Source organism: Gorilla gorilla, chromosome 6 (genome assembly GCF_029281585.2).
Source record: "Gorilla gorilla gorilla isolate KB3781 chromosome 6, NHGRI_mGorGor1-v2.1_pri, whole genome shotgun sequence".
NCBI classification, from domain to species: Eukaryota; Metazoa; Chordata; class Mammalia; order Primates; family Hominidae; genus Gorilla; species Gorilla gorilla.
Window position 1 is genome coordinate 140,989,807 of NC_073230.2, and position 72,089 is coordinate 141,061,895.

Here is a 72,089-nt window from a genome sequence, read left to right on the forward strand (position 1 = left end):
ATGAGTGAACACTATATTCAAAGGAAGTAAGGGAACAATGGACTTGTGGTTCAGGATGGTGGCTGCCTTGGGTGGGGGAAACAGGAGGCTGGGCAGGAGAATGGCCGTGTAGCAAGATGAAAGTTTTTGCCAAGGTCCCAGTCTTCAGGTTGGATGGTAGATTCACAGGTGCTTATCAGATAGTGAAAAGTAGATACATACATAAGTGAATAAATGACCCATGAGAAGCCATGTTATGCATCAAGAATTCTGAATAACCTGATTCAGTGCCACTGAGGTCCACTGAGAAGAAAAATCTGACCCTGAAAGATTGAATGAGGACACTGCTGCCAACCCCCTTGTTGTGGGGCCCCCAGTTTCCCCTCATGACACCTCCTGGGCTGAACAGGGTTGCCAATGTCAAGATGCATATTACATATATTAATATTAGGAAAACTGAATTTCTTTTAGTTTTTAGAAAAATGAATGAAAATATATGTTGTCTTTTTTATCTCCTACACCCCAATGCATCTTGTGTATTCTTGAGTATATATGCATGCCAATTTGGAGACCTGTGCCCTAAGTGAAGGACATTTTAGGTGGACTTAGTTTTAGACAGATCACCCTGTTGGCATGTGAAAGATGAACTGGAAGGGGCAGTAGTCAAGACAGAAAGAGCCTTTAGGAGGCTGTTGATATACTCTTGCTGAGGTAGGAAGTGGGACTCAACTCTGGAAGCGGGGCTCAGACAGCAGACCAAACTGAGGATTAGCTAAAACAGGGCTGAGGCAAAAGCAGCTTTCCGTAAGACACACCCCCAGTGTGCTATGTAGGTTTACCATTGCCATGGCAACACCTGGAGTTATTGCCCCTTTCCGTGGCAACGACCCAATGACCCAAATGTTACTACCCGTTCCCTAGAAATTTCTGCATAAACTGCCCCTTAATCTACATGTAATTAAATAGGTATAAATATGACTGCAAAACTGCCCTGAGATGCTACTCTCTGCCTATGGGGTCACCCTGCTGTGCAGGAGCAGTCACGGAACTATAAAACCACCACAACTGTAACACTGCTTCAGTAAAGCTGTTTTCGTCTACTGCAGCTTGCCCTTTAATTCTTTCCTGGGCAAAACCAAGAACCCTCCCTGTCTAAGCCCCATTAGGGGCTCACCTGCTCTGCATTACCACCAGGGTAGACAAGAGCTAAGGGGTGGCCATAGGAAAGGGAAGGAAATAAGGAATTTGGGAGGTATTGAAGAGAAGGAATTTATAGGACTCAGTTTCCTTAATACTAGGACATCCAAGAGCTAAAATAATTATGTATTTACTCTTCTCAGCTTGCGACTGCCATTTCTCTTAGAGTCAGAATCTCTCTTTTCTCCAAACTCTTGGGTCTCTCACCCTCCTACAGAGTGTTGATACTTTCATATAGGTCCCAGGGCAATTACAACCTTACATCTGATCTCACTCACTGATGGACTAATTGGCAGTGCCCTCCCTGCTGACAGCCTTCGGATGTTGAAGGCAAATTAAGCAGCCCTTGATGGGTAGTAATGCTGCTGAAATCTGGAGGCTGGTGGCGTGGGGGTGGGGTTTGCATTTCAGGAAAGTGTGCTACAGCTGCCTCTCAGATCTTTGAGCTTGATCCATTCTGCTTTCTCTGACAGCAGCCCATCAATCACTCACCTTAGCTACTTCCACAGGCTGACATAATTGAAAGCTTCAGGTGGATTCTGTAGTGGGCTTGGAGGATCCATGGTCCTCGAGGGTAATTTGGCAACAGGCAAGCCCACAGTTCTTAGAATTTCAGGGATAAAGACCACATCTTAGGCCAGGAAGACCGAAGGCTCAAAGGTCCCATGCTCCATCAGGGAACTCAAAGGCTTGCTTTGTTGGGACACCAAGCCAATCATGGGCTGCCCCTCTTTGAGCCTTAATTTACTTATCTGTAACACACAGGTGCAGACTTGAAACAAGTCTTAAAATGTGGGCACAAATGCTATTGGCAGGAAAGCAAGTTATATTACTGCTGGGGCAACTTGTTACCACCACTTGGGAGTTATGTGACCCTGGGCGAGCTATGCACTGCTGGGAGCCCTGGCCTCAAAGAGAAGAGACTATGTAAACAAGTATGTGTGACAATGTCTGTCACACAGCACACCCTCTCAGAACATCAGTTTTCTTCTTCACTGTTTGGTTGCCAAATGGAAGAGAAGGGGGCCTGGACTGAATATGGGTGAGCTGCAGGATTACCACCCAAATGCTGGCTTCTGCATGCCTCTGTGGGCCTCTAGAGTGGTTTCTCTCTGGCTGGACCACTCTTCCCTGGCCTGGCCTGAAGTGGGGAAAGAGGTGGCTAAGAAGGAGACTGAAGGACGTAAAGAAAGGTCTATACCTCTGAAGGCAGAAACTGTGGGCAAGTCACTTACTTCTCAAGCTTTAGGTTTCCCACATATAAAGTGAATTGGTCCTAGCTCATGGGCTGGGTGTGGAGGATGAAATGAGATCGTGTCCATTAGACTCCTGGAGCAGAGTACGTGATTCCCAAATGTCAGGTGACCTCCCTATCTACCTCTCCAGCCTTCCGCTTGGAATAGACTGTTGGAACACCCTGAATTTTTTTTTTAAGCGGTGATTCTCTGAATGTGGCTCTGGGCACAGGGGCTCTGGGAAAATTCACCAAAACTCAATTCATAGAAAGTACATTCATCAATTTCATCTTGCCAAATGGTGATTTGGCTTCCAATCAATCAAACCTTGGCCAAGTTACTTTTGGCAAGTGAGCCTTCCTCCCAGAGGAATCCTCTAGGTGGACTGGGCTGATTGGAATGCAGGTTTAGTGAGATGCTCAGCTCAGGTGGCATGAAGGGCAGAAGTAGGGAGCAGCTTGCTTTCAGCATGATATTGCTGGACGCTGAGCCCTGCCGTTTGTGGCTGATGCCAGAGCTGTCTTGTCCTTTTCCTGCTTCTCTTTCTGCTGCATTTGTGGCCATTAACACAAAGGAGTTCTTCACTGAGAGGAGGGAGGCTGCTGAAGTGGAAATGGAGCCAGGGTGGGGTGGAGCCGGGTGGAGGGCTGGCACACCAAGCCCAAGGAAAGAATCACTGCTTGATATTCTTGATGTTCCTTCCTCTTTGCCCAGACTTCCTGGGACTCTCTCTCTTCTTCTCCTTTAGCTTCTGTTTCCCTTGCAGAACATAAGATAAGGGGTCAGAAAGCAGGTAGAGTGAGAGGGCAAAGGGAAGGAGGCAGGAGATGGTAGGATAGAAGCCCTGGTTCATGAAGACACATGAACCCTGAACTTCCATATGGATGAAGATTCTTTGATTGCAAACAAAGGAAACAAACTGGTTAATTCTCCTAAAGGAAGCTCCCAGTATGGAAGGGAGAAATGGGATGGGGGACAGGCAAGAACCAAGGCTGCATCCAGGGGCCCAGAAGCAGCTACCACATAGTGGTGGCCAATTAGGATGAGCCTGGTCAAGATGCAGCTGCAGCTGATTGTTTTCAGTCTCTGTGCCTATGCTGAAAATTCAAATTCCAGAAAGGGGCATCCTATGGCATCGCTTGCATTAGGCAACCTTTCATTGTCTGGAAAAGGGAGAGGTTCTAGCTACTTATCCCCCAGGCTGTACCCAATGGAGAAGACGTAGTTCCAATGGAGGAAACTGAATTGCTGAAGAGAAAATAGAGGGTAAGAAACCAGAAAATAATAAATCATGGCAAACAGGTATACAGTGTTGAGAATGTGCTAGTCTCTGAACTAAGAGCATTACATCTATTAACTCCTTTAATCAGCCTATGTAGGCAATGAGGATATTGTTACCCCATTAGACAGATAAGGAAACTGAGATCCAGAAAAGTTAAATAATTATCCTAGGTCATAGAGCTAGTAAGTGGCGGTGCTGGGTTTTGAGTCAAAGTCTCATTCCTAATGCCTGTGCAATACTGTCCACTTCACTACTGCCCACTTGAAAAGCAAGCTTGGGAAAATCAAGGACTTTAGTGGTCCTAAAGAAGGCTAGTTTGCTAAGGGTTTCCAATAATAGAAGAAAACTAGAGAAAGCTGGTGGTTCCATTTTTCAGGTCTCCCTATCTCCAAGGCCCCTCTACTGACTCCCATCTGAGTGAGGATGTCTGCGCCTGTGCTCAAGGGCAGGTGCCCCTGCTGAGGAGGCTGGGAGATGCTGGGGGAGGTAAACATGAGCTGCACTTAACAAGCAAAGGAAAGGAGAGGCGTTACACAGATTTAAGATTTAACAAAGGGAGAATTAAATTGACATTTTATTGACTTGCAGTGGGAGTTGTTAAAGACAGATTACTGCAGCAAGGGTTGAGTTTGATTGAAAGGACGGGAGAGAACTCAGCTTCCAAAAGCATCAAACTTGAAGGCCAGTAATACCCCAAGGGGCAAGGTGAGCACATAAATTTGAACTCATACAAGAATACTTTCCAGCATATGCACTCATACCACACATCACAAATAGCTCCCAGAAGCCAGGCCCAGAGACACCAGGTGAAATGAGGGGGTAAGAGCACAGTGTTCTAGATTTGACTCTTATCAACGTCCCGTCCCCACCCCAACCCGATGTCTGGCCCCACTGGGAGCTTCAGAGATGGAATTTCTCAGACTTTAATGGAGAAATAGGGTCTTGAGGAAACACCCTTTTGCTTCCAGGAAGAAAATGATCCCATTTCAAAGCTGTCTCTTCAGGGACTCCCTGCATGCTTAGTGGCTCGCAGAGATGCAGCACTTGCTGGGAGGCCAGCAGCAGTCTGCAAAGGCCTTCTCGGGAGAGCCTAGCCCCGTGCGATTTGTCTTGGTGCAGGCGTGGGTGTGGGCGACACCCAGGGAACCTGGGAAAGGAAGAACAGAGACATGTGGAGAGGGCAAAGGGCAGGGATGAGACCAGATTACAAGGAGCAGCCTGGCTTAGATTGTCCTTGGAGATAGCACCACTCTGGTCTCTTGTTTCACACAGGTGTTCAAATGAGGGTCTGGATTCTAGGGTGGCTGATGATGATTCTTGTCTCAGGAAGCTTTTCCTCTGTGGGGGTGAGAGGTGACAAGCGTGCTAGCAGCCCTCGCTCTCGGCGCCTCCTCGCCCTCGGCGTCCACTCTGGCGGCGCTTGAGGAGCCCTTCAGCCCACCACTGCACCGTGGAAGCCTCTCGCTGGGCTGGCCAAGGCCGGAGCCGGCTCCCTCTGCTTGCGGGGAGGTGTGGAGGGAGAGGCGCGGGCGGCAACCGGGGCTGCGCGCGGCGCTCGCGGGCCAGCGTGAGTTCCGGGTAGGTGCGGGCTCGGCGGGCCCCGCACTCGGAGGGGCAGGCCGGCGCTGCCGGCCCCGGGCAGTGAGGGACTTAGCACCCAGGCCAGCAGCTGCGGAGGGTGCGCCGGGTCCCCCAGCAGTGCCGGCCGGCCGGCGCCTCGCTCGAATTCTCGTCGGGCCTCAGCTGCCTCCCGCGGGGCAGGGCTCGGGATCTGCAGCCCGCCATGTCCGAGTCTTCCCCCGCGCCTTGGGCTCCTGCGCGGCCAGAGCCTTCCCGACGAGCGCTGCCCCGTGCTCCGCGGCGCCCGGTCCCATCGACCGCCCAAGGGCTGAGGAGTGCAGGTGCACAGCTCGGGACTGGCAGGCAGCTCCGCCCCGGCCCTGGTGCGGGATCCACCAGGCGAAGCCAGCTGGGCTCCTGAGTTGGGTGGGACTTGGAGAACTTTTATGTCTAGCTGGAGGATTGTATATGCACTAATCAGCACTGTGTATCTAGCTAATCTGGTGGGGACTTGGAGAACCTTTATGTCTAGCTAAAGGATTGTAAATACACCAATCAGCACTCTGTGTCTAGCTCAAGGTTTGTAAACACACCAATCAGTGCTGTGTCTAGTTAATCTAGTGGGGACTTGGAGAACTTTTACCTCTAGCTAGAGGGTTGTAAACGCACCAATCAGCACTCTGTGTCTAGCTCAGGGATTGTAAACGCACCAATCAGCATCCTGTCAAAACGGACCAATCAGCTCTCTGTAAAATGGACCAATCAGCTCTCTGTAAAATGGACCAATCAGCAGGATGTGGGTGGGGCCAGATAAGAGAATAAACGCACAATGGCAACCTGCTTGGGGCCTCTTGCACACGGTGGAAGATTTGCTTTTTCGCTCTTTGTAGTAAATCTTGCTGCTGCTCATTGTTTGGGTCCACAGTGTCTTTATGAGCTGTAACACTCACTGCGAAGGTCTGCAGCTTCACTCCTGAGGCCAGCAAGACCACGAACCCACCGGGAGGAATGAACAACTCCCCACACCTTAAAAGCTGTAACACTCACCGGGAAGATCTGCAGCTTCACTTTTGAAGCCAGTGAGACCACGAACCCACCAGAAGAAACTTCGAACACGTCCGAACGTCAGAAGGAACAAACTCCGGACACACCATCTTTAGGAACTGTAACACTCACGGTGAGGGTCCGCGGCTTCATTCTTGAAGTCAGTGAGACCAAGAACCCACCAATTCTGGACACGGGCATCTCTGTGTATCCCTTGTGTGATACACTCCCTGCCCCTCTTGCTACACCTACGAAGGGCTGAGTCAGTGTTTGAATACCCCCTTTGCTTCTACTCCTGCAGTGTTGAGAATGTGCTAGACTGTATGCTAAGTGAATTACATCTATTAACTCCTTTAATAGCTGTAGCTCCTGCCATTGGTGTCACATCTCTGAGAATCCTTCTGATGGCTCCCTTCCCCTCCTTAGCCCCGGCCCCCCAGGCAGCAGCTGCATCCTAATCACAGGCATCCATAGAAGAGCTATGACTCCAAATCTATAACCCTTCCCTCCCAGTTATCCTGTTGTCTTCCTGGGGGAGATCTGGTGCAGATAAGGGCATTAATTATGTCCTTATCTGCATTATTAAAAGTGACTTCTCAGATTCCTCCCAGACATCTATTATAGTGTACTGCTGGGAGTGGCGGGGAGTGGCATTAAACATCCCTCTTACCTGTTCCTTTTCCTCCCTCTTTCCTACCAAGAGAACTGAGTTCTTCTCTTAGCTCTCAGGGCTTCTGCTGCACAGTGCCCCTTCCACCCCCTCTTCACTCCACTGTCCCAGGTTTTGCATCAATTGAGCACAAGGGAAAAAGGAGCCTCTGGCTTAGCAAAAAAGATTTGAAGGTGACCTTCACTGAGCCCTGAAAGAGATAACAATCTCTCTGCAATCAACAAGGCTGACTTTTCTGGATACTAAAATAGCAACTGTGGAGTAAACCTTCCCCCCGTTTCCCTCTCTTTTTCTTCAGGACAACACAAAGAAATTCTAGGGGTGAACTGGGAAATCACAGTATCTTTTAACAGCCTGAAAGCCTGAAAAGAAAGTTTCTGTGTGTGCATTTGCGGCTCATCAGTACAGAAAAGCTAATTATCTCAGTACTGTTGCTGCCTCCTTGCATCCAGCAAACTCTGTCCTCACCATTATGATCTTATTGGTCATATCAGCAACGCTGAGTCATGGAGGGCCCAGCAATGGTGCACCCCATTTTAGATAGGAGAGAAACAAGGTCCACGGAAGGAAGGTTATCCAGGGGTAGAATGGTCAGAGTCAGAGATGAATGTCTGTATCCTAACAATTTCACCCTAAGTGAAATCCTAAGGGTTTTTTCGGTAAATTTCCACAGGGAATGGAATGAGTTCTCTGGGCTTGATTGCTGGACCACGGACACATTGATATAGGGATTGCTATTTTACAGCAATCTTATCAGCCCTTGTTGGACCCTACTCTGTTCCTCTTCTCCTGATGCCAGGCCCAGAGATGTTGTGCAGTGACTATCATAGCATCCAGCAGGTAGTTGTAAAGGTAGGAACAGATGGAGTGGGGAAGGAGTGATGCCTATTGCATTTGGGGAGGGGAGAGAAGACTGCAGTTGTCACGATTGGAGTTACCAGGGATTTGGAACATGCATTTATATATGATGGCAAATGGGAAAGAAGAATCTGGCACATGAGATGACACATATATGTCCTTTTGAAGAAATAAAGTAAGAGGTGAGCCCAGGAAGATAATGGCCCAGCATTGAGGTCATATGGGGGCCCCCTCAACCCAGAAGACCCTCTGCAGCAATAATGAGAACTGATGGGTGGCAGTGTTCAGGATCATGGAACAGAGAAGAATGTGTGCATAACTTACCTATGTGGAAAAGCTGATGGAAAGAGACCATGATCAGGTTCTAGGAGCATAAACTGTTAAAATTAGAAGGAGACTTCGAAGTCATCCAGATAAGAAAACTGAACTGAGTGACATGCCCAAAATGAACACTGCCACTAAGCAGCAGAATGGAACTAGAATTTAGTTCTAGTTTCCCCTCCCCAGATGCCACGGGCATCACTCCTTCCCCACTGCATCTGTTCCTACCTTGAAAACTAGGTTCCTTCCAATACAGGGCTCTGTTCGGCATCCCCACTGATTAGGCTCAGGTCATTTGGCCAAATAAACGTTTCTCTGTGATAAGAAATTAAGGCACCATTGTATTAAGAGCAGCTGAGTTTCCATTCTTCTGCTGCCTGGAGAGTGCATGCTTGAGGCTGGTAAAGCCCTAGCAGTATCCTGAAGACTGTATTTGTGCCAAACCCCTTCCAGTATATCTAAAATATGGCTGTTCAGAAGGGATAATAGTGAGGTTAAATGGGATAACAGGATAGATCAGTGTGGGAAATGTGGAAATCTATCCTTTAAAATTCCTTATAGATACTGACTTCCAGCAACAGCCACAATAGAGTAACTGGGATCGGATTTATGCTCTCACTTTAAACAACTAAACCATCAAAACAAAATGCATGAAACAATAGTTTACAGATGGCAGATAGCGCAGGAGTATGAGCTCTAAGAAAAAGAAAACAAAAGAGGCGAGTCCTAGGATTGTACCAGCTTAATCCTGGAGGCAGTTTCTAAGCCACAGTGTGAGGTGAGGGTGAGGGGAGAAAAATGTGGCTTGGTAATCTTGTTCACTTGAGAAGACAGTATCAGAACTTGGGGAGAACAAGGTAACTTGAATTTGCAGGGCAGAGTATGGACTTGCCCAGAGAGCGATCTCTAGCGATCTGTAGCAATGTCTTCTTGAAGCTTGGGCTGAGTACTGATAAGCACATACATAAAAGGAAACTCACCATGGCGGGTGAAAACCCAGTAGAAAGCAGTAGACTAAACAATTGCTAGAGCTCACAGAAGGGTGGGAATAATTTGTATTCGCACCAGCTAGAGTGGAAAGAGCTCCTGATAAATAAGGCATGGGGTGGAATCCTCAGAAGAGCATTCCTCAGTAGTAGAGCCAAAACAACCCTAGACTGATAGTTGTTCTGGACCTGCCCTAACAAAGTTTCAAAGCAAGCCTCAAAAATATTCAATGGACTTTGAGTAACTTAACTGTGTATGAGAGCACGTGCAACACATATATAACTATAAGGCATTGGAAGAAGCAAGAAAATAAGATGAACAACTGAGGGAAAAATCAATTTGTAGAAATAGACTCCGACATTACAAAGATAATGGAATTAGCAGACAAATATATCAAAAGAATTATAAAAATGATCTGTATATCCAAGAAAGAACATATGAATAGGAGAAGGAGAGATGTAGAAGATATAAAAAAAGGTCAAGTGAACCTTTTAGAGATGAAAAACACAACAACTGAAATGAAAAAATACATTGGGTGGAATTGACAGTGAATAAGATGCTACAGAAGTGAATATCAGTGAACTTAAAGTAATAGCATAGGCTGGGCACGGTGGCTCAGGCCTGTAATCCCAACACTTTGGGAGGCTGAGGTGGGCGGATCACCTGAGGTCAGGAGTTTAAGACCTGCCTGAGCAACATGGTGAAACCGTGTCTCTCCAAAAATACAAAAATTAGCCATGGTGGTGGCATGCGCCTGTAATCCCAGCTACCCAGGAGGGTGAAGCAGGAGAATCGCTGGAACCTGGGAAGCAGAGGTTGCAGTAAGCCGAGATCGTGCCACTGAACTCCAGCCTGGGCGACAGAGCAAGACTCCATCTCAAAAAAAAAAAAAAACAAACCAAACAAAAAAAAATAATTCAAAATTAGGCACAGGAGAAAAAGACTTAAAAAAAGAAACAGAATTGTGCGTGACTAGTGGTATAATAGTAAGTGGCCTATTGCATGTAATTGTAATTACAGAAGGAGAGGAGAAAAGGGTAGGACAGAAAAATATTTCCAGAAATAACTGCCAAAAATTTTCTAAATTTGATGAAAAATCTGAACCTATAGATCCAACAATATCAACAATACCAAAGTTGAAAAAGCATAAAGAAAATTACATCAAGGCACATTATAATCAAATTGTTTTTATTTTATTTTATTTTGTTTTATTGTTATTATACTTTAAGTTTTAGGGTACATGTGCACAATGTGCAGGTTAGTTACATATGTATACATGTGCCATGCTGGTGTGCTGCACCCATTAACTCGTCATTTTTAGCATTAGGTATATCTCCAAAAGCTCTCCCCTCCCCCCACCCCACAGCAGTCCCCAGAGTGTGATGTTCCCCTTCCTGTGTCCATGTGTTCTCGTTGTTCAGTTCCCACCTATGAGTGAGAATATGTGGTGTTTGGTTTTTTGTTCTTGCGATAGTTTACTGAGAATGATGATTTCCAATTTCATCCATGTTCCTACAAAGGACATGAACTCATCATTTTTTATGGCTGCATAGTATTCCATGGTGTATATGTGCCACATTTTCTTAATCCAGTCTATCATTGTTGGACATTTGGGTTGGTTCCAAGTCTTTGCTATTGTGAATAATGCCGCAATAAACATACGTGTGCATGTGTCTTTATAGCAGCATGATTTATAGTCCTTTGGGTATATACCCAGTAATGGGATGGCTGGGTCAAATGGTATTTCTAGTTCTAGATCCCTGAGGAATCGCCACACTGACTTCCACAATGGTTGAACTAGTTTACAGTGCCACCAACAGTGTAAAAGTGTTCCTATTTCTCCACATCCTCTCCAGCACCTGTTGTTTCCTGACTTTTTAATGATTGCCATTCTAACTGGCATGAGATGGTATCTCATTGTGGTTTTGATTTGCGTTTCTCTGATGGCCAGTGATGGTGAGCGTTTTTTCATGTGTTTTTTGGCTGCATAAATATCTTCTTCACAGAATTGGAAAAAACTACTTTAAAGTTCATATGGAACCAAAAAAGAGCCTGCATTGCCAAGTCAATCCTAAGCCAAAAGAACAAAGCTGGAGGCCTCACGCTACCTGACTTCAAACTATACTACAAGGCTACAGTAACCAAAACAGCATGGTACTGGTACCAAAACAGAGATATAGATCAATGGAACAGAACAGAGCCCTCAGAAATAATGCTGCATATCTGTAACTATCCGATCTTTGACAAACCTGACAAAAACAAGCAATGGGGAAAGGATTCCCTATTTAATAAATGGTGCTGGGAAAACTGGCTAGCGATATGCAGAAAGCTGAAACTGGATCCCTTCCTTACACCTTATATAAAAATTAATTCAAGATGGATTAAAGACTTAAACGTTAGACCTAAAACCATAAAAACCCTAGAAGAAAACCTAGGCATTATCATTTCAGGGCATAGGCATGGGCAAGGACTTCATGTCTAAAACACCAAAAGCAATGGCAACAAAAGCCAGAATTGACAAATGGGATCTAATTAAACTAAAGAGCTTCTGCACAGCAAAATAAACTACCATCAGGGTGAACAGGCAACCTACAAAATGGGAGAAAATTTTCACAACCTACTCATCTGACAAAGGGCTAATATCCAGAATCTACAATGAACTCAAACAAATTTACAAGAAAAAAACAAACAACCCCATCAAAAAGTGGGTGAAGGATATAATCAAATTGTTAAAAGCCAGAGATAATCAGGAAATTGTGAAAGTAGCCAAAAACATGCTCTGTACAAAGTGGCAAAGATAAAATTATAGCAGACTTCTTGTCATAAACTAAGCAAACCAGAAGATAACGGAGCAACATTTTAAGGTATGATAGAAAAAAAAAAAAAGCAATTCTCCATCTAGAATTCTATCCCTAGCAAAAATATATTTTATTTATTTATGTATTCGTTTTCCCCAGATACATCAGATAAGAGCAAAAGACTTCATATTGCTCATTAGTTCTTTTTTTTTTTGAAATAGAGTCTCATTCTCATTAGTGTTAGAAATATCTTTTAAAATGAAGATGAAATGAAAACTTTTTGAGACAAACAAAAGGTGAGTGAATATATCACAACAGACCAGAACTGGAAAAAAAAAGTAAGTTCTTTAGGTAGAAGAAATATGAGAACAGATGAAAGTTTAGATCTATGCAGAGGAATGAAGAGTTCTCCAAGTACTAAATATATGGATGGATATAAAACAAATTCGTTCTCATTTTTAAATGCATGACTTAATAATTAATTGTTTTACATAAAAATAATAGCAATGTAACTTACGGTTTATTGGGTGAAATAAATGTATGACAACAGCAAAAAAGATACTAGGAAGAAATAGAAATATACTACTGTAAGATTCTTACACTATATGTGAGAAGATATTATATTGTTGGAAGGCAGATTGGGATAACTTAACAGACCCCAAAGTAATCACTAAAAAAATGAAACAAAGAGAGTGTAGCTAATATTGGAGATAAAATGGTGTCCTAAAAATACAGTAAGAAAAAAATGGAAAAACAAGGAAAAAAGAACATATGAGATAAATAGAAAACAAATAAGGCTGGGTGCGGTGGCTCACGCCTGTAATCCCAGCACTTTGGGAGGCCAAGGTGGATGGATCACGAGGTCAGGAGGTCGAGACCATCCTGGCTAACACGGTGAAACCGTGTCTCTACTAAAAATACAAAAAATTAGCCAGGCATGGTGGCGGGAGCCTGTAGTCCCAGCTACTCGGGAGGCTGAGGCAGGAAAATGGCGTGAAACCGTGAGGCGGAGCTTGCAGTGAGCCGAGATCGCACCACTGCGCTCTAGCCTGGGCGACAGTGCGAGACGCCATCTCAAAAAAAAAAAAAGAAAAAGAAAGAAAGAAAACAAATAATAAGATGGTAGATTTAAATTTAATCATACAAATGATTATATTAAATGTAAATTGTCTAAACATTCAAAATAAAAGAATTGTCAGATTGGATATCAAAAGGCAAAACCCACTACATATTACCTGTAAGAAACCCACTTCAAATACAAAGACAAAGATAGGCTAAAAGTAAAAGTATGGAAAAAATATGCTATGCTAATGCTGAGACAAAGAAAGCTTATGTGGCTTTATTAATATGAGACAAATCAGACTTCAGGATAAGAAAAATTACCATATATAAAGAAGGGCATTATATAATGATAAAAGGGGTCAATTCACCAAGAGGACATAAAATTTCTTAATGCATATATACCTAAACATAAAGGTTCAGAATAAACAAAGCAAAACAGATAGAACTGAAAGAAGAAATAGAAAAACCCACAATTACAGTTGGAGACTTCAATAGTCCTCTCTCGAAAAATTTATAGAACAATTCTACAAAAAAAATCTGCAAGTATCTACAGGTCATAAGCACTATTAGCAAACTTGATCTCATTAATATTTATAAAACATTTTATCCAACAAGAGCAGACTGCATATTCTTTTCAAGTGCAAGAAATAATGTGCAAGGCCTTCACACTGGAAAATATAAAACATTGCTGAAAGAGACTACGAAAGACTTAAATAAATGGAGATATGTATTATGTTCATGGATCAGAATCCTTAAAACTGATTAATAAGACAAATACCATGATAAAAAATGGGCAAAGATTTAAACAGTCATGTCACCAAAGAAGACATATAAATAGCAAATGAGCACCTGAAAAGATGATCAACATTATTACTCATTGGGGAAATGCAAATTAATGCTGCAGTGAGCTACCACTATCACTAACATTTAAAGAACTGATGATTTTAAGTTTTGATGAAGATGTGCAGCAATGTGAACTGTCATACCTTGCTGCTGAGAATGCAGCAGCACTCAGCACAGTGCAGCAAAGCACTCAGCACAGCCACTTTGGGAAGCAGTTTGGCAGTCTCTTTCTTTCTTTTTATTTTTTGAGACGGAGTCTCACTCTGTCACCCAGGCTGGAGTGCAGTGGCACGAACTCGGCTCACTGCAACCTCCGCCTCCGGGTTCAAGCAATTCTTCTGCCTCAGCCTCCCGAGTAGCTGGGATTATGGGTACATGCCTGGCTAACTTTTTTTATTTTTAGTAGAGACGGGGTTTCGCCATGTTGGCCAGGCTGGTCTCAAACTCCTGACTTCAAGTGGTCTGTTCGCCTCAGCCTCCCAAAGTGCTGGGATAACAGGTGTGAGTCATCGAGCCCAGCGGCAGTTTTTAAAAAGTTAAATACAGTTTTGCTATTCCACCCAGAAATCCCACTCCTAGGTATTCACTTGAGAGGAATGAAAACCTTAGGTCAGCCCAAAGACATACTCAAATGCTCATAGCAATTGTATACTTATTGGACCCAAGTTGGAAATAACCCTCATGTCTAATGACAAATAAATGGATAAACAAACTGTGGCAAATGAACATAATGGAATACTATTCAGCAGTGAAAAGAAATGAGCTACTGGCATAAGCAACATGAAGAATCTCAAAAACATGGTGCTAAGTGAAGGAAGCCAGGCACAAAAGACTCCATAGCTAATCATTTCATTTATGTGACCTTCTGAAAAAGCCAAAACTACGGCAGCAGAAAGCATAACAGTGGTTGCCATGGAGGGAGGAGGAGAAGATAGTCTGAAAAGAAGCACAAGGAATAGAAATACTAGGTGTCATGACTGTAGTGGTGTTTACACACCCATGTATATCTGTCAAAATGCACTGAGTTATATGCTGAAATTTGATGAAATTTATTGTATGTAAATTACATCTCAGTAAAGGTAATTTATCTGTAATAGCATCTGAAACAGGCACCGCCTCTGCTTGGTTTAGATGGTGTTAAGTCTTACGTGGCCTTCTACATATGGTCGCTCCCAGCTCTCCACTTCTCGTGTTGTAGAAAACTATTGATATCTGCAGGGCAGTCCTTGCGGGTGGAGGGCTGAAGTGGAACATGCAGAAGTCTGGGAGGGTTGTGTCTGTCTGCATGAGAAGGATGGTCAAACACTCAAAACCCCTCTATGCAGCTTCTTCTGGGAGGACAGCTAGTGTGTTTAGGAAAAAGAGCAATTCTGTGTCTCTCCTGAAACTACATATCAAAGGGACCAAGAGGTGAGAAGTATGACAAGGACGCTGGAAGCAACTCTGACAGTGGCATCTGAGCTTTGGGAATACCAGCTATGGTGTCTTCCCTGCTGAAATGTTCACAGGAAGCAGGGTTGGGAGGCCTCTGACATGGCCTCTCGTTATCGTTTTTAGACATCGGCGGTAGGGGGCTTTTGAAGGCCACATTTTGTATGGAGGGGCCTGTAATTGGAGGCTGCAGTTCTTTGACAGTTTGTTGTAAAGTCCAAATCCCGTAGCTTGTGTTACGGGATTGCATTGTGTCCCCATTGATAAGTGGAAGTCCTAACCCCCAGCACTTGAGACTGACACCTTATTTGGAAATAGAGTCCTTGCAGATGAGTTCGTTAAGATGAAGTCATGCTAGAATCAGGTGAGAACACCATACGAAGATTGGAGCTCGGCTTCCACAAGCCAATAATCTGCCAGAAGCTAGGAGAGGGGCCTGGAATAGATAGTGTTTTGACCTCTAGTGTTGGTCAAAGTAGGCTTCAGGAGACTGCCACAGAATGGGTGGCTTCCCTGACCTCCCCATGTTCCTAGATATCCTTGTATCTCTTCCTTGGAATCTGAGAAGCCGAGTTCACAAAAGAGCTCACCTTCCTATGAGAATCTAATGCTGCTGCTGATCTGACAGGAGGCGGAGCTTGGGAGGTAATGCTTGCTCACCTGCCCTCCACTCACCTCCTGCTGTACAGCCCGGTTCTTACCCGTCTGCGGCCTGGGGGTGGGGGAACTTTGCTCTAAAGCCTCCAGTTGGCAGTAGCCCCAGGCTCCCTTTGCAGGGTTGCTGCCCACCCTTCCCATGCAGGAGCTCTTTGTTTCAGCAGCACTGTTGCTCAGGAAATCATTTGTGGAACAGCCTTTTGGATGGTTGCTTACTGGTCAGGCTTCCCAGATTGCAAGGAAGAGATACAAGGATATCTGGGAGCACAGGGAGGTTGGGGAAGCCACCCATTCTGTGGCAGTCTCATGGAGCCTACTTTGACCTACACTAGGAGGTACAGAGACTCTGCAAAAGACCCTAGATTTGGCCCCCTCGGGACATATCCTGAGCTTAAGGGACTTTTCTCCATGATATTAATAGTTGCCAAAAGTGGAAGTGTGATCCGCCAGTGGCTTTCACTCAGGGTGGCACTCATCTTCTGATCCCAGTAAATAAATTAGTATTCATAAAACACTTAGAACTGCACTGGCACCCGGAAAGCACTATGTGAGTATTACCTCCCGACCTGGCTAAGGGATGTCTTCCTTTGGGTTCCAGCTTTTAGACAATTGCTTTTCATTCACACACTGGGCTCTGATCCAGTTCTCAAGTTTAGCATCTCCTCTTTAGCAAGCATCCACTATAAATGTTAGTGAAAGAGAGAGAGAGAAAAAAAGCTCATTTGGATCTCTTTTCTTAATCAGAAACTGTGACTGTGGCCAGAAGTGAGGGCTTAATGGATTCGCCAATATACCCACTAAAAATGAATAAATATATGAAAGAAACTCTGGATGGATGGATGTGTAGGTGGGTGGATGGGTGGGTGGATGGATAGATAGAAGAATTTGCCTTGACTCAGGTAAGAAGGTAAAGTGAAGGGTGAATTGCCTACAAGGTATATGCATGTCTGGGGAGAGGAAATTTTGGAGGATTTAAGTGTATGCTTGTGTGTCCTTTGGCCCTCCTCAAATAAGGACTCCATGATAGATTGAGATTTTATAGGTTTAATATTCCCTCCCAACTTCGTGTACTTTACATCTGGATAAAAGGAGCTATAAATCTCTCCAGGCAGAACGTGCCTCAGCCCTGCCTTTCTACCTTCTCACTGAGATCTTACTTGGAAACACAGCTGAACACTCAGTGATAAATCATAGCATCTGTGGAACAGTCCAGATAAGGAACAATTTGCATTTTCATGTGATAATTCACTACTTTTGCCATTTTCAAATTACTTTAGAGCCACATTAATTCTATTGCCATATACTGCCACTGTGCACCCAAGTCACCAGGAGATGGGGATTCAAGTGGCAGGTTTGTCTGGCTTTACAGGAGTGGGAAGTGCTCCCCCTCAACCACCCAGTAACACAAAACATAGGGAAACGGAGCTGCCCCGCAGAGAGCCCATCTCCTAGCAGATCCTCCGAGAAAGGTTGCAGCTTCAAAACTATCTTGCATTTTCATTCTCCATGTCTGTATGTCACTTGCTTAAAAATAAACTAAGCATACATCACTCCTCCTCCATTCCCCCACGTCACACTGCGGAGGAGACCTTTTCAGGTAGCTCTTCCTCCCTCTCTGTTTCAGGAAGTATATGTGTCGGAAGAGGTTGCAAGCGACAACACCACATGGCTCCCGTAAAAGGGGTCTTTATGGGAGAAGGATTTTCTTGGCTGGATGGAGCATCCCAGCTCTGCAGAGGAATCTACTGTCTAATGCTCATCTTCATTCTTCCCAGTGGCCATAGCTACTTCAAAGAGGCCCAATGTGGCCATGGAGACTAATCTACCATCCAGCCACAGGGGACTCTGGCAGAGAAGGAGAATGTCGAATAAAGACAAAATTAATCCCGATCTCTCCAAGTGGGCTCCTCTACTATAATACCTCCAGACAAAGACATTTCATGGTGTGATGCTATCCCCCTCCTTCACAATCCAGGAAGTTTTTCGTACTCATCAGTAATACTTCTTGCTACAGTGCAAATCCGTTTCCTTGCCCAGCAGAGAAGAGTCATTCTTGCACTCTCGAATCTACACATCCCTGCATTCCTTAAACAAATTCTCAGAATGCTATCAAATAAATTAATGAAGAGCCTTTTAAAAATGAGAAGAATTTCTGCTTCTCTCTCCTAATTTGCATTTGTCCGTTTTCCGAGTTTCCATTCTATTAAACTTTAATTTCCTCTCCTCTCATCCCCAGTCCTTTAGGAAGTCTTAGGTTGGAATTTTAGTTTACACAGTCAGAATCTCTTGGGCTCCAGTAGATTACACTTATGGACAGGCAGGATGTATTTTGTCCCTGAAGCGAGTTTTAGATTGCCTAGCCGACTTCTTAGGGAAAACAGGTCTAAAGCAGAGGGTGCGAATGTGGACAGTGGGGAAGCAGCTTTAAGTTCTGTTTATTCTGGATATGTTACTCTTTTATGCCCAGTTTGCAGCAGTTGTGTGTGTGCTTTTTAAAATTTTGTTTCACTGTGGTAAGAACACTTAACATGAGATTTACCTTCTTCACACATTTTTAAGTGTACAGCACAGTGTTGTTGACTATAGGTGCATTGTTGTACAGCATATCTCTACAGCTTATTCATTTTGCTCAATTGAAGTGTTATGCCTCTTATTAGTAACTCCCCATTTCTTCCTCCCCACCCCCACCAACTCCAGCCCCTGGCAACCATCACTGCATTCTTTGATTCTGTGAATTTGACTATTTTAGATACTTCATGTAAGTGAAGGGACACATCATTTGTGTACTTTCTGCGACTGGCTTATTTCATGTAGCATAATGTCCTTAAGGTTCACCCATATTGCATGCTGCAGTTGCATATTGCAGTTTCCTTCTTTTTAAAGGCTAAATAGTATTTCATTCTTGTTTCTTTATCCATTTATCCATAGATGGACATTTAGGCTGTTTCCACAACTTGATTATTGAGAATAATGCTATAATGAGCATGAGAGTGCTAATATCTCTTTGAGATTTTTTTTTTTTTTTTTTTTTTTTGAGACAGAGTCTCGCTTTGCCACCCAGGCTGGAGTACGATGACGCAATCTTGCCTCATTGCAACCTCCACCTCCCGGGTTCAAGCAATTCTCCTGCCTCAGCCTCCCAAGTACCTGGGACTACAGGCATGTGCCACCATGTCCAGCTAATTTTTATATTTTTAGTAGAGACGGTGTTTCACCATGTTGGTCAGGCTGGTCTCGAACTCAAGACCTCGTGATCGGCGCACCTCGGCCTCCCAAAGTGCTGGGATTACAGGCGTGAGCCACCCCGCCCGGCTGAGATTTTGATTTTAATTCTTTTCAATAGATAATCAGAAGTGGGATTGCTAAGCCATATAGTAGTTTATTTTTGATTTCGTGAGGAACCCCCATACTGTTCTTCGTAGTGGTTGTACCATTTTGCATTCCCACCAATAGTGTGCAAGGGTTTCAAATTCTCTTACATTTTCTCTAGCACTGTGTATTTTTTTTATCTTTATTTTCAGACAATAGCCATTCTGATAAATGTGAGGAGATAGATGTCTCATTGTAGTTTTGATTTGCATTTCACCGGTCATTGGTAAAGTTGAGTATTTTTTATGTATCTGTTGACCATTTGTATGTTTTTTTTGGAGAAATGTCTATCCAAGTCCTTACCCTTTTAAAAATTGTATTGTTAGTTTTTTTGAGTGATTGAGTTGTAGGAGTTCCTAATATATTTTGGGGATTAACCCTATGTCAGAGATATGGTTTGCAAATATTTTGTCCCATTTCGTGGGTTGCCTTTTTACTGTGTTGATTGCTGCATTTCTATACATTAACAATGAACTATCTGAAAAGGAAATTAGGAAAACAATTCTACCTACAATAGCTCCAAAAGGAATAAAATACTTAGGTATATTTTTTTTTTTTTTGCGACAGAGTCTCACTCTGTCACACAGGCTGGAGTGCAGTGGTGAGATCTTGGCTCACCACAACCTCTGCCTCCTGGGTTCTAGCAATTCTCCTGTCTCAGCCCCCCCCCCCCCCCGAGTAGCTGGGATTACAGGTGCACACTACCACTCTCAGCTACTTTTCTGTATTTTTAGTGGAGACGGGGTTTCACCATGTTAGCCAGGCTGATCTCAAACACCTGACCTCAGGTGATCTGCCCGCCTTGGCCTCCCAAAATGCTGAGATTATAGGCATGAGCCACCACACCCGACCTTAGGTATAAATTTAATTAAAGAGATGAAAGGCTTGTCTATTGAAAACTCTAAAATAGTGACAAAGAGGTTAAAGAAGACACAACCAAGAAAGACCTATGTTCATGGATTGAAAGATTTAATATTGTTAAAATGTTTCTACTGCACAAATCAATCTACATATTCAATGCAAATACCTATAAAAAATTCCAGTAAATTTTTTACAGAAATGGAGGCAAAATTCTACAATTCATGTAAAACCACAAAAGACCATGAATAGCCAAACTGATCTTGAGAAAGGAGAACAAAACTGAAGGCATCATACTTCCTGATTTCAAAATATATTACAAAGCTGCAGTAATAAAAACAGTATTGTACTTGCATAAAGACAGACATCTAGACCAATGGAACAGAACAGAGAGCCCAGAAATAAATCCACATATATATGGTCAGGTGATTTTCCACAAGGGTGCCAAGGTCACACAAGGGGGAAAGGATAGTCTCTTGAATAAATGGTATTGGGAAAACAGGATATCCATACACAAGGGAATGAAATTGGACCCTTATCTTACACCATACATAAATATCAACTCAAAATGGATTAAAGACTTAAACATGAAACCTGAAACCCTAAAACTCCTAGAACACATATAGGAAAGCTTTGTGACATAGTTCTTGGCAATGATAATATGGAAATGACACCAAAAGCCCAGGCAACAAAAACAAAAGTAAGCAGGTAGGACCACATCGAATGTAAAAGCTCTGTACAGCAAAGAAAGCAGAAGTTGTGTTTTGAATGATTTTCTTCTTTCTGTTAAATCTCCCAGTTTCTGTACTTGTGAACTGAGGGGCAGGTGGTTGGGGGCTGTGGCAGTCAATCCCACTCTTCTACTTTTATTTTTAAAATACCACAGGAGGAAAGCATGGGAATAAAGAATGCTTTTAGTTCCTTGGAAAGGGGCACCAGAAAAGAAATGTATTAGATTGAACCATATAAAATTGTCATTTTTTAGGTAAAAAATGGTTGCATAGCACCAATTTCATATGGGTCAACCTAGTACAGTCAAACTTCTTTAATTCAGACTAATTTGTGGAAGCTTGGTCTGAATTAGTGAAAAGTTTGAATTATGAAATCTTTTAAAAGAGATACAATGTCATTGCATTCAAGTATTGACAGTGACAGGAAACAGGTCAACAAAGAAAGGCTTTCTACAGTCCCATGAGGGAACGACTGGTTAATAGACAATTTGTAATGAGCCTACAAATATCTTGGGTAAAGATGCTTTAATATAGGGTGTATGTACTTGAGAATGCTTAATCAGTTTATTCTTTTGAGTAGCTTTAAATAGTTGCCTTTTGATTTGCATATATGATTAGTTTGCTTGACAAATCCTTCTTTCAAAGAAAGCAACTGTATGGTTGAAGTTTACTTGTCTGAACTATTTCTTATTCCAAAATAGTGGATTTCAAATTAATGATGCTTGACTACTCTATTCCTGACCTTAAGGTTGGACATTAGGTTAATGAAAATCAGTGGAGAGCAACTCTCACAAGTATCCTGGAAGAGGAAAATATACTTGATGGAAATATATGTGACTTGAAAAATGAGGCTGGTTTTCTTGTATGTCTTGTATACTGATTCTGGAGGCAGTTTCAGAAGCAAAGTTCAAACAATGTTTTGGGTAATAGCAGCAAACTTGGAATAAGCCAACAACATCCCACAGAAATGTTTCAAAGAGCAACCCTGATGTGAATGTACAAATTCCATCCATTATGGTTTAAAACCATTCTTTCGGAAAGATATTTATTCATATAAAAACATTTTAAAAAGTTCCTAAATAATACTAATTTGTCCATTATATTTAAGTTTATTTACAAGTGATTTGATCAATTTTCTGCTTACTTGAAACTCTAGGGAATGCATGGGTGGGAGGAGAGGAGGCAACGTTTGGTGACCAGCAGAAACAGAGATTGATAGACTCTTTGATAGAATTAGAATTAGGCATAATTCTTCAGGAGTGCACCTGGGATGCATGGCAAAGTTTATCCTCACAGGCTTCCCTCCCTGGCTGGTATGTCCTTCTGATCAGAGATGGGGAATCTAGAGCAAAAAACTGCTCTTCTCTCAATGTAACTTGGTGCCAAATCTCATCCTACTGCTTCCTGTCCCTTCTTCTCTTGCTTTGAAATGTCAAATAGGACTTAAAGGCTGGATAAATCTGATGAGGCTATTACAAGAAATGGACTCAGTTTTCAGTTGCATGTCTCCACTAACGTGGATATGAAATAAAAAAGGAACTGGATAAGATAAAAGCAATTATTTAAAACAACAAATAAACAATAAACTGACCAATGATGGAACTGTTTTCTATCTCCATTGCAGTTACACAAGTATATGCATTTGTCAAAATGCATAAACCTATGCATCAAAAAGAGTAGTTGGACTGTACGTAAATTAGAAACAACTAAATAAACATGAAATAAGGCCAGGCCTTTCCTTGGTAACCTATCAAGCAGGCACCCTGGTGGTGGGCCTTCTGGGTTCCTCTCACAGCTCTGTCATTGCCTGGAACTCATCACCCATCTCTGGCTGCTAAGTTCGTGCCCACCAGGTCTGCAGTTTCTGTACTTGTGAACTGAGGGGCAGGTGGTTGGAGGCTGTGGCAGTCAATCCCACTCTTCTACTTTTATCTTTAAAATACCATAGGAGGAAAGCATGGAAATAAAGAATATTTTTAGTTCCTTGGAAAGGGGCACCAGAAAAGAAATGTGTTAGATTGAACCATATAAAACTGTCATTTTTCTAGGTCAAAAATGGTCGAATAGCACCAATTTCATATGGGTCAACCTAGTACAATCAAACTTCTTTAATTCAGACTAATTTGTGGAAGCTTGGTCTGAATTAGTGAAAATTTTGAATTACGAAATCTTTTAAAAGAGATACAATGTCATTACATTCAAGTATTGACAGTGACAGGAAAAGGTCAACAAAGAAAGGCTTTCTACAGTCCTATGAAGGAATGACTGGTTAATAAAGACAATTTGTAATAAGCCTACAAATATGTTGGGTAATTGGGTATTTGTGCCTACAAATATGATGGCCCTCTGCCTTGTCCCTGTCACTGAGTGTGATGTCCCTGAAGATGAGGCCGTATGCCCAGCACAGTATCCTATACATGGCAGGAGCTGCACGAAGCTGTTGTGAGATTTGAACCTCAATCTTGCATGCTGCCATTTTAAGTCAGAACACTCTGATTCTGTCCTTAGCAGAGATTCATTTGTTTATTCAGGCAACCCTTAATGAACACCTACTATATGTCAAGAATGGTCCTAGGAATCAGGGATATAAAAACAAGATGCAGCCCCTGCACTGGAGCTGCTCTGGTGGGAGAGCCAGACGTGTAAACAGAGAATTAGAGCACAGTGTAATTAGTGCTAATGGAGGCGTGGGCAGAGCGCTCCGGGGGCATGGAGGAGGAATGACTCCCTCAGCCTCACTCATATCCCCCCAGCTGCTCCAAGATGCTTCACGTCACAGTGGCGCCTGAAGAAAGAGGCTTTGCCCAAGGAGAAAACAATGCTGTGTCAGTTCAATGTGTCAACACACATATGCACACACACACAGGCACAGGTGCACACACATGCACACACAAGCACACACACATGCACACAAACATGTACACACACACGCACAGATGCACATACACACACACACGCCCTTGAAGGCCTCCTTCCCTCCTGTGGAATGGATTACGCCAGCCCTGCCCCATCATCCTCTCTGGACCACAACTGAAACAGCCCAGGCACTGCTTGATTCAGTAAATGCCCTTGGAGGGTTGGTAGTGGTTGTGGGTGAATTCCTGCATCTCACTACGATCCTTCCCAGAGCCTTTTCCTCACAGGCTTCAGGCAGGGTAGGCTGCCTGACAGTCACCATGGCAACAGGCCTCTCTTTATGCCTTCTACACGTGTAGGGGGCTTCCTTACTGGAGTGGGGGCCCATGACCAGCACCCCAGCCAAGCCTCAGACTCTGGGTCCACCTTCCTGGGTCGTTCCAAGGTCGTCGTCTTCTGCTAGGTATCAACCATGTACAAGGAACAGGTGGAGTTCTCCTTGTCCAGGCCTGACACCCAGGCTTACTGTGGAATTAAAGAGCTGTGGACAGTAGCTGCTCAAAAGGAAGGTGACAGATGAGTTCCTGAACATCCAGGTTGTCAACAGCCAAAGATAAGATGGCCACCTGGAAGAGGAGCTGGGGGACAGTTCTGGACAAATTCAAGTATGTTGATTGCAGGGTAACCAGGATGACACAGACTGAAGTGAGGCAGGAACCAAGAAAGTAGGGATGCACAGGCTGGAGAAGAAAAGTGTCATAGGCAACACATGTGGACTCAATGCACATTGCATAGGAAAGGGGGTAGATGCAGTCTGTGGGGCTGTTTTAGCATCAGTGACACCAATGATTGGAAGAGAAAAGGCCACCATAATTTCTTCGTCTTCCTCATGTTTTGGTAAAGTCTCCTAAGCACCTAAGCCTTTCAAAGGTGAAAGGGGCTGCCTTTGAGGAGGTGAGCTCCTCGTCTGCAAAGATAATCAAGTGGCAGCTACATGGCCACTGGGTGGGCATCTGAATATGTGTTGGGGCTTCTAGTGTCCCATCCAAACCTGACTGGCCCCGCCGCTGTCCTGTGAGTAGCTGTGACATGTATCCCATGGTGCTCTCACCTGTAAAATGAGGATTTGAGCTAGGCGTGTCTCAGAACCTGTCTGCTTTACAGCCCTGTGTTCAGACCTTGTTTTCTAAACCTGATCCTGATGACAGAGGCTTAACTTTACAGGTTGAAGGCACTTCCTATTTTTCTGAGCACTTTCACATCCATTATCTTGATATTCCTTCCCCATTACTCTGGAAAGTAAATAGAACAGATCGGATTTCCGGGACAGAGGGGTTGAAGCGGATTTTCCCAAGGTTCCTAGTGAGTTAGCAGTGGAGCCAACTTGGATGCCAGGTCTTGGGATGGCCAGTCCAGCACACTGTCTGCTTGTGCCTGCTTTTACCCAGGGCAGGTTTGCTGGCTTTTCCACCATGGGCAGGTGACGCCACAGAGAGGGGTTATCAGTGAGCAGTACCATGCAACATGCAGTGCAGCAGAAACAACAGCTAAGTAAAGTAAGCAGAGTTTCCAGAAATAAAAAATATATATATTTCTACATCTGGTTGTCAGTTGTTCTCAACTTTGGACTTTTCTACTAGGTAAACTTTGAGACACTAAAATGAAGTTGCTAACAATATGTGATGTGAATACATGAATTCTGTAAAAGTGACTTGTGCAAATGGATCTGAATAGGATATATGTTGAATAATAAAAATGTGTAATAAATCTTAACTGATCTTCCTTAAAACTCTTAGTGGGAGTGTGGAGATGGGAGGGGTTGGCCAATGGGTCTGCTTAGCATTGCATCCAAGCTGCAAATTCAACAGGCAGAATGTTCCTTGGGAAATTGAAACATCAAATGCTGAATAAGATCTCACTACTCTGATTCTTTATTCAAGCCCCTGGGGAATAATGTATCCCATATGATGACTCAATAAGCTCTAACATCTTCTCCATGTGCTACAGGAAAGCCCCCTTCTCTGGCTTAAAATCACCATGTCTCCTTCTTTTATTAAGTTCAGTGGGAACAATGAATGCAAATTTGAAACCATACCATATATATGTATATGACAGACCCTTCAGTGGATTACAACTTTCCAAAGGGAAAAATTTAAAGCATTCGGTATTGGCTTTATCCTTGCCTCCAAGTGAATCGTGATGATAACTAGACTCAGAGCACCTTACTGTTTCTCTCCGGGGCTGAGATGACCTTTTGTCTGCATCACCAACTCTTGGTGAAGTGGGAAGGAGAGAAGGAGAGAACGGCTTTTCTGTTCCACTTAGGCCTGCTCCTTGCTCACCTGTATGATGTGGAAGGGATGGAGGGTCAAGGGTAGAAGTAAGGGAAACTGATGATGGAAGGATGAGGCTAAGGGTTCATCATGAAGATGTCCCATCTCACCTTTTCAAGAGGCCAGAGGATTTTGGACTGGGTCCTTTTGCTATAAACACGTTGATCTGTGGTCAAGCTGGACTTAGGAGCAACCTCTGTGGTGCTGATGGTGAGGCACAGGAATCTGGGACCACTGAGTCCCATATGTAAGGTATTCAAGGTACCATGAAGTTGTGGGCATTTCTTAGAAACCCTGACCACGGCATTTGACACTTATTCACATTGGATGTTGGAAATGTTGGGCTGGGTGGCAGACAGCGTGTTGCTGGGGAGACAGAGGCTGTGCTGGTTTGTTGGGCCATCCTGTTGGCATAAGCAAAGCCATTCTCCATTTTTGCTCTGCTCACTGAATTTCTGGCTCCTTTTCCTAGATGCTGAAGTTGATCTACATCAGGATAGTCTGGTCTGAACATTGTTGCAGCAGCCCTTGCGGGTGGTCTTTCAGGGTCTGCTTGCTCACTTCTAGGGTCTCAGGCTGTGTGGGCTACCTGGGACGTTTTGGACAGTGTTGGAAAGTTCCATCCTTATGTGGGGCTGAACTACACTTCCTTCCATTGCCCACTGTTGGTTTTAGTTTGTAATCTGGAGCTATATAAGATAGGTCTAGTGTCTCCCATGAGCCACCCCCTCACATATGTGAAGACAGATGCTCCATCTCACCTGATTTCACTTCTCATGACATGGTTTTCAGATCCTTCACTACCCTTGCCACGCTTTCCTGGGTGCACATGAGTCTTTCTTTGCTGTGTTTGCACTATGGTGACAGATGTAGACTCAGAACTACTCGGGAAGAGGCTTCTTGTCCTTGGAAGGGCTTCTTGTCCTAGGCAGGAGCTCCAGGCCCTGAGAGGAACATGCCCTTTCTTTCAACCCATGCTCCAGGATAGACAGCCCTGCTCTACCAGCCTTCCTCACATGGAAGAGGAGGAGGCAGAAGCTTCCCAGGGTATACCCCTGAGAGCAGAGCCCCTGCGAGGGCCAGACATGAGACCAGAAGTTGGGACATTGCTCTTGTGACCACAGACCCAATGCCCACTTGATGGAGATGTCTATCTTCCCAATTCTTGTGGCCTGAATCCTTCCTGAAATCAATGCAGGGCTCCAGAAGGGCATGGAGTCCACCTGTCTCCTGCTCAATTCCCTCTTCCATGCAGAATATTTTAGATGGCGGGCATGATTGTGATGACCTCAGCACCGAGGTGTGAGGCTGACTCACTCAGCATCTCTAAGCAGACTGAGCTCATTGCAAGCATGGCCAGATAATGTGGGCTGAAGGAGACTGAAGCCTTTTGCTGGGCATCACAGTGATAGCTTCTTAAATGGTGTTGTTGAAACAATCTCATTCATAAAGACGAGCTGTAAGTACAGCAAAACATCGTTCTTTTTCCAGAACTATTTCAGAGTATGTTGCTGAAGTGATGTCGATCACCCATGAATACTTTAGTTTATGTATCCTATCAACAAAGACATGCTTTTAGGTGACCGGAGGACAACCATCAAAGGCAGGAAAGGAACTGATTGAATCCCCAGCCCCCATTTAAGTTGTGCCAGTTGCCCCAGGAATAATCTTTATAGCAAAAGGATCCAGTCCAAGATCCCACACTGTATTTACTTGCTTTGTCTCTATGGTGTCCTTCCATCTGGAATAGTTCCCCAGTCTTTCCTTAATGCTTGGGATCTGGATGCTTTTGAAGACTACAGGCCAACTGTTTTGATGCATGCCCCTCACTTTGGCTTTGTAGGACATTTCCTCATGATTAATTTCAGACCATACATCTTTGGCAAGAGTTTCACAGAAACTTCTCATCTCATCTTATCAGGCGGCACACGATTCTGTTTTGTCTTGGAATGAGGGATGCTGACTTTGATCACTTGCTTGCCGTAGTGTCTGCCAGGCGTCTCCACCATCAAGCTACTCTTTTCCTCTTTGTAAGTAATCATGTGTGGAGATATTTGGAGACCAGCCTTGTTCACTTATCTATTTTTATTGGTATGAGCTCAGGGTTTTATATCTTGTTCAATGGATTGCAACCTATGATCTTCATTATTTATTTATTTTTGCTCTGTTTGCCTCTGAGTTGGCCAGTAGGAGTCCCTCCAGTCTGGCTTCTGTGTGCTTTTCTCATCTTCCCTTCACACTTTGAGCACGTCCTTACTTCTGGCACAACGAGACTTTCCAGGCTCATCTCATAATTTCCTGCACCAGCCTGGAGAGTCCTCGTTCCTTGCAGAGAAGAATGCTATTTAGAAACCCAGATCCAGGAGGTTAGGTGTGCTCACTGGTGTTGGAGTGTCCCTCAGGCCCTCTTGGGGGACAGAGTGAAGAAATATATACATGTATGTTTACATATAGGTATGTGTACACATAAAGTTGCATTCATATTTACATATTTATTTATCTATTTATTAAAAATCCCAAGTTCACATATATACTATAAATTCTAACACCTCAGGATTCACTTTAGGTTTTTTTTTTTCCTTTTTATATTTGTGGCTCCCCTCTCTGCCAGCCGGAATCCTGGCTCTAGTCATCTTGAACATATTTCCTTAATTGATAAATCTCCCTATGTGTAACCAATCTTCCATTGCTGCCATCACTCCTTCCTGGCATGGATGCCCTCCTCATGCAATTTTATCTCTAGCCTGTGCTGGGCTGTCCTCTGCCCTAAGGCAGAAGCCCTCCTCACTCCTCAGGTCTCCACACTCCATGCTCATTGTCTCATGCTGCCCAAGCTCCTCATCTCCGTGGAGCCCCACACACCATGCCGGGTTTAGCCCTGGCCACCCTCTCATGCCTCTGTCACAGCCTCAGCCTTGATATACTGTTGGTCTCCAACACCTCCGTGGGCCACTGCATGTCCCCTCTGCTCTGGCACAGGTGCCTGCTCTTCTAGGTCTCCCTAATGGTTTGCGGATTGAATAGTTTAAGCAGGGAAGGAATAGGAAGGAAGGAAGGAAGGAAAGAAGGAAGGAAGGAAGGAAGAAGGAAGGGGAAGAGGAAGAGAAAGGAGAAGAAAGAGGAGGAGGAGGAGGAAAAAGAGGAAGAAGAAGGAGGAGGAGGGGGAAGAGGAGGAGGGGGAAGAGGAGGAGGAAAAGAAGCAGAGGAAGAAGAAGAAGAGGAAGAAGAAGAAGAAGAGGAAGAAGAAGAAGTATGAATAGAGAGTGCTTCTTGGATTCTGAACTGCAGAGGGTGGGTCCTTCCTCCTCTGCTCCACTGAAGAGGTAAGGACTGTCGCTTGGCAAATGGTGGGATGTGCAAAGGCCCCGTTAGCCAGGCAACCTGTATGTTGGCACATTAGGGTAAAATGCAGTGGGGATGGAGGCCGCCTTTGGGTAAAATGTAGATTATCCCATTCTGAGGCACATTAACGAAGTGCAAATTGTGCTTTCTGAATGCAATTTGGTGCCAGTTGCAGGAATAACTCTGGCACCTGCTTGGACTTTAGACTTGCAGATTAACTCACATGGAAAGAGTAGAAAAACAGGGAATAATTTGTTCTCTAATAAGCCACTTGGAAGCCAACTCATTTCTACAGTTGGTGTCAGAAAAGTGCAGCTCAGTGATTGGAACAGGAAACTGTGTATCTGGTACGTAGAGTTCTGTGCTGTATCTGCCAGGACTTGCTGAGCAACTCACCTCACTTTGCATCTACTGGCCTCAAGTTACCTTCCCACTATTAGGGATAAGAATACTTTTATTCAGTTTGGACAAACTGGATCTGAAGAACCCGGTTTTGCATCTGTCACTTATAGTCACATGGACAGCTCTGATAAATACGCCCAGAAGGCAGGAAAGCAGGAAGTGAGTGTCTGCATTTATAAGCAGTTCTCAGGGATGTGATTCTCAAAGTGGGGCCCCCGAACCAGAAACATTGTCATCACCTTGGATGTTGTTGGAGATGTAAATCCACAGGCCCCACCCAGACCTACTGCACCAGAAACTGGGGGTGGGGTCTAGTAATCTGTGGCTTAACACGCCCTCTAGGTGATCAGATGCACGATGAAGTTTGAGAAGCACTGACTGTTCTAGGAAGTGTGGATCCGTCAAGCAGTGTTTACTGAGTATTAAGTTACTTAACAAATGGTTACTTGGGTCAAACTATGTGCCCTACAATGTGCTAGGCACTATGGGTTGAACAATTAACAAGACAGCCCTCACAGAGCTTATTGTTTAATAAGTGATGCATTAAACAAGCAAACGGGTGTAATGCTGGGAATGAAAAAGCAGGTGCTTGGAGGGCCAACAGTGCAAGGTGCTTGTTTAGGTAGGGCAGTCAGGGAAGGCCACTCAGAGGAAGTGGCATTTATGCCTCAGCCATGCTGTCAGGAAAGCCAGGGAACATTGGCTGGAGGGAGGTGCAATGTAGGGGCATTTGTGCCAGATGAAGATGGGACTTGAAGCTCAAAACTTCAGGAGCCTCTCCCCATCCTTCCTTGCCTTTTCTGAGACAACCCTGGAGGAGGGGCGGTGGCTCCCTGGCACAGGAACTCTGTTTATCATCTAGCCTAGTGGAGATAGCATCATCATCATTTTCCAGGGGCCAGATATTTGCAATATTAAAAAAGAAATCATGTGATTTTCTGACAGCACATAATGGGTAATTCGAGCGGCCTTATTATTCCTATACATCATATCTGGCTTGTGACAGGCAGTGAGCTGTCTGGCATAGACGGAGAGCACACATGCCTTCAGTTTGGAATTTTTCCTTCCTGAGTGACAACTGACAGCTAAGATCCTGTTTGGATGGGTGGCCTCGAGTCTTCATTAGGGGCCACTTGGTGTTAAGAGATGCAGTTGAGGGGCCCTCTGAAGGTAGGGACTGACTCATGGCTGATCGACCCAAGGTCTCCTACAGAGAGAGCAGCCAGAGATAGCACTCCCACACCTGCTGACTGTTGACCTGGTGCGGGCAGGGCATGAGGTGTGCTTCTCCTCCTACTGGAGTTGGTCAGAGGCTCTATTTTATAGTTTTGAGATGAGGGCACATCTTCATCACAGCAATATTTCTCATTCTGTGTGTGTGTGCGCACGTGTGTGCATGTGTGCATTTTTTATCCACTAGGGCAGCATTCTTCACCATTCTTGGGCAGGCATTTGCTTCCTCAGAACAGCATCTGGCAGATAAGAAGACAACTGTGGAATGAATGGATGGATGCATGGATAGATGGGGAACTGAACTGAAAGTCAAGAAGTGCAGGTCTTCAGAGCAGGAGCAGAGTTCACATCCCAGAGAGGACAGCGCCCTTGGGCACTTATCTTGTGCTTGGTTGGGACTGCCCCATTACATTTGGAGACCTACACTGGGGGTTTCTCAGCTCTTGGAAGGGTGATCTAGATGACTAGGTGGCATATGCCTAGCACTGAGCCTAGCACACGTTAGGCATCCAAAAATCTGCTGTTGCATGACTGCATTCAATCATTATTTTTCAGGTCAGGGATTATTATTTGTAACATATCAACCTTCCTGGGCTCTCCCTGGCTAGTGTAGAGTGGGATGCAGGACAAGGCAAAGCTCAGAGCGGGATGCTCACCTTCTGTTTACCCCTCCAAGGAATATCACAGACAGTGTTGTGGGGAAAGAGACCCCAGAAAGGATGCAAGAGCATGAATCTTTCCTGGATTGGCCCAGGGCTTTTCTGTCATTCGCCTGTGCATCTTGTGCACATTTTTTTCTCCTTGGAAAGCAAATATTGCCTTGTCTGTTTGCCTACATCTGGTCTTAGGACACTGCCCAGCTAATCACTTTGAGGCAGTGAGGGGCTGGAACAATTGCCCCTCTTGATCACATGATTGGGAAACTCTGAATATGCCTGCCTTTCCTCTTACCTCTTGGTTATCCTGAAGGAGGCTAGGAAGGCCCATCTGTATAAGGGGGTAGGTAATTGGCGTGAGAAGAAATAAGTCTGCACAGCATTATTTACAATAGCTGAAAAGCAGAGGCAACCCAAGTGTCCAGTGATACACTGACGGGGGAATGAATAAACAAAATGTGGTAAGTACACATGTGGAATTGTTATCCAGACTTTACAAAGAAGGAAACAGTGACACATGCTACAACATGGATGAACCTTGAAGACATGCTAGAAAAAATAAACTAGTCACAAAAGGGCAAACACTGTTATGATTCCACTTATATGAGATATCTAGAATGGGAAAAATAATGAAGACAGAAAGTAGAAAAGAAGTTACCAGGGACCAGGGGAGGGGAGAATGGGGAGTTGTTGTTTACTGAGTGTGTCATTTCCATTTGGGAAGATGAAAAAGTTCTGGAGATGGATGGTGGTGATGGTTGCAGAACAATGGGAATGCACTTAATGAATTGTATACTTAAAAATGGTTACAATGGTACATTTTATGCTATATCTATTTAATCACAACTTTTGAAAAAGTCTGCAGAGGAGAGAGTTGGTGATATAGTTTGGCTGTGTCCCCACCCAAATCTCATCTTGAATTGTAGCTCCCTTAGTCCCCACACATTGTGGGAAAGACCTGGAGGGAGGTATTTGAATCATGGGGGTGGGTTTTCCCTTTCCCATGCTGTTCTTGTGATAGTGAATAAGTCTTACGAGATCCAAAGGTTTTATAAAGGGCGGTTCCCCTGTACATGTTCTCTTGCCTGTCTCCATGTAAGACGTGCCTTTCCTTCTCCTTTGCTTCCACCATGATTGTGAGGCCTCCCCAGCCATGTGGAACTGTGGGTCCATTAAACCTCTTTCATTTATAAATTATCAGTCTCAGGTATGTCTTTATTAGCAGTGTGAGAACAGACTAATACACTTGGTGTCACAAGCTGTGCCTTCTGGATGCAGATGCTAGGATGGAGTTTGGTCTGTGAGATGTTGTTAGGGATCAATACCTCTGAAAGGAAGGGGAGGAAGTAGGACTGAGAAGAGGCAGAAGCTGAATTGAGTCTGTCACGCAGGCCCTCAAAAACCTTGGAAGCTTTGGAGTGTGAATTGTCCATCAGGACAAAATGACCAGGCCTCTGATGCCTGTGCCTCTCAGACCCCTGATGTGGCTCAGTTGAAGCTGACCTTGAAGGAGCTGTCAGCTGTGGGGTGCGGAGGGGAGGGTCTCTACTGACCACAGAAATGGGGAATCTCAGTGGCACTTTTCTGTCTACCACAGTGGGAAGATAGCAGGTCAAAGAGTCCTATGCAGAATGGTTAAGCTGTTGATGCCTTCGTTTAACAGGTTGGTACCTCTGATACCCTGTCGTGGGGTGAAGTCACTTGCACATCCAGTGAGCAAGTCTAGAACCATCTTCTTCCAACTCTCAGCCCACGCCCCTTGCAGCTTTCCTTGCCAGTCAGTGCTCAGATCCCACACTTGGCTCAGTCGCTCAGCTGTGGGGTAATCAAACCCATCACACTACCTCGTGGAATTTCCAGGAAGATAAAGTCAGGTAGTTTAGCTTTATGCAAATACAATACTCTGAATGACTCAAAAGGAAAAACAGGATTATTCCCAGGTCAAATGGGGAATTGGTAATACAGCAGTAATAATAATTCAGAAATGAATGGATTTGAGTGCTAATTCAACAGGTGCTTCACTAGGAGTGTTTGAGCAGATCATGATTTTTATACTTTATGCCCAATGCATCTGATGTGCCACACATTTGCTGAGCACCTGTTAAGTGCATAGCACTCTGTGGGATAGAGAGAGGGAGATAGGAGGGTCCCAGCCCTGGAGGATGTTCCTTCCCCTGCAGAGGCAGGACAAGCTAACAGCTGCACCAGGCAGCATCTGAGCGAGATGAGGGCAAAGGTGCTAGGCCCTGCATCAGCCTGAGCCCTCCGAAAAGCACTGCTTCCCCACATTCCACTCAAGGGCCATGAGCTGTCTATCGAGCAAACTTTTAATGAAAAATAACAGTTTAACCAAAAAGTCAATATCAATTTCTCTGCCCCAAGTCACAAAGATTTTCAATCCTTCAAACTCCATCTGAGCATCTGTGTCCAGAAGCTCAACCTGCAAGGCCAGCTCTCTCCTCTGCAGACTCATTTCTATCCCACAGCAAGTTGTCACCATCTGTAAACAGGACTTTCCCGGACATTCCCACAGAATAACAAAAAGGGACTGTGTGTGTTTCCTAGGGTGAAACTGGGTGGCCCTAAAACAGCAGAATTGTGTTGTTTCACAATTCTGGAGGCCAGAAGTCTGAAGCCATGGTGTTGGCAGGGCCAGGCTCTGGGTTGCTGCTAATCCTTGGTGTTTCAGCAGCTGCATGACTCCAATCTTGCATTCGTCTTCACATGGAGTTCTCCTTGTGTCCCAGTATCTTCACATGACAGTTGATATGGTTTGGCTGTGTCCCCACCCAAATCTCATTTTGAATTTTAGCTTCCATAATCCCCAAGTGTTGTGAGAGGGACCTGGTGAGAAGTAATTGAATCATAGGGGCAGGGTTTTCCCATGCTGTTCTCGTGATAGTGAATAAGTCTCATGAGATCTGGTGGTTTTATCAAGGGGAGTTCCCCTGCATATGCCCTCTTGCCTGCTGCCATGTAAGACATCGTTTTGCTCCTCCTTGCCTTCCAACATGATTGTGAGGTCTCCCCAGCCATGTGGAACTGTGAGTCAATTACATCTCTTCCCTTTATAAATTACCCAGTCTTGGGTATGTCTTTATTAGCAGCATGAGAATGGACTAATAGAACTGTATTAGCACACTCCAGTATGACCTCTCTTAATTAGTTACATCTGCAATGACCCTATTTCCAAATAAATTCACATTCTGTCATACTGGGGATTGGAACTTCTATGTATCTTTTTTAGGTAAGACATGATTCAAACTAAAACAGGAACCCAGAAAATATATTAGCTTTCTTTTAGACACAGGCCAGGAGTAGTTGGGTGTGTCTGACATGGGGGTGTTTTTCTGTGACAGTGTGTGTAAGGTACGTCATAGTTCTAAGTTGATGGAACACCAGAATCTGCAGACTTTGCCAAACATTCACATTGAACTACTATTTACGTTTTTATTTTCAAGCCAATTATTTAAGTACAATTGGCCCTTGAACAATACGGGGTTTAGGGGTGCTGAACACCCCCACATAATTGAATATCCAAGAATAACTTTCAATTCCCTAAAACCTTAACTACTAAAAGTCTACTGTGGACTGGAAACCTTACAAATGACATAAACAGTTGATTAACATGTTTTGTATGTTATAGGTACTTTATACTGTATTTTTACAATAAAGTAAGCTAGAGGAAAGATATTGTGATTAAGAAAACCTTAAGGAAGAGAAAATATATTTACTATTCATCATCATAACATTTTTATCCTTGTTATCTTTATGTAGAGGAATGGGAAGAGTTGGTCTTGCTGTCTTGGGGTAGCAGAGTTGAAAGAAAATTCACGTCTAAGCGGTCTTTTGCAGTTCAAACCCGTGTTGTTCAAGCTCCACTGTAAAAGCATATGCCTTGATGATGGCCTCAAGCATAGTTGGGACATTCTTGCCTTTCAGACTAGGATGCTAAATGTAGCAAACACTTTATTGAGGGAAGGCCATAATTAAAGAAACACTGTCCCAAGAACTGAGCTGGGAAAAGGAGCAGATTTAATGGGTTTGTTCCTTTTGACCTGCTGTGGGTATTTGCTGGCATTTTGTTTTTAGTAGCATAAATGCTTACCTATCTCAGCTTGTGATTATGTCTGCGTATTAGTCCGTTTTCATGCTGCTGATAAGGACATACGCGAGACTGGGAAATTAACAAAAGAAAGAAGTTTAATGGACTCACAGTTCCACATGGCTGGGGAGGCCTCGCAATCATGGCAGAAGGCGAAAGGCACCTCTCACGTGGTGGCAGACAAGAGAAGAGAAACTGTGCAGAGGAACTCCCCTTTATAAAACCATCAGATAGTGTGAGACTCATTCGCTGTCACAAGAACAGCACGGGAAAGACCCAGCCCCATGATTCAATTAACTCCTACTGGGTGCCTCTCATGACACATGGGAATTGTGGGAGTTATAATTCAAGATGAGATTTGGGTGGGGACACAGCCAAACCATATAAGTGTGTGTGTGCATGTTGTGTGTATGTTAGGGTGTTGGTATTATTCATTTCCATTTCTACTTGTTGTTGGTGTGTGAGGTGTGAGGGGGCACATAGGGAAGATACCATGCATTTGAAAGCTCTCTCCAAAACAATGAATGTCAAAAACTACATGGAGGCTGGCAGACATTCTGTCCCTCGACGAAGGACACACTCAATGGTGACTGAGCAGAGTGGTGCTGACTGTACCCCCTGGCCATACCCCTGACCCTGGATTGAGCAGATCTCTAACCTGGCTGCTGCTTCTTTCCGGGACACTCCTTCCCTGTTCCCAGGAGATGCCCTGGCTCAAGGGCACTTTCCAGAGTGGAACTTTCTGCTGCTTCCTAAAGTTCTTCCCGACCTAGTTGCTAAGCAATGCTGGTGCTCACCAGAGGGGCTGCTCCTGCTCTGGGCATGGGTTCACCATCCCATCTGCAATTTAAATTCCCTGACAGGCAGAGGCAGTCGAGCTGTTCACTGGAGATTGCAAAAACTTAGATTGAAATACAGGGAATATCCAATGCCTCGAGCCCTTCATAAATTTTCCTTTGATAGTAACTGGGAGAGAGATGAGAAAAGAGGGAGGGAGAAGGTGCCAGAGAGGGGAAAGCACTGCAATTTAGACCTACACACTGGTTTTACCTTTGATCAGTGTTCTCCATTCCCCCTTTACCCCAGTGTGTGCTTACTCTCAATCTTCTCTCCGGACTTTCTGGCTGTCTCCATTCATCTCCCTTATCCCACCTTGTTAGTGAGCTTCTGGGCATCTCTTTTGCTTTTCCCATGGCTGTCTGGACATGAAGAAGCAGGGACAAAGCCACTGACTGGTTAACAGGACCACACAGGTTCCATTGTGGCCAAGTCCCCAAGGGCCCCTCTCCTGGGGCAGGCTGCAGCCCTCCAGGGCCTGGCAATGAGAAGCTCCCTTGGCAATGCCCAGAGCTACAGCTGTCTTGACAATGGCTGGACAGCCTGCTGGGGCCCCAGCTGAAATTCTTGGGGGCACCCAGGCTCCTTGGAGCCCAGCAGAGCCCCAGGGGAAGCTGTGCCCCTCAGCCCCCTGCAGCTGATTTGTAGTGAAGGAGGCGTGGAGTTGGGCTACACCATCTCTTCAATTTCCCAGCTCAGATCCACGAGGCATCAGAATCAGGCACTGCCAAGGAGCTTGCAGAATCTGCCTCACTGGAGATTGGATTCTGGGATTAGTTCTCTCCTTCAATCTTTCTCCTCTCCCATTTCACTCTTTGGGTCCTGTCCTTTTAGTCTCAGTGTCCTCTAACTTAAAAAAATCCTCTTACATTTAATTTTCTCCCTATTCCTCAAACACCACTCTTAAGTTATTGGGCATTCCAGGTTCTGCCAAGGAGATGGACTGACAGCTGGGCTCAGGACCTTGCAGTCTAAGGCAGACAACGGTGACCAAAACTGGCTCATGGAGACACTGGCTATTCCCACTGACACGCCACTCTTGGGCCCTGCCTGGTGGCCTGTGGACAATAGAAACTGGCCTTAAGGAGCCTTCAGCCTTCAACTGGGTTATTTGTGCCTAGTGTGCTGTAAGATTAGGGCTGACAGACAAAAGTACAAAGATCTTGAGTGTTGAGGGAAGTTAAGAAGAAATGAAGCCATTTTACACTTACTGGGGGGGCTATAATCAAGAAACAGAAGATAACAAGTGTTAGTGAAGATGTGGAGAAATTGGAACCGCCATACAATGCTGGTGGGAATACAAAATGGTGCAACTTCTGCGAATAGTTTGGCAGCTCTTCAAAAATACAAACACAAAATTACCGTAGGATCTGGCAGTCCTACTGCTAGGTAGATCCTGAAAAGAAATTGAAGGCAGGGATGTTTGCACATCAATGTTCATAGCAGCATTATTCACAATAGCAAAAAGGTAGAAGCAACCCATGTATCCATGGAAGGATGAATGGATAAGTAAACTGTGGTATATCCATACAATGAAATATTACTTAGTCATCAAAAGAAAGGGAATTTTTATATATGCTACAGCATGGACAGACTTTCTGAAAACATTGTACTGGGCAAAATACGCCAGACACAGAAGGACAAATACGGCATATTCAATTTATATGAGAAACCTAAAATAGTGAAATTCATAGAGACAAAGTAGGCTAGAGGTTATCTGGGGATGGGTACAGAGTTTGCACTGGGGATGATGAGACAGTGGTGATGGTTACGCAATATTGTGAATGCACTTAATGTCACCAAATTGTATGCTGACAAATGGTTAAAATGACAAAAAATAAGTTATGCATATTTTGCCATAATAATAAAAAAGAGTGGCATGAGGCAGCCAATGCGGTGAGGGGGAGCTGGGAGGAACGCCTCCTGTGATAAGAGGGAGGGTGGGGAGGGCGGAAGCAGCCATCAGAATGTCAGTGCTGAAAGGCACCGGCCTTGCTAGTGGGGAGGGCAAAGGGACACCACGTGTGGAGATGAGGCTGAGAAATAGGAGTGAACGCTGAGCGTGAGTGTGAGTCCGTGCCACATGTGATGTCAGGAGAGGGCGTGAGTTATGCAGGTTGCCAGGTAGAAGTGAGCAGGGTCCTTAGAGAGCCTGGACTCCTACTCTTAATCTGCAGATAACAAAACCAAGACCCAGAGATTTTCCCAGGGTTTGGAAGGAAAAGAAAAAGGAGGATGAGTGTTTGGTCATCCCATGGGGGGTTTGATTTCAGCCAAATGACATTCCTCGCAGGCCCTTCCCAATATTAGTTTCAAATGAAGTTCTGGGGAGGAGCTGATGGGGGTCAATGGAGATGACCTAAAAGGCAGCGCTGGCCTGGAGGGTGTATTGATCAGGGTCTGCAAGTGTTTTTGTCCAGCCTTCTCCTGCCACCTCCCTAGTTTCCATCTCCTGCCACCTCCCTAGTCCTTCCAGGGCATCAATCGCGCCCCCACCTCTGTTCCAAATGGAACCTTGGAGACCTGCAGCTGTAGCATGCTCTGTCCCTGTGGACAGGAGAACAGGGGGAGAAATAGGCTGGAGCTGCTCACCTGAACGGCTTGACACCAAAGAATGAGGAGCTCAGTCCAGATATGAGGGTTTGGAGAAAGCTTGCTGGGTGGTAGGCGGTATTCTCAGAGCTGCAGGTGGAGGACGGGACTCTCAGCATCCATAATGCCCCTGGAGCTGGAATTGTGACTGGATTCTCTCTCACGGTGTCCAGTGGTTTGTCTATGTCTCTCTGCTCCTCATATTTGCCTTCTTTCTCCACCTGCTCCTGTCTTTCCAGTCCTCCTTACAGGAAGCCCCAGGCAGCGGTTTCTGAGGCAGGCGGCCATGGATGGATTCCAGCCATATTCAAAGCCACTAGCCCTGTTTTCTCAGGTGAGCCAGACGTGCTCTCTTCCACCATTTGATCTTTATGCTGCTCATGCATCTTGTTACAAATAGCTCAACCTTCCCCGTGTTGACTGCAGCGCTGGGACATTACAGTAATGTGCCCATTCAAATCAAGTGGATGCAAAGATCGCTACAGCAGCTTTTAGCCACGGAACATTTAGCCTTCAATAATAGCATTTCGGGTCCTTCAGGGACATTCCTCTGCTGATGCACCTGGGATGCCTTTTTCCTCCTCCCCACCACAACCCCCAGAACTAAGGAGGGGCAAACATGACTTTTGTTGATGAGGAAACAGAAATTCAAGTAAGGGAACATCATGCAGAAAATAAGAGGGTTAGGCCTGATAGGACCACGATGATCATGATAATAATAACAACAATAATTTTGTGCACTACTATGCTGCTTACTGGGTGAAGGAATTTACTTGCATTGGGGTAGGTTTTACATCCGCAATTTCTGGATGAGGTCAGTGAGGCTGAGGGGGTCAGTAGCTGTCCTAGGCACAAGGAGAATGCCACCTTATAGTTTGTTCACCAGTTCTTCCCAAAGCCTATGCTTGTGATCTGACAAGGAAAGCAACTCAAAGCTGTCTCCACGGACATTCTAAAATCAGAGAGAAGCTTCCTTTCCCTGCCGCCTCCACGGCCCCATGCTTGGACCCTCCGGCTGGTGCTGTCCAAGGACCTCTTCCCTGGTCCCTCCTGCCTTCCTCGAGCAGTATTCCCCTCACCCCCATCCTGCTCCAGCCTCAGCCAGTATCCTTGGTGGATTTTCACTGAATATGTTGCCTCCACCACCAACAGCATTTTTATTTGCACATCCTTGGGGATGCCTTGCCTGGAGGAAGGAGTCTGTGGGATTGTCCAGAGGTAAGAGGGAAACACTGCGCAGTGGGAGTCCCAGCAGGGGCGAGGAGCAGGGGAGATGGCCGGAGGCTCTGTCTCCACCCTCCTCTTACCACTGCCCATTTCCAGGGAAAGACAACCCAGTCAGAGCAGGGCAGTGGCACCACGGCTTGCTAATGCTGTAGCACACCTGATACCTCAATGAATTTTCCAGGACATGAGAGGCCCATGTAATAAATAGGTCAGGAAACTGAGCCACAGAGAGGACACAGGACTTAGCACAGGGGAAAAGAGTGGTTGAAATGGAACCAGATTCCAGGAGGCCTCATTCCCAGTCCTGTACTCTTCCTGCGGAGACACCATGCTTTGAACCAGGCTCGAAGTTGCCAAAGTGAACAGTTTAAAACTTTTCCCAGGGCTCAAGAGATGGCCGAGTAAAATCTCCAGACACTGTGGCTCCCACAGGCTCCTTATTGGGCCATTCACTTCATGGGCACAGTTTGGTGGTTGGGGTGAGAGGAGCTTCGTGGAGAGGACAAAGGATGGGGAAGGAGCCTAAATCCCAAATGCAAGGATTTTGTCCTAAATCCCAAATGCAAGGATCCCCTCCCTTTCCTCACAGAGTTCAGGTAGCTCCTCTTCCTTCTCCTCCCAGGTTCTATTCCCTCCTGTCTGAGTCCTCAGAGCACCCCGGAAGGGGGAAGGCCTCTGGTTGCTTTCGCGGCGGCAGGCTTTTCTAAGCCGGTTTCTCTGGAGGGTGCGGGCGGCTGCGGGTTCCAAGCTCGGAATCTGAGCCGGGCCAGGCGCGCGCTTCCTAGTTCTAGCAGCAGAGGGCGCGCCTGTCATTGGAGAAGGAACCGCGCGGCCGCAGCCCCTTCCTCGCCGACCGCGTCAACTCCTGGCTGCCCCGGGACCGGCGCGGGAAGCCCGGAGCAGTAGCTTTGTGGAGGGCGACCCAGGTGGACGAAAGAGCTCGGCACACCGTGTGTCCCCAGGCCCGCTTCCTCCGTGCGCCTCTGTCATCTGCTCCATCTCCGGGAAGCAAAGGGACTTGGGGTGTGGCACAAAGAGCAGGGATGCAGCGGCCGGGTCACTTGGATGGTGTCCTCATCTGAGGCCAGGCCACACCTAGGCCTCCCCACATGCTGTTCCTATAGGAGTGCCACCAGGACTCACTCCAAAAAGGAATGGATGGCGAGGGTTTGTAAACGGGACAGCACTCTGGGAGTGCAAGGCCTGGGACCGGTCCCGGTGGCCTTGGCCAGTCCTGGAGCCTCTATGTGCCCAGTTTCTGTGTAATGCAAAGACACTGAATGAGGAGATGGTCCCTAAAACCCCTCCCAGGGCCAGCATCTGGGATCTCATGCTTACATCATCTTGTCCTTCCTTTCCATGGACTCTGCCTGTTGGACAGAGTCCACTGACATGCACCTGCCAGAGCTGGGCGGGGAGGGGCCAAAGTTGTCCTCTGTGAAGTCATACGAGAGGCCTGAGAGCAGCAGGATCGGTCCTCCTGTGTCTCATCTCACGTTCTTCCTGCTCACAGGAAACAGAATCCCTACCAAGTTTCCATCCTAGAGACAGTTGATGTGACTCATTTCATCCCCTGGTGGTCTTGGTTGGCCGCACTCATTGGGTGCAGCACCTCTGATGTGGGAGGCAGGGGTCGGTGGAGAGGAACCGCTCCCTTCACCGGGGGCCAGGTTGTGGGAAAGGCTGGGAAAACACACGCTCTGGAGCAGGCTCTTCTGTGACCTACCTTGGGCACATGGGAGAAATCCTTCAGCATCCCTGAACCTTAGCCAGTCCATGAAACGAGAGGCTGGAGATGGTGTCCACATCCCTTTGCTGTTTTGATGTCTGCACTTGGTGAATCCTGGTCAAGCACACCTAACCTCTGCCTGTCTGGAGAAGGGAAACGAAGGAGGAGGAGGCAGGGGGGAAAGAGACCATTTAGAAGGAGAGCAGAAGTCAGAGGGGAGAAAGGTGGATGGGAGGATGCAATGGGTGGATTTGCACCTGCTCAGAGGTGGGCAACTGAGCTTTGAGGAATGTGCTTCCCTGCACTGCATGGCGTGAGATGCTCTGTGTAGGGGATGGGCGGGAAGCAGGGGTTCTGGTGAATTAGGAGAATATATCTTGGTAGAAATCCAAGTGTGCTCTCGGTCCACCCATCAAGACAGGATATAACCTCTTAGGACACTCAGAAACTAAAAATAGAGCATGTATGGCTCTGGAAGCAAGCCTCTGTGTGTGTGTGTGTGTGTTTATGATGTGCAAATGCACAAGCAATAGAAATACAAGCACCATGCAGATTGCATAGGTAGGCATCATCAATAAACATTTATTCGGCACCTACACTCAGAAACTCACACACATTTACAAGCCCAACATATCCTGCTATACACATGTACAAAAAAGATCACATTGACCCCTAAGGCAAAGAACCGTTTGCTTAAAGAAGCTTCTCTTACAAGATATTAATAAAATACACAGGCACATTTTAACTTTAAAAACTCTGGAGAAGGAAAGAAGGAGGGTGAAGAGATGGGGCTGGAGGGAGGAATGGGTAAGGCAGGCCTAATCACAAAGTACTTAGCCCATGCATCTGGGCCTCTCTGTAAGCACCATATTTCACGATACCTTCAACCTGATTTTCCAACTCATTGAAAACACTTGCCAGCTGCTGCTGAGTGACTCCATTTACTGTTTACATGAGCTCACTCTAACAGGGCCCCTGGAAGGTAGTCCCTAAGGAGAGCTATGGGTGGAAATGGAGTTGGAGGCCCTAGATCTTGGAATTTTGATTGGGGAATGGGAGAAGGCAGAGTGGGGTAATCACCCAGGAGGGAGAGGGTGGGGCAGGCCAGGAGGGATGGTGAGAGTCTCTGGTAACTTCCATGGGCACATCTTGGATAGGAATTCTTTGTGGTGGGTAGTGTAAACTTTTTTCCACCTCCATCACCCCACATGCAGACTCAAATATACAGACATGTGAAATGACATTCAGGGATTTCATAGTACCTCACAGGATGGCTCCCAGGAGCTGGTCCTCTTGCAGATATGTTAGCTATCTGCCTCTGCATTGATGAGCAGAGTGTTCCCTTGCAAGACCCCATCTGTCGTAAACACCACCCCCATGGGTCTGCCATGATTCCCTCTGTTCTCTCCTCTCAATCACTGTAATGTGGGTCCCTAATGCTGCAGGCTGCTCCTCTCCCATTTTCCCCTCCTGTCCTTTTTTTCTGTCCTCCTCTGCCCATGACAGAAGCTTCTGGAAGAAAGAGAAGGCTCTCCTATTAGCACATTTGTATGAATAGATGGGTTTGACAGGGTGCTGGCATGCTGAAATGACAGATAATACTCCCGGGAGGAACTGAGACACTGAGCAGCTAAGTTGTGATTAGAAAGCATGGGAGAATTTCCAGGAAGGTGAAGGCTGGCTGTTCCTGGTGAGGCATCTGGGGACCTCGTCAGCCACAGGTCAGATACTGACCCCTTCGGCTGGTTAATTCGGTCCATTCCCATTGTAGCCCATAATCAGTCCACAGTCTGGGATCAAAGTTTAGCAAGTCCTCCATGTTTTTCCCACAGAGACAGGGGACCTCAGGACCCCACTGTTAGAGACCCCTCAATCTTTGCCTTCAATTCTGAAGCCAGACCCAGATCTGTACGGGCTGAGAGAAAATCTTCAGGGAGACCTTTTGCCTTTGTAGCCATGCCAGTTGCAACCCCAGGCTGTGGGGCTGGGCTTCTCCATCTGGTTATGTGGGGATCTCATCATCAGAACTCATCTATATTACCCAGATTGGGTGACTCTGGATTAGCCAGGTGGTGTGGAGGAGGCCTGCTCTTTCCCCGCTCCCTGCCTGGGGCATCTGCCTTCAAGGTTTGATCTGCTGTCGGCCCCTCCTCCTTGCTCCTAAGCTCCCAAGCTCCCCAACTTCACTTAATCAGCTTCCTCTGCTGCCTCTCATTTCCAGCAGGGTGTGGCTGTGCTGGGAAAGAGACTTGGCCCACAGCCTCACAGTGATTCAGAAGACGCTGAGTGAGGACCTCTGTGTCCCTGCTCCAAGGACCCTGAGATGACCCATCCCAGGACACTCAATCCTGCCTGCAGATGCTAGGCTCTGAGGAGATGCCTGCTATAGCACCAGCACATTCTGCAGACATGTTTTGAAATGTGTTAATAAATAACTGGAGAACAGTATCTATACAATTACCTAGATTTGCCTGAACTTTACAGGGCAACTAAACAAACAGACATACGTTCGCAGAAAGGCCACAGTACAGAAGACAAACCGAGGCTTGGTCACCCTGAGGATCAGCAGCCGGATCTTTTTCTGAAACAAATTTCCTGCTAGAGAGTCCCTGATCTCTGTGATGCAGTATTTCCCTAGTTTTTATTTCTACTTCAACGAGGCACCTCAATGTCAGTTTCCTTTGGGAAAAGAAAATCAAATGTCCCCACAGCTTTTGCCCAATTATGAAGGAAAATTTCAGCATTGATTGTCTGTCTGGACTCTTGTGGGGAGGAGGCCAGTGGGCCTAGTAAGACCCTTAGCACACCTGGGCTGTCTAGCCTTAAGGAAACCAGACCTGCCAGGAAAGCAGAAAAGCTATGAAGAGATTTTTCTCTGCCTTCCTCGGGGGACAATCTTCCAGAGCAACAATGCACCATGTATTTACAGAAAACTTATTATGTTCAAGGTGCTGGGAGAAGCTAGTTGTAGATACTTAGAGCAGTAAGGCTTTAAGTTAGACATGAGGAAGGACTTCCAGCTATTGGTATTGATATAGTAGGACCCAAGCTTACTTCACAGCTTGCATCATCAGGGAAGGATGAGATCATTCTTGAGAACATTTTGAATAAAGGCTTAGAGGGACTGAATATTGAATGATCCTGTTAACATTTCTCCCGGTCCTCCTCCTGCTTTCCAGGATGATACTGATGTATGACTTTTACTTAAAGCCCTCCCCCATCCCCACAGACACACCTGGAGCCTGGCAGGCCTTGGCATCAGTGGCTGTTGTCATGGCGGGGAGAGCTGAGGTGACCTCTGTGACTGCCCTGGGCACAAGGACTGTCGTTCTGTGAATCCTCCCTAAGCCCGCTGGCGGGGCCCCTTTGCTGCCACCGCAAGTCAGGTTTCCCAGCTCAAGTAAATTCTGGAGGGGATTGACCTAATTTCCAGAGTCTAAGGGGTGACAAAAAGCCCCAGTCAAAACTCCTGTAAGTGGGTGATAAACAGTCTCTATTAGAAAAAATAAATAACATCTCCAAAGGAGAGCAGGCTTCCTAAGACCTGCTTGCCTTTCAGAGAGACAGCTGTCTCCTGGGAGGAGGACTCCCTGAGCCTCCCGCTTCAGCCGCTCCAGAGGAAAGGTTTGCCTTGCTGTCTCCCTGCAGCGCTAGCTGCTCACCATTTTCACGGACCACCGCAGCCTCCTGATGGACCCCACAGCAGGAAGAGGCTGTGGGAGAGGTCTCCACCCTTCAAGGTGGGGCTGACAGTGGTGCTTGGCCTTTAGAGTTGAAATGTATTGGTTCTCTGCCTTGGGAGGAACAATCACTCTCTCTCTCTCTGTCTCTATTTCTGTCTCTGTCTCTCTCTCAAACACACATACACATACACTGAGACAGCTCTCATCATACCTAATTTACATATTATGGAAACCGAGGCCCAGAGAGGTTAAATAACTTGCGTGGTTTTGTCCAGCTATTAAGTGGGCAAAGCTAGAATTAGAATTGAAGCCCGGTGACAGCTTTCAAATCAAGTTCTTTCCCCTATTCTGGAGCTGCAGCAAATTTAATAAGCATAAGAAGTACTTTGGGATCTTGTTCAAATGCAAGTTCTGCAGGTCTAGGGTGGGGTGGAGAGTCTGCATTTGCAGCAAGTTCCCAAGTAGCAGGGTGTGCTACAAACACCTCAAAGCTGCAGACCCTGGGGAACAGTCCCCATAGAATAGGAGGTGGGAATCATTCTGGAAAATAGGGAGACATAAATACCCAGACAAGCTTAGGTCTCCAAGGAGGCAGGGAGATCAGGAGTGGGAAGGAAAGGGCAGTCTGTCTCTCTTTCCTTAGAAGACTTCGTGGTTTGAACTTTGCCTTGGTGAGATTTCCTGATATGGGTACAACTTGTGTTGATCTCAGTGGGAATCTGGAGCCAGAGATGACCAGGAATAGTGGGGGACAACATCTGCCAAGTTCCATTCCTGGTTCAAAATTCTAACTTGCCAGTTTGTTCATTCAACTAATGACTCAGACCTGATGGCAGATTGAATTTTCCAAAAATGACTGCAACAATATCTTCCATCCCACATGTTATTCTTACAGTGGGACTTTTCATCTAGAGGTAGGACCTGTATTTCTTCCCCATGAATCTGAGTGGATGTGCAGTTATAGCTGAAGTGATGCTATGGGACTTCAGAGGCTAGGTCATAAAAGGCAATACATAGGCCGAGCATGATGTCTCACACCTGTAATCCCAATGCTTTGGGAGGCTGAGGCGGGTGGATCACCTGAGGTTGGGAGTTCAAGACCAGCCTGACCAACATGGAGAAACCCCATCTCTACTAAAAATACAGAATTAGCTGGGCATGGTGGCACATGCCTGTAATTCCAGCCACTCAGGAGACTGAGACAGGAGAATCACTTGAACCTGGGAGGCGGAAGTTGCTGTGAGCTGAGATCACGCCATTGCACTCCGGCCTGGGCAACAAGAGCAAAACTCCGTCTCAATAAATAAATAAATAAATAAATAAATAAATAAATAAATAAATGGCAATACATTTTCCACTTGGCTCTGTTGGGACACTTGTTCTTGGAATCCAGCCACCATGTTGTGAGGAAGCCCAAGCAGTCACATGGAGAGGCCATGTGGAGGTGTTGTGGCCAACAGCCCCAGGTGATGCCCCAGCCAACAGCCAGGTGTGTCAGTGAACAGGTTTTTAGATGATTCCAGTACGTAGTCACTGAGTCATCTCAGCCTTTGACTCTTTCCAGCTGAGCCCTCAGACACTGTGGAGCAGAGAGAAGAAATTCTTGCCTTGTCCTGTGATATGGTTTGGCTCTGTGTCCTCACTCAAATTGCATCTCTAATTGTAATCCCCACATGTTAAACGAGGGACCTGGTGGGAGGTGATTGGATCATGGGGGTGGTTTCCCCCATGCTGTTCTCATGATAGTGAGTGAGTTCTCACGAGATCTGATGGTTTTATAAGTGTTAGGCAGTTCCTCCTTCACTCTCTCCTTTTCTTGCTGCCTTGTGAAGAAAGTACTTGCTTTTCCTTCACCTTCTGCTGTGATTGTAAGTTTACTGAGGCCTTCCCAGCCATCCAGAACTGTGAGTTGATTAAACTTCTTTCCTTCATAGATTACCCAGTCTCGGATATTTTTTATAGCAGTGTGAAAACAGACTAATACACCTTGTTTGAATTCTTGACCAGCAGAATCCTTGAGCATAAAAAAGCGTTGTTTAAAACGCTGATGCGTGGCCAGGCAAGGTGGCTCATGCCTGTAATCCCAGCACTTTGGGAGGTCGAGGAGGGCAAATCACCTGAGGTCAGGACTTCGAGACCACCTGGCCAACATAGAGAAACCCCATCTCTACTAAAAGCACAAAAATCAACCAGGTGGCAGGCACCTGCAATCGCAGCTACTTGGGAGGCCAAGGCAGGAGAATCGCTTGAACACAGGAGGTGGAAGTTGCAGTGAGCCAAGATCATGACACTTCACTCCAGCCTGGGCGACAGAGCCGAGACTCTGCCTCCAAAAGAAAAAAAAAAAAAGCTGATGCATTTGTGGTGGTGTATGACACAGCAACAGCAACCCACGCTAGCCCCAAAGCAGGGACTGCCTGAGGCAGTGTGGGTGACAGGGCTCAGGAGGGATTTATAAACAGGTTGGAAAGTGGGTTAACTCCTGTGTTCATGTGCACTTTACACGTTCAAAGATGCTTTTCCATACTATGGATGCCTCAACAATTCTCATTTTACAGATGGGAAAACCCTGTTTTCAGATGATTTTCATGCTGAGGCTTATGAAGGTTAAATCCTTGTCAAAGGTCACGCAGGGGCTGAGGTTGCACCTGGATGACTCCCAGGTCTGACTCCAGAATCAAACCTCTTTCCATTAAAGCTGTGCTGCCTCAGTTCCTGGCCTCGCTCAGTCCTTGGCAAATAAAACGTCACTCACTGCCTGGTGCAAAACCACGGATGGCTGGAGCCCACCCCTCAACATGATGAGTTTGAATTTTGTGCCTTTAGTACCTATCATGCAAGAAGAAAAATCTCGAGCGTTGTTTAATAAACAGAGTCAGAGGGAAGCTATAGAATAGGGCAGGTGTTATTTATCAAATGTAGGCAATAGTTTAATCAGGAAAAATCAATCCTGGGGTGACTATTTTCCAGGAGGGTGAGGATTAGTGTGAGGACTGAGCTCATCGGTGCTCCAGGATTTGAGAGGGGCTGCAGATGGGGAGCACGTGTCGGGGTATTTGAGCCTAGCTGGTATCAGGTATTTTTCCCACTTTCTTTGTATCTGCAGAATCTCTCCACGGACTCTGTGACTCAGCACTTGTGGCTCCCAGGCTGTGGCCTTCATTACCTCCGAGTAAGGTGGCAGACTGGTGACCCCCAGCTCTCTCAGGCACATTGCTCCTGCTGTGATTTCAAAGATGACTGTCAGGTGCTTGTGGACAAAGTGTCCCTGTCCAGTTTGCCTCTGGCCACAGCTCCCAGCCCTTCACGTATCCCATCCCTGGCTCCTGATAGTGTTTGAATCCTGATGCCATGATATGACCCCACCTTCTTCCTAGCACAGGAGTCTTTGAGCAGAGCTGGTCAGAACCCACGCCACAGAAGCAGCCGTGGGAGGGTGCAGGGCCTGTGCTCCGGGGAGAGGAGTTTTATTCAGACTCCCTCTCTGGCGGGAATGCACCTCTCAAATTCCTGGCAGGATGGGACCGAAGTAGTCACCCTTCCCCAGAGTCTCATGTGGGGAATGCTCCCTTTCCTGGCATCCTATCTCTGGGTTTCTGGTTAGAAGGGATACTTCTGTCTCCCCCAAACTCTTCTGCGTCATGCCTTCTAGCCAGCAACTGGACACGATGGGATGGTCATTTGTATGTGTCAGCTTGGTAAGGCTGCAATGTTAGACACTAACCATGGTGTTTCATAGATGGGGTTAGCATCTACTGTCAGCTCACTTCAACTGATGGAGATTGCCCTCTATCATGTGGTGGGGCCTGATCCAATTGGTTGAAGGCTTTAAGAGCAAAAACTAAAGTTTTTCCAGGAAAGAAGAAATTCTCCCTCAAGACTGCAGCGTGAATTCCTGCCTGAGTTTCCAGCCTGCCCTGCAGATTTCATACTTGCCAACTCTAAAATCACATAGACCAATTTCTCAAAACAAATAAAAAGTAAATATTTTTACATACACACACACACACACACACACACACACAAACTCCTGCTGGTTCTGTTTCTCTGGGGAACCCTGGCTGATACAGACAAACCCCTGAGCATAACATTTTTATTCTCCTTAGCAACTCTGACCCAGGAATGGCAGGTGTGATGACATTGGTGGTGGAGGTGGGTGGAAGGTTGAGGCTGACATGCAAACACACATGCACACACATACATTTTTTGAGCCTGTGTCATGTGGACATTATCTGCTGCACGTAGTAAAGAGGGAGGGTCTGCTGGGAAGAGCACTGGACTGGGGAGCCAAAGGCCAGAGCTCAGGTCTTGATTCATGACATTTACTGTCCTTCTGTAAAATTGGGGGGAATTCCAAGAATGATCAGGGAAACCAAATAAAATATAAAAGTTACAGCATTTTGTAAAGCACTATGCAAATGTCATTTGGTATCTCTTAATTTTTTAAAATGCAGATTCATTCCACAAATGATCTAAGTTAATTATTTTTGAGAGAGAATCTGACCAATGGGTGGAAATGGACTTGGCTGTCTTCCCTCTGAGTGACAGTTCAGCACTGTCAAATGAGAAGAGAAAAAACTGGGGGCCATTTGTCTGAACCAAAGGAAACTGTCAACAGACTTTAAAAGTGTTTTATCAAGGATGTAAATATGAGGTTATTGAACGTGCTAGAAGGTGGTATTGGGGAAGGAAAGATTCCCACTGGAAGGGGCTTTGACAGGTATTTGGGCTGTGGGATGTTTGAGAGAGAAGGGGCAGATCTAGCCCCTGTGGTCCTCCTGTTCCCCATCATTTCTTTGCCTTCCTTATCTTGATGTTTCAGAGCCAACCCGACAGCGACATCTTTGCATCCTCAGCAGAGGGTGGGAGCTGTAGGCAGTTGGTAGGGCTGAGGCTTGTCCTCGGAAGGAGAAAGAGGGTCCACATGGCCAGCTAGAATGCTTAGAGGATTCTCTGCAAAGTGCCCTGTGCCCCTACTCCATATACATGCCCTAGGACCCTAGGGTCTGATTTTTAACTCCTCAGTTGCCTGTCTCTTAGACTAGCCTATGAATGTTATGTGGTCAGAGGCCATCATGACCTGTATCCTGGCACATAATGTTTAATGAATAAATAAATGAAGTCCCAAGGACGCCCAAGCTGCAGGTCATCATTCATTACAGTCATACTCCTGTGTGCACTGCATCAGGAGCCCTGTGGGAAAGTGATAGAGGAAGGGAGGGGAAAGGAAGGGGAGGGAAAAAGTAGGGGAGATAATTAACTAAAGAAAGAAGGAAAATAATTTCTATCCTCCAGGGATTTACAACTTCACTTGAGGAGGTCAGATATACTCACACAATGCTAACAGTTTGCTCCTATAAAACATAATGAATTTCATCCTACAGTATCTCACTGTAAGAGAATTAGCAGCCAGCCCGTGTGCAAGCAAAGGCAGTCTCTTGAGAAACAAACCTGGAGGTGCCAGGGCAGAGGAGACCAAGTCCATCCTGGATGGGGTAAGGCTGGGTTAATGAGGACTAAACCTAGAGGGAGTGCAATTGGAAAGGGCATCTGAGTGGAGTGTTGGCCATTCTCTGGGCTCAGAGTACACAGGCAAGCTGGGAAAAAGCCCTCTGAATCCAGCCAAGACTGATGTCTCAGATCCTGCCCATCTCACGCTGTCAGGGACCTTCTCCCTTACAGCACATTCAGACGGCACAGTCTTGCATTAATTTAGAGCTAATTGTCAGGTAATGAATTCGATTTGGCTCACCATATTGAAATCCCTTCTGCTCCCAGCTGAACACCAGTAAATCATTTGCATCACAAATCTTCTCTTTGCTGGATGCTCAGCTTGCCCAAGCTGTTGTTCAGACCCTTCCTGCCTCCCCACATTCACTGATCTTTGAAAGCAGCTGAAAATCATATCTCCTTGTTAGAGCCACAAAGCTGAGACTCACACAAGAAAACTGAGTTGGGGTAAGTGTCTTTGAAGAGCCTAGAACAATGGTTCTCCAAGTTTGGTCCCCTGAAACAGCAGCATCAGCATCCTACTAACTCATTACAAATGCACATTTTCAGGGCCCACCCCAAGCTAATGGAATCAGTAACTCTGGGGTTGGGGCCCAGCAGTCTGTGTTTGAAAAGACTCTCCAGGTGATGCTGATGCACACTCAAATTTGAGAACCACTAGTGATATGGTTTGGCTTTGTCTCCCCACCCAAATCTCATCTTGTAGCTCTTATAACTCCCACGTGTTGTGGGAGAGACCTGGTGGGAGACGATTGAATCATGGGGGCAGGTCTTTTCAGTGCTGTTCTCGTGATAGTAAATGGGTCTCACGAGATCTGATGGGTTTAAAAACCGGAGCGTCTCTACACAAGCCCTTTTTGCCTGCTGCCATCCACGTAAGAGGTGGCTTGTTCTTCCTTGCCTTCTGCCATAACTGTGAGGCCTCCCCAGCCGTGTGGAACTGTAAGTCCAATACACCGTTTTCTTTTGTAAATTGACCAGTCATGGGTATATCTTTATCAGCAGTGTGAAAACAGACTAATACAACTAAGTCTCTTAAAACATCCACTAGATTCACCAGAATGTCAGTGATTCTTCTCCATTCACTTCATCTCCCTGCAAGACCAGCTTCTCTTTCAGGTTTCTGGATTTTCTTAGGGGTTCTGAATTTATTTTCTACCTCTGAATTAGCTAGAATTAGGTTCAGTTTGGGGGAAAAAGACAGCTATAAGTGACTTAAACAAGTCAGAAGTTCATATCTCTAGTGTAAAGAAGTTGGTAGTAGGCCATCCAAAACTAGTGTTGTTTTGACGAGAGCATGCTATGTTGCAGCTCTGCCAGCCTTAACATGCTGCCTCATGGCCCAGGATGTCTGCTCAGTGTCCAGCCATCACATCTGCATTCCAGCAGAAAAAAAGAAAGGAAGGGAGAAGGGCATGCTTATTTCTTTACAGAAACTTCCCGGGAGTTGCACACAGCACTTTCATCTTAAATCTCATTGGCCAAAACTTAGTCATTTAGCCATATTTGGCTGCAAAGGAGGCTGGGAAATATAGTTCTTACTCTGGGTATTCATGTACCCAGTGGGGAAAAATCAGGAAGTCTATTTTTGAGGAAAAAAGGGAGATCATATATTGGCATAGACAACTAGCCACAATTATCTGTGCCACAATTTCTGAGACGTATTTCTGCTTCAAAGTCTTCAAAGTTCTCCATGTTCTTTACATTCTTCAATGCGGGCTTCACAACACATTTATTTCAGGAAGTCTTTTTCGATCACTCTGAGCACTGCTTTTCCTGACAGCCCCCACGCCTGTAGCCCACTACATTCAATTGCCACTGCCTGCTGATCCATCTAATTTCCATGGAGTCGTGATCCACCGTCAGACAGTAAGAGCCTAGGAGCACGTGTGTGGGCGGCTTCGCAGCTGGTATTTGTGGAGCTGTGGGGAGTCTGTTAGCTCCTCCAAGGCCTGTCTCCTCACCTGTAAAAGGAGGGGACCGTAGGTGGTCCCTGAGTGCCTCCCAGCTCTAACATGCCACACTGCTCTTTTTTTCGATTCCTTCCCAATGTTGTGGATGGTCCTTGAGGCGGGGAGGCAGTGGGGCCTGACCAGTTAATGAGCAGAAGAACTCAGGGAGCACTGATGATTCATGAAGGCATGGATTGCAAAGGCAGGAAGTACGGCTCAGGGCTTGATTTGGATGACGGCTTTAGGGAAACTGGTTCTGGAAGTGAGAAATGTGATTTGTATTCAAATTAGGGGAATCCATGGAGAATCCTGTAAGTTTGGTGCTGATAGGGAGATCATTTATCTGAAATTGCCGCTCCTTGCCTCAAACTCCTTCCCATCTAGGTCTATCTTAGCCATAAAAACTTAAGACTTTAAAAAACAGACCAGCCTGAGGTCCACAGAGAAGAAAGGTAATTTACCTAAAGTCTTACAAGCAAAGAGTGAAATGACAGAATTGATGCCTCCCTGAATATGACCTAAGAGTCACTAAAAGGTCATCATCAGTCCACGGCCCTCCCTTTACTCCTAATGATCCTGGCTGGAAGAGTGACTCCACTGGAGTTTTCCTGCCGTCGGAGAAAAATTGAAACCCCAGCTCTTCCACTGACTTGTTGTGAGGTCTCGAATGAGACACATGACCTCTAAAAACTGCAGTTTTCTTATCTGTTAAATAGGGGCAATAACCACTTTGATTCTTAGGAGGATTAGACATATTTACATCAAGTCCCTGACATTTCTGCAGGTGTACCTTAAACTTTATTTCCTTTCTGGAGATTCTTAGGCGTTATAGTCCACTGAAGAGTTTTCTCATCAGGTAAATTAGAGGTAGACCTCCATATATTTAAGTATCTGCTTAGCTGAGAAACTGCTAACTGCTCTCAGGACAAATTCAACTAACAATAACACTGAGCTCCAAGATAAGCCTGGGTCCCCAAACTTAAGGTCTGTGGTCAGAGCAGGGAAGGGCAAAGGAACCAATAATGATGGACACTTCTTATGTCCAGGATGTAGGACATGCTTTATCCAGCTTAATCATCCCATAGTCCTGCTAGCAGTTCATCATCCCATTAAGGTTAGGGTTAGAGACTGGATTAGGATCAGGGTTAGGTTTGTTAAAATTATTTTACAAATGAGGTTATAGAGGCCCAGAGATGTAAGTAAACTGGCCAAATATATCAGGGGAGATGAGAATCATGAACCCAGTGGGATGGAGAAAGGTGAGTTTTGATTTGATTTGGGTCAGAGAGAAAGGGAGAGAGGGGTTCCCTCGGCCATCACCTCCTTGGGAAGACCAGGCTTTGCAAGCTTTGTGGAGTGAGCTGGGTGTCTCCCTGGCATCCACCTCTACCTGAGCACTGACCACTCTGCATCACTATTGGCTGATGGGGTCCCTGTCTGCCTCCTCAGGACAGGGCACACCCATCATCCTGCTCAATCATCACATCATTCAGATATCTGTTTGTTACCCAGCCTTCCCCATCCCTGTGCCTGAAGCCCAGAAGGACTTTTAAAATTGACTTTAATAAATTATATTACCAATAATAATTATTGTAATAATTATATTACCAATAATAATTATTGTAATAATTATATTACAATAATAATTATTGTAATAATTATATTACAATAATAATTATTGTAATAATTATATTACAATAATAATTATTGTAATAATTATATTACAATAATAATTATTGTAATAATTATATTACAATAATAATTATTGTAATAATTATATTACAATAATAATTATTGTAATAATTATATTACAATAATAATTATTGTAATAATTATATTACAATAATAATTATATTACAATAATAATTGTAATAATTATTGTAATAATTATATTACAATAATAATTATATTACAATAATAATTGTAATAATTATTGTAATAATTGTAATAATATTATTATTGTAATTATATTACAATAATTTATTACAATTATAATCATTTATTACAATTATACAATTATTACAATTATTACAATTATATATACAATTATACAATTAATGTACTATAAATACAATGTACAATTATACAATTAATATACAATTATAATTATAATTACAATAATTTATTGTAATAATTGATTTATCAGCCAGTTGCAAGCTGGGTAGTGGGGTCAGAGTAGACATGCTTCCCTCTCCTCTTGGAATTAATAGTCTCATTGGTGAGACAGGATTAACCCACGGAATAAGGACCTGCAATCTGAGCCTGCTAAATGGCATGGCCCCAACTGGAAGCCCGGAGGTTTCAAAACAGATCCTTAACAGCTGCAGCTGTTAGATGGATCTTGATCCCTGGAGACTGTTTGGGTTTTGTCAGTAAACAAGGAGGGAGGAGCAGGAGTGATGGTGGCCAGTGGGAGTAGCTGGCTGGAATGAGTGGCCGGTGAACAGCAAGGAGAGGCTTGTTGGGGGAGAATGCAAAGGCTTAAAAGACATGAGAGGATTCTGATGCTGAGAGCAACAGGGAGCCATAGAAGGTGCTCAGGCAGGGAGATTCAGGATCAAGCAGTGTTGCAGACTTATGAGTCCTGGAAAGTGGTGGGCAGAAAAGACCAGGAGGAGAAAGCCTGGAGTCAGGCAGAATAACCAGAAGGCCAAAGGAGTGGCCTCCCTGTTGCTTTTCTCCACATTTGCTCTGTCTTGGACTTTTTTCAAGGGGCTAGTCGTTTGGACACAGCCCATACGTGGACTCTAGGAACTTCTTTCATTTGTTCATTCACTTATTCTTTCAAAATATTGATTTTGATACTTATTATGTTCCAGTCCCTGTGGGACTGCAGACAGGAACGAGGCAAGACTCCTGCCCGCAAAGACCTCTGCAACTGAGGACAGACACAATATACATACACACAGCTACCTAATGACTTCTTCCATCGATGCTATGCCATTTAAATGAATTATTTTGTTATGTGCATAAGCTCTAGTCCTCTGCCCCCACCTGCACCCCCATCTCCTCACTCCCACTGATTTACCCTTTTTTCCATGGGGCTCACTTGTAAACATCAAGCACTGTGCCATGGTAGGCAAAGGAGCTATGAGACACAGAGTGGTCTATGATGGGCTGTGAGATGGAGTTCCTTCTATTGATGTCCCCTGGCCTGCCAGAGCTTGTCCACTCCCACCACTTGGCACTTTCTGCACACTGTGGGCCCTGGGGGCAGAGAGACTGCTGAAGATTCTCTTGAGACCTCTGTCCCCTAATGTTTAACACCAATCTCTAGTGTTTCCAGGCCTCGGGAGCTGGAGCCCACTGACTCCTTAACCTCCTGGTCCTCCTCTATTTCTCCTTCAGGCTTTGTTCCTCAGATCAAGGGAAAGAGTCAAAGGCACAGAGTAAGATGCTCAGGACCACCTGGGCTCGGTCACTGGCTACCAGCACACCCACTTAGCAGCTCTTCCCTGTGGTTGAGGCTCTCCAGAGTAGCCAGCATTAAAGCCTCCCAGTCTTTACCTTGTTAAAAATCAGACCATCAGTTACTTGTCAGAAATCACTTCTAATATAATTCAGTGGTCTGAGTGGGGACAGGCAAACGCACCAGGAATGACTGAACATGTCCTGTAGACTAGGCTGCGTACACCCATCATCTGCTCGATCATCACATCATTCAGATATCTGTCTGTTATCCAGCCCAGAGGAAAGTGGGAATCAGGGTTAGGAGTAGGCTTATTTCACTCATTTCGCGTAAGTGAGGCAATGGTGGCTCAAGTTCACCATCCCAAGTTTACACAAATCCTGGCACTGTGGGATTTGAACCAGGTCTGCCTGAGCTCATGCACTTTGCAGTGTTGCTGCTCTGCTGGCTGAGGGTCCTCACGAGGCTGCAGAAATGCAGTCTCTAGCCTGGAAATGCTTCCCCAAGTCTCCCAGTGTTACCAGCTTCGGCTGTGTTACCACTTCCTCTGAGCACTGCTTTCTATGTGTTGCCCACCCCTGTCAGGCACTTACTATGAAAGCCTGCACTGATGTTGTGCTGGGACACTCTCTTCTTTACATAGTAACGGAAAATATTGCAGTGCAAACATGGACTTCTGCAGGGCCACAGAGGAGGCTCATTTAAGTTGGCATCAATTTTGCTAACCTCCTGCTGAAATATTTGCCAATCGAGCCAAGGTTTTGAACTGCCTGGGGCCCAGGAACACCTCTTCTATTGAACACCGTCCTTGAATGAGATCAAATTTCCAGAGTTTGCAGAGGCTTCATTACGTGGTTTTGGCTCCCTTGACTTTGAGATCAAACAAGGTGATTTTGCATGCACATTGTGCTTTGCTTGCTTGGTTGCGCCTCTATTCTGGTTTCAAGTTGAAAAGTTGTGAGCATAGTTGAGGTTTGGCAAGCCAGAAATGTGATGCCCCGGAGTCCAGGCACCTGGAGCTGTGTCTTCACTGGCTCTCCCAGATGCTATTTACAAAGTACATTGTCTCGGTTGTTTCTCGCGACTACCATGTGAGATGAGCCAGGCTGGGATTATTCTCTCTAGTTTATAGATGGGTCAATGGTAGTTCAGTGAGGCGCCTGATTTGCCAAGGTCATTTATAGACCCTGGCCCTGCCTGCGCTCTGTCCTTGTCCCCTCCTCAGCCTCCCACAATGCCTACTATGCACAGGAGCCAGTCTCTGCACAATCTAACAACTTTTGTTAATGGAATTATGAACATCGTGCTTATTGGATGTGGCAGAGACAAGATCTTGCAGTGGACAATGGCTGTCTTGAGTTCCCTTGCTCTGCCCACCACCACCTCTGAGCTCATCTCACATAGGCCTTCAGACCAGAGCTCTCATGCTGCCCACTGACCAGTAAACCTGCCCTCAGGGTACCCCTACCTGGGCCACAGAGCATCCGTCCCTCCACTCAGACCTCCCTCTCTCCCTACTTCCCCTTAGGAAGTCTCACCAACCCTATTTCTCCATCCTCTCAGGTTCTGCTGGTGACCAAATAAAATAATCTAAGAATTAGAAGTTAATTACCCTGAGTGATATCCCCACGTTGGGGGGCATGGGTTGATGGTGGATTGATGGGCAATGATTCACTAGCCTAGTTCTAACCATTTCTACCCACACCCCAATGAGTTTTTCATACTCAGACCTCTCTGCCTTTTCTCTCCATCTTGAGTACCCTCTCGTTAAAATTAGCCATGTTTCTAACCGTCTCTGCATTAGGACGTCTTTAGGATGCTTTAAAGGGATACCTGATGCCATGGCTGAAAAGCAAAGGGCCAGAGAAGTGAGCAGATGTGTTCAGAGCTTCGGGCTGGTTGTCATTCCCACTAGCCTCAGGCAGCTGATGGTATGTGGCTGTTAGAGCATGGACTCTAGATCCAAAACATCTGGGTTTGAAACTGGGCTCTGCCACCTGCTAATTCTGTGATCTTGGTCAAGTTATTTAACCTTCCTGTAGCTGATGGGTAAACTAGAGAAACTCTAATCCTTACCTCAAAGGGTTATTGTGAGGGTTGAATAAATTAATGTATGTAAAGCCCTTAGGTCAGTGCCAAGCATATTATAAATCCTCAAAATGTCCTAAAAATGGGAGCCATTATAATTCTCATGTAGCTAGCTATTTGTTGCCATTTTTGGACATCTTAACAATACATAATAAGTGTGTCCAGTACTTCTTAGTTTCAAAGGTGCTAACATATACTTACCTCACTTCTTCAGCACAGGTGAAGGTTATGGGATATCTATGATGGTTAATTTTAGGTGTCAACTTGATTGGGCTATACAGTGCCCAGATATTTGGTTAAACATTACTTGGGGTGTGTCTGTAAGGATGTTTCTAGATGAGAGTAACATTTAAGTTTATAGACTGAGCAAAGCTGATTGTCCTTCCCAATGTGGGTGGCCCTCATATACATATTTGAAGGCTACAGTAGAACAAAATGCTAAGAGAAAATTCACTCTCTACCTGACTTATTTGAGCTGGGACATCGGTCCTTCCCTGTCTTTGAACTAGGACTTGGACTGGAACTTAAGACCATTGACTTTCTTGGTTCTTGGGCCTTTGAATTCAGACTGGAATTATACCATTAGCTCTTCTGGGTCTCAGCTTACAAACTGTAGATCTTGGGACTTCTCAGCCTCTATAACTGCAGAGTCCATTCCTTATACTACATATACATTCTGGGTTCTCCAAAGAAGTAGAATATATTTATATCCTATTCTTTGGAGAACCCAGATTAATATCCAAGGTCACAAAGCCAGTGAGTTGGCATAACCTGGTCTTAGACTTGGTTCCAAGTTGTTATTATTTTTTGACAGGGGTATGCTCTGTTGCCCAGGCCAGGGTTCAGTGGTATGATCACAGCTCACTGCAGCCTCGACCTCCTGAGGCTCAAGTGATCCTCCTGTAGGTGTGTACCTCCATGCCAGGCTTATTTATTTCTATTTTTACTTTTGTAGAGACAAGTTCTCACTGTGTTGCTCAGGCTGGTCTTGAACTCCTGACTTCAAGTGATCCTTCTGCCTCAGCCTCCCAAAGTTCTGAGATTGCAGGCATGAGTCACTGTGCCTAGCCCCAAGTTCTTTTTTTTTTTTTAATCTTTATATTACTCAATACCACCTTTTGTAAAATGAGGGGGAAAAACTGCGAATGACTTAGTATAACAAATCCTAATTACTGGGGGAAGAAAAACACTGCTGAAGAGATCTCATTTTGAGGATAGCATGGTTGAAAGAAATGATTACAAATGAAATCCAAAGCCCATCCCAAAGCCAGCTGCAATTCTTTGCCAGCCGCTGGAGTTCAAAGAGGGAGACTTAAGGAAAGTTTTGAGGAGAATTACTTAATTTAGAGCATTGGAAACCCAATAATTATTTGCTTAAAAATAGAATTTGCTGAAACAACTTTCAGCTTCTTATTCTTCTCACTGCATAATAAAGTCATTAGTAATTTGTGTCACTCTGGTAATTTTTCTTCTGATAATCACCAGCAGTGACACTATTGCCATGCTGGGGTTCCAATATACATCCGTGCATGCGCGCACACACACATTCACGCGCACACACACGTACACTTACTACCTCACTCATATCCGATCCCTGGAGGAAGGTGGATACCATAGTGTTTATTGTTTTCTTGTGGCTGCTTGAATGAACATTTCTGTGACGCCTTCTAATTTATCCATACCCATATGTATAACACTGCGGGTGTGGTTGTGGTAAGAGGTAAAAATAACGGCAAAGAACTCTCAGAACATCTCTGAATATCATACAGAAGCTATTATAAGAATGCTGAATACCTATATATTTCCAACTAAAAATCAAGCTTTATCTGACAAAAGGATGTGTGCTGAAGTGTGGGTTGCATTGTTTAATAGGATGTGGATCTTACAAAGACATAAAAAGTAAATCACATTTATTTATACATTTGTTAGATTGAAGTGAATGAAGCTGTGTAAAAATGTGGACGGTGCAAGAAAATCCAGAGTGTAATTACATGGTTTTAATACCTATTAACTGCTAGATTTATAAACAGCTATTCTATACTAAGCAAATACTCCATTTGAAACAAACGATAATAGTAGAAATTTCATTCCTAAGTTTATCTGAGTGAATTTATACGGGGCTTCAGGTAACTATGTGAAACTAGAGAAAGGAAGTTAAAAAGATTGTTTCTTTTTCCTGTTTGTCATAGAATAGTCTATTACAGTCAAATTACTATATAGCAATAAATATTGTTATTGCTAACATTGATCAAATGTCCACTCTGGCACTGTGCTAAGACATTTACCTGCATTATATCCTTTAATACTCGCATCAATTCCATAAGTTAGGTATTAATATTATTTCCATTTTATGGACGAGGAATGTGGCAGATACTCTGCTGCTTACTCAATAGCTGCTCTTCTCTTTTTTTCTTGGTAATAAAATCCAGATTTTATTTAGGGTGGCAATACGTTGTGCTAAAAGTCTTTAGCCTTCCTCGAAGCCAGGAGTGGCCCTGGGACTAATTCTGGCCAATGAGGTACAAGCAGGAGTGCTGTGTGGACCATCCAAGAAGGCTCAGCAAATGTGTGCGACTCAGCTGGGAGGTACATCCCCCTCCCATCATCTCTTGCTTCGTGCTTCCTGCATATGTGATGGCTGACATGGCACTCTTTCCGGTAGTCACTGGCTTGGCAGTTCAAACCCATTCTCCAGCTGAGGATGACCAGAAAAGCGAGACAAAATAATATATTTTAAAAGCATATTTGAAAGTATTAGAGAAAATAGAAGTCAATCAAGAATTACTGGGCCAAGCTCCGTGAGAAGAGGGAAACCCATCGGGGAAAGCTTGGATCTTTTGGCCAGTTTTCTCCTAAGAGCGCCTTCCAATGCCAGAAGATGCAGCAGAGGTACTAAGATGCTGAGCAGGACTTTCAGCAGACTTAGGGGGACCAGGAGCCTCTCAGGGATGGGGCCCCTGGTAAAACTCCATGATTTGGGTAAAGGCTGTGAACGGACACATCACTGGAGTAAAGGTGAACCAGGTAGCCTGTCCCTTGAAAGGATTGAAGGTTGGCTTTAAATCAACTCACCACTATTGGATTATAGTGATCTGGGATTGACAGTTTCTCTCCCTCCTGACTGAAGCAAATGCAAATTACTCTCTGAAAAGACAGCGCTATGAGAAGCCTCAAATTATCTCTTCAGCTTTTTAAGATAAAGATACAGGTCTCAATCAAACAAATTGGGGGTGAAGATGAAGAAACTTCTTCTGAAATGGTGGGGTAAGAACCTCCAAAAATTCTGTAACAGACTTTGAGGAAGAAGACGTAAAATAGAAAATTACAAACCATTCTCACTATGTATAAAAACACAAAATTTCTAAATAAAATGCTAAAAATTTTAACAGTGTATGAGAAGGTCAATTCATGATGATTTTATTGGGTTATTTCAGGGATGTAAGAATCATTTAATATTATGAAATATATCGGTAAATCTAAAGTGAAAATCCACATGATCTCGGTGGATGGCTAAAAGTCATTTCAGAAAAAATTATGTACCAATTCTAAATAAATGTATGAAACTGAAACTAGAGGATTTCTTTAAATGGTAAAGAATATTTTAAACAATAATATATCATTATTTAATGGGGAAACACCTTTAAATATATTTTCATTAAAATCAGGAATAAGATAAAATGCCTATTCTCACTATTAATATTGTCTTGAATATTCTAGCCAATGCAAAAAGATAGGGAACAGAAATAAGAAGGGCTACTGGAAAGGAGATCAGAAGTCTCACTATTTGCTGTTAATATGATTGTCTACCCAGAAAGCCTAACAGAATCAATTCAAAACTATTAGAATTAATAAGAATTTAGAAAGCTGGCCGAACATGTATAGATATATAAAACAATTGCTTACCCAATTACACATTGTTAATCAGTTCAAGTATATAGCAGGGGAAAGAGCTCCTCCTTAAGCAATTACAAAGTATAAAATGCTACAAATAATTCAATCATGAATATTATAAATTTCTCCCAATGAGTATAAAAGAAGATCAGGGTGGAAGACATCTGGACCACAAGACCAAATAGTTTAGACAGGCCACTTCATCCCAGGCTCATTTATGGGTTTAATTAAACTCCAATACAAATTTCAGTGGAAATTTCATTCACATTTAAAAACTATCTGTAAAAATAATGGATGACAATTGTCAACGGTATTTTTAAAGAGTATTGATGGGAATATTTTTCTTTCAAAGAGTAAAACACTTTTAAGTGAACTGGATCTAAATAAGGGTTTCTGGAAATTAATTTGGCCATTTATATGAGGCAGTTTTAACTGTATCACCTAGTAATTCTGCTTTTAATAATTAACCTAATAAAAAATTTTCAGAGGTACAGATAAAGTTTTTTGTAGAGGAATATTCATCATAAAGGTGTTTGTAATATTGTTTCTAAAGTTTCCACAAACTGAAATTCATTAAATCAATGATGACACATTTTTAATTAGAATACTATTCAGCCACTGCAGTTATGAAGACTCTTTGATAACATAAGTAGCGTACTGTATTCTCCAAAGAAGGCTGTGAAATCTCTTCCATTCCACATGCTCTTCTGTAGCGTGACCCTGCTGCTTGCCTTCAAGGGCTGGAGTCCATTTCTCCATCTCATTGAATGTGGCTGGGCTCCAATCCACAGAATCATAAACAAAATAAATTATTGTCTTAAACCATGAAGTTTTGATGTAGTTTGTTACACAGCACTAGACAAGTGGGAAAAATATATAAAGATGCTTTAGAAACATTAAATGAAAAACATGTTACAAAACAATATGTGCTGTGTAATTCAGTTGGGACAAATGTGTACATATACATAGAACAAACATTAGAAGGATTGATGCCAAAATGTAGCACTGGTTATTTTTGGATGGCGGGATTACTATGCTTCTCATTTTCTTGTAGCTTGCCTTTCTCAAATTTCTACAAAGACTGTGTATTGTTTTAAGAAAAGTACAAGATCATGTTTTAAGGATATTTTGATGACTGATAGATGCTACAATACAGCATTACTTAAAAAGAACAAGATGCAAACAGCATCTATGAGGGACTTTCCTATTCCTTAGGTCTTGTGTTTCTAAGAAGAGAACTTTGGCACACAAACCCATTCAGCTTTTCTTTTCATTTTGTCTCACCCACGTCTCTGCAAAAGAGAGGGAATAATGTTCTTGGCTGGTGAGATATTGGGATTGGACTCTTGCTGCTCCTCATCCCTCTTTTTGGGGGAGTTTAAGTGTGTACTGGCTGGTCCCCGGTGAACAGGTCTGTCTGCTGGAGAGAGGTCTATGACACAGGTGGGAAGTGCTGTGCTCCTGCCTCCATGCCCGAACTCACAGGTGGATCCAGGCTTGCCTTCTGCTCTGCCTCTCCTCTGGGGAATCAAAGGATACATCAATCATCTCACTTGCAGCTGGCTGGTAAAGTGTCTGCTTTCAGAACCCCATTCTCAGGACTGAAGCAGGAATGGGATGACAATGAGAAAGCTTATTTGGCCACAGATCCCAGCCATGTTCACAAAGCTTTTCCTGCAAGCATTAAGGCTGATATTTCTATCAGTATCTGAAGTCTATATTAATCAGTGGATTGAAATAGTTCAAACGGGGAATTCAAACAATTCAAACTGGGAGAAAAACAGTGATTGATAAATATCTTCAAAACGTAGCAGTATCTGTCAATCCATTTTCATTTGACGTATTTAAAAGAATACACGTATAGACAAATATAAATTATATCACAAGACTTATGGGAAAAATACATCAATATCAACAGAAATCTCTCTCTGGATGCTGGGATTATGTGTCCATTTATTTATACTCTTCGTAATATATGAGCATGGATTACCTTTATAATCAGAGAAATCATTTTTAAAAAGTGGGCCAAGCACAGTGGCTCATGCCTATAATCCCAGCACTTTGGGAGGCTGAGGCATGAGAATCGCTTGAACCTAGGAGACAGAGGTTACAGTGAGCTGAGACTGCACCACTGCACTCCAGCCTGGGCCACAGAGTAAGAGACTGTCTCAAATAAATAAATAAATAAATAAACATTGGTGGCTCACTCCTGTAATCCCAGAACTTTGGGAGGCTGAGGGTGGATCATTTGAGCCCAGGAGTTCAAGACCAGCCTAGGCAACAGAGGGAGACTTCATCTCTTTTAAAAAAAAAAAAAAAAAAAAAAGAAAAAATTTTTTAAAATAGCTGGATGTGGTAGTATGCCCCTATAGTCCAGCTACAAGGGAAGCTGAGGTGAGAGGATCACTTGGGCCCAGGAGGCCAAGGCTGCAGTGAGCTCTGATCACACCACTGACTCCAGCCTACGTGATAATGAGACCCTGTCTCAAAAAAAAAAAAAAAAAAAGTTGCTGAGATTGCTTTATAATCACAATCACAGATCTGGGCTCTATAGCTGGCTATTGCCTGTACCACTTCAGGGCCAACAGAAGCTTTGCTTCCTGACACCCCTTCTTGGGGGAATATCAATTTTCCAAAATAAAATCCTGTGATAATCAGAAGAGGCATGGAGGTCTGGGCCTTTTCTAGTTGTAAGAAACATTTAAAAATATGTAAGCCATGTGGATGATTTGGAGAACATTTGTGTTGACTTATTAGTCAGGGACTGGTCAGGAAAACAAACATAGTTCACAAATAATTTAATATAAGGATTTATTTAAGTTGGTATAGGAGAACTGAAGAAGCAAAGAGGAAACACTGAGGTGGCATGGAGATATAACTGCAGGAAACAGCTGCCATTCCCAAGGCTGAGGAACAGAGAAAAGAGGTAGAAGCTCAGAAGAGGAGACCTGCACAGCCAGGTTGACAGGAGCATATTTGATAGTAAAATGTAAAATATGAAGTAATGAGTTTTGGGTATTTACTATCTTTGTTGGTTTTTAAAAATATTTTGTATTTTGAAATAATCATAAGCTTAGAAGGAGTCACAAAAACAGTACCCCTGTACCCATCATCCAGCTTCCCCCAATAGTGACATCTGTACAAGACCAAAACTAGAAAATAGGTTGGCACAATCCAAGTACTTTGATTACAGACTTGGAATCGACCAGTTTTTGGATGTACTCATGTATTTCTGTCTTCGTGTATAATTCTATGACATCACATTTGTAGAACCGCAACAACAATATAGATGGAAACCTGTCCCATCACCACAAAGGAACTTCCTCATGCTTCTTTACAGCCACACCCTCCCACTCCTTCTCTAGTCACTAGCAAACATTGTCTGTTCCCCCTCTCTATAATTTTTTTAAAATAGAATTTGTTTAATTGTAAGTGTTATAGGTTAAATTGTGTTCCCCCAAAAGGTATGTTGGAGTCCTCACCCCCAGTACCTCAGAATATGAGCTGATTTGGAGACAGCATCTTCACTATAAAGGTGATCAAGTTACAATGTGGTCATTAGTAGCCTACTGCAATACAACTGGTGTCTTTATGAAAAGGAGAAATTTGGAGACAGACACACTAAAGCACACAGGGAAAATGTCGTTGGGACACAAGGCATAGCTCAGGGTGGTGCTTCTACAGCCAAGGAATGCCAAAGATTTCCAAGAAGCCACCAGAAGCAAAGGGAGAGTCATAGAACAGATTCTGTCTCACAGCCTCCGGAGTAACCAACCCTGCCAAGGAGTTGATCTTGGACTTCTAGCCTTTAGAACTGTGAGACAATATATTTCTGTTGTTTAAATCACCCAATCTGTGGTACTTTGTTGCAGCAACCCTAACAGAACAATAAAATAAATATATATAATTAATTGTAAATTATAACTGTGCTTAAAATTAGCTCATAAAATTCCTGAAATTCTGTTGAGCTGGTACATGCTTGCTGTAATCTACCATTGCAAGGGTCATGATGAGGCGAGTTCTATGAGCATGGAAGGAAGTGAAAACTAGAATAAACTGCCCCTTGCAGAATGGAGAACCCTGGCTGGGGGTGACACTGACAGGAACAGGAAGTGCACAGGAAGGATCAAGTCATACTTTCTCCTCTAGCCGCCCAGCCTCTCTCCAGCACTTCCTATTCCTGGGCTAACAGGGATCCAGTTGGCAAAGTACAAAGTTGGTTTCCAGAGATCTGAGAAGAGAATAAAAGCATAGGTGTGAAGCTGAGAGACAATATCTTAATATCCAAACACACTGGGTTTTTAGACAACTCTTCTAGGGACGTTTCAGTCTCTTTTTTCAGGTATCATTGGGTTTCCTTTGGACCACAAAGCTGTTTAGCCAAGGAAGCAGGTATTTCTGACTACTTATATTTTGTGACTTATTTTGAGAGTTTTATCTTTTTTTTTTATAAAGCATAACTTTATAATAAAAGTGTGCTGCACGTCACTTGTGCTCTATTCCCAAGAGTGGATTGACTGCATTCTCTGAAGATGATTTCTTGATTTGATAATAAAAAAGTCTGAAAAAGTAGGATTTGGTATATGAAAATTTAATTTACAAAAACAACTTTTCAGGAACATATATGTTCTTTAAATACAGCAAGTTTCCCTTGTGATGTCTGGAAATCCACCACTCTTCTTCAAAGGAAAAGCAACTTCTTAAAGAGGCTTTGAGTGCCAGGGAAGGATTAATTCACTCAATCATATGCTGACTCCCTGTGTGGGTTAATTCTCTCCTTGCTAAGTAGCTTGAGATGAGTGAAATTGCTCTTCCCAGCTCCCAGAACCAGCCCAATATCTTTCCTGGAACCTCTGAGCATAGCACAGTCCCCCAGCACATTCACACTAATGATCCAAACTGCTACTGCAGCATCTGCTCTTATGACTTCTGGACTCACCAGTGAGTGGAATTCCAACCTGGGGGAGGCATTTCTGCAGGAGGTTGTCTTTCTTACTGCCTACAGACCATTTCATTACCTTCTTGGCGATCTTACTTCTAGCTTGTCCCTTAAAAACAAGTGAAAATGGAATTCTCCCCCCACCCCACAATGTAAATGGAATACGCACATTGTAGAAATTTTCAAAGATAATAACTGTTGTGTAAAACAAAATGTAATTTGAGGTCATGTGGTTTAAGTTTAAAGGAAAAGGAATCAAATGCATGTGTTTGCTTAAAAGATGGTGCAAGTTTGTTTTTCTTTTCATAGAAATGTATATTGGGGAAAGTAAGCAAAATTTGATTTTAATAGTCCTTTTCTTCCCTGCCTGGGTCCCTGAGAGAGCCTAAAATTACCTGGATGGTACCCCACTGGGGTTCTTCACAGTCCTGCCAAGCAAACTTCCCTCTCCTTCATCTATTCTATGGGTGTCCTGCTCTTTGTCAGTTCAATTTTAAATGGTAGCCTAGTCTGAGAAGAATGATCCAGGTAGCCATTAGGCATAGCAAGAACACTTAGAGGAAGTGGAATGCCTCATTGGAATGGTTGTGAGCTAGGGCCTAGTGGGGCCGGTAGGCAGTAGATAAATTACTGCACTGGGTAGCAAATACTATGCAGCCTATTTGGAGAAAGAAAGTGGATGGGAGCTCATTGGAAGAAGAGACTGGGAGTGTCCCTTCCCTTTCAGGGATTCCAACTCCTGTTTTCTGCCTTCCTCATGGTGGTCCTGGGCCACAGTACCTGGCTCCTGCTTTCCCTGCCCCCACCTGTGTTCTCCACTCCCACCTGTGTGGCAGGCACATTAACATTTCAATCGCTTATCCCCCGCCCCTGTGACCTGCCCTTCCTATGTTGATCTTTTCCCCTGTCAAGTTTGGGTTGAGATGTGGCTTTAGAGGAAACTGAATAACTGCCGTAAGTTTACTGAGGGCAGGAAATGCTCATTGAAATCTGAGTGTTTTGATCTAGAAGTCACTCCTGTTGTGTTCTTCAGCAAGGATTGAGAGATGGTATAATAGCAGTTAAAGCACAGACTTTGTCTTCAGACCTGGGTCCCAGTCTCAGCCCCATCAGTTACTTGCTGAGTAACCTTGAGCAAGTTCTAACCTCCCCAGGCATCAATTTCCTCCTGTGTAAAATATGGGTAAAAATACTGTTTTTGGAGTGTTTTCACTGTAAAAGAATAAAAGCAATAATATGTGTGGTGCCTACAGTGGTATCCCCACATCTTAGTGATCACTCTGAAAATGGTAAGAAATATTTAGGATCTGATCTCAGGGAAGGAATGGATGTTGGTAAATATCCACACACTGGGATAGGAGGCGAGAGTTGGGGCCAGGTGCCCCAGGGCGTGCACTCTGAGAAGCTTGGCTTCTTTTAAAGAATTTTGAGTCATGACTGGCTGAGTTTTGACCTGCTGACTTGTTACATGTACACATCAACTCTGTTCCTGAGATCTGGAGTGAGATAGGGACATTTTTTAAACCTTATACCCAGGCCTGAGATGTATCACTGGAAGGAAGCTGGAAAGGAGTAAAAAAGGGATTGTAGGGGGTCAATACCAGAGAGAGAGAGAGACAGAGAGAGCAGACATTTAAAAAGCCAATGAGGTCATAAGAAGCAGCAAAATCATGTGACCTTCCAAGGTCAACGGCCTGTGCAGCCTGGGGTGTGGGTCAGGCATTACTGTTTGAATTCCTAACTGGCCCCGTGACCCAGGAACATCATGGATTCACTTTCCTTGTCTGTGAGATAGGGATGATACTGTCTCTCAGGATGATTCTCAAGATGAGAGGAGAGAATCATTGTGAACATGCTTTGATAAATAAAAGACCTATAGAAAAGAGTTTTGTATTATTGTCAAAGATGGGACCAGAATGAATAGCCCCTTTCCTAACTTTACACATAATATAGGTGTTTGGGTTTCTTTGCTGAGAAACTACTGTTATCATCCATAAATGCAGATGCATTTTCAGTGTGAAGTTGAACTCGCAAGTAACCTTAAGGGTTGGGGAGAAGATCAATGACAGGAAGATGTGAGAAGTGGGAGAGGGCTTAATGTCATGTATTAAATACTCTGTAATTTATGAAATATTTGTATTTTAGCAAATGCTTATTTAGCACCTACTTTGTGGCAGGCTCTGTACTCAGTGGTAAAAGAGAGTCATGGTCCCTGCCGTGGAGATTAACCAGTAAGGAGTCATAGTGTCAAATGTTGTCCTCATTCCACTTCAACCACTCATTCCCAGAAACATAGGCTGGACATCAGCATTGCTTAAATCTGCCCCACCTTCAAAACTCCTATTGTTCAAAGTCATTTTAAAGATTTGATTGCCAAGCTTATGTGGAGCCCTAATAATACTGTCCAGCAATTCCCTGCACATCCCTGGCCTACTTGCTCCCCTCCTCTCACATGACCATTCTGTGCTTCCTCCCACATGACCATTCTGCGCTTCCTCCCCTCTTCTCAATCTTCCAACATCCCACCCCTACTCTCTGCTGATGAGTTTTCTTCTTGTTTTATTGAGAAAATTAGCACAATCTGCAAAGAACGTTCAAAAGCTCCAACCAGCACCCTGACCTAATCTACCCACAGCCCTGTCTTCTTCCTGGCCACTACAGATGAGCAGGTCCTGGTTCAGCCTTAGACCAACCCTTCCACGGAGTCCTTGACCCCATCCCTTCTCTCCTACTCAAGGGTTCTGTTACAGCGGTTTTCACCATAGTCTCCTGGATTAATGATTTTTATTTCCTCTATTAATTTTATTTCTGCATTATGCTTACCATGCTGACAGCATTCATACATGTTGCTATTTCTTCCATTTGAAAAAAAACCCTAATCTACTCTTGGCCCCATTCTCCTCTCCAGCTACCACTCTGTTTATTTCCTTCTCTTTATAGCAAAACTCCTAGAAAACTTGTCTATAGTCACTGGTCCCAGTATTTCTCCTCCCATTCTCTCCCGAGCCCTCTCTCGAGCCTTTTCCAGTCTGTGGAGACTAATATTTCCAAGGTCACTGATGATGTCCAGGTTGCCCTTCCAATGGTCATCCTCAGTTGTCCTCTAACCAGACCTACCAGATGTATTTAATTTGGTTCTTAACTCCCCACTCCCTGAAGTATTTTATCTTGGCTTCTACGACACGTGTTTCTTCTGGTTCTCTTTCTTCCTCACTGGTCTGTCAGTCTCTTTTGCTGGCTTCTCCCATCTTCCTGTCCTCTAAACCTTGGAATGTCCCAGGGCCTAGTGCTCAGGGCTTTTCTCTTTACAACCTTACTCACTCTCAGGATAATCTCATTTAATCCTATTGGCTTTAAATACCATCTGCTATGGTTGGAATGTGTGTGTCCCTCCAAAATTCATATGTTGGGAGCTAAGACCCACTGTGATAGTATTAAGAGGCAGAGCCCTCATGAATGGGATTACCACTCTTATAAAAGACCTCAAGGGAACTAGCTAGGCCCCTCTATTGCCCTTCCACCTTCTGCTGTGTGAAGACACACCATTCAAGGCACCATCTTGGGAGCAGAGACTGGGCCCTCATCAGACACCAAACCTGTCAGCACCTTGATTTTGGACCTTCCATTCTCCAGAACTGTGAGAAGTATTTTTATGTTCTTTATAGATTACCAAGTCTGTGATATTTTCTTATGCCAGCAGGAAAGGACTAAGGCATCATACATATGCTGATGGCTCAACATTTTTTATCTTCAGCCCTGACTGTCTTTAGAAATCCTTACCTTACAGCCTTTTAAGGGTTCTAAAAGGTACCTCCAACCTACCAAGTCAGAACAGAGCTAGGGATTTTCCCCCAAACATACTCCTCCCATAGATTTTCCATCTCAGCTAAAGGCAAACTCCTTTCTTTCATTTCCCCAGACTCAACACCATAGAGTTAACCTTGATTCCTTTTAAAATGCGTATCCAAGCATTCAAGTTGTCAAAAAAGTTCTAGTGATTCTACCTTCAAAGTTGAGCTAGGATCCAGCTACTTCTCACCACTACTGCTGCTCCCATCCTAGAGCAAATCACTGTTGTGCTTCACTTGAGTTCTCGCAGTAGCTTCCTGACTAGTCTCTCTGCTTCTACATTTGTCCCCCACCAGCATATTCTTAACACAGCACCAAGAGTGATCCTGCTAAAATGTAAGGTCAGCCTTTTCTCTGCTCCAAAACTTCTGAAGTTTTTTACCTCCAAAAAAGTCAGATTTACTTCAATGGCTCTCTTTTACCTCTTTGACTTCACCTGTTCTCATTCTCTCCCTTGTTCACTCTGCTCCATCCACTTTGGCCATGAATTCTACTGTCTTACAGGCTTTGCATTTCGGTTCCCTCTGCCTGGAACACTCTTTCCTCAGATAACCACATGGTCCACCACCGCCC

At 44.4% G+C, this 72,089-nt stretch overlaps 1 long non-coding RNA gene across 1 annotated transcript; it reads left to right on the forward strand.

The window, feature by feature from the left end:
• The first annotated feature begins 6,101 nt into the window (after nucleotides 1-6,101).
• Nucleotides 6,102-44,638, forward strand: LOC109027651 (uncharacterized). The gene is made up of 6 exons (XR_002006676.3): nucleotides 6,102-6,430; nucleotides 22,039-22,195; nucleotides 24,202-24,403; nucleotides 25,187-25,294; nucleotides 27,915-28,101; nucleotides 44,416-44,638. It is a non-coding gene; the product is annotated as an uncharacterized lncRNA (long non-coding RNA).
• Nucleotides 44,639-72,089: the final 27,451 nt, after the last annotated feature.